This window comes from Amblyomma americanum, chromosome 3 (genome assembly GCF_052857255.1).
Source record: "Amblyomma americanum isolate KBUSLIRL-KWMA chromosome 3, ASM5285725v1, whole genome shotgun sequence".
NCBI classification, from domain to species: Eukaryota; Metazoa; Arthropoda; class Arachnida; order Ixodida; family Ixodidae; genus Amblyomma; species Amblyomma americanum.
The window spans coordinates 18633714-18705617 of record NC_135499.1 but is presented as its reverse complement, the minus strand read 5'-3'; the positions used below and the strand labels follow the sequence as shown (position 1 = coordinate 18705617).

The 71904-nt window shown below is 46.9% G+C and overlaps 2 protein-coding genes and 1 long non-coding RNA gene across 3 annotated transcripts; 2 read left to right on the top strand and 1 right to left on the bottom strand.

Moving 5' to 3' along the window:
- Nucleotides 1–37991: 37991 nt before the first annotated feature.
- Nucleotides 37992–47216, top strand: LOC144122872 (uncharacterized). The gene is made up of 2 exons (XR_013312922.1): nt 37992–38255; nt 47075–47216. It is a non-coding gene; the product is annotated as an uncharacterized LOC144122872 (long non-coding RNA).
- Nucleotides 38026–43905, top strand: LOC144122870 (uncharacterized). Its single transcript, XM_077655848.1, has 3 exons — nt 38026–41518; nt 41637–41764; nt 42281–43905. Exons 1-2 carry the CDS (start codon nt 41068–41070, stop codon nt 41750–41752), a joined length of 567 nt encoding a protein of 188 aa, XP_077511974.1. The 5' UTR covers nt 38026–41067; the 3' UTR covers nt 41753–41764; nt 42281–43905.
- A 9060-nt stretch (nt 47217–56276) lies between the features above and the next one.
- Nucleotides 56277–59378, bottom strand: LOC144123492 (uncharacterized). Its single transcript, XM_077656309.1, has 6 exons — nt 59352–59378; nt 58436–58599; nt 56869–56955; nt 56707–56784; nt 56543–56620; nt 56277–56425 (listed from the first exon to the last, which is right to left on the bottom strand). Exons 3-6 carry the CDS (start codon nt 56927–56929, stop codon nt 56277–56279), a joined length of 366 nt encoding a protein of 121 aa, XP_077512435.1. The 5' UTR covers nt 56930–56955; nt 58436–58599; nt 59352–59378.
- Nucleotides 59379–71904: the final 12526 nt, after the last annotated feature.

Below are 71904 nucleotides of genomic sequence, written 5' to 3'. Positions count from 1 at the left end.
ACCAGTGCCAATTAAAGCGACTCTTTACCAAATGCTTACCTTTACTTTGATTAAAATAGTGGTATTGTGCATTTTTACATGATGAAGGCTGCTGGTAGCTTTATTAAAGGCTTTGAACCAGCACTGGTTGCCTCCTATGCATTTTTTCACGCAACCACAAACTATACAGGAACACAATATGACAATCTCAGCGACTTGCAAATGTTGGCTCTTTCTCATATGGGGTGACGAATGTGGCACCGTGCCTGGCTATTGCTGTCTTTATGTGCAACATTGGTGTGCCACCGTTTGTTACTGCCTGGACTTTGTTGTGCTATACGCATTAAAATGAAAAACCACCAGGAGTATGCTAGAAAGGTCAAGAATTCTGACCCGCGGCTTTAGGACGTCACTATCATGTTGAAAAAAATTTCCTTTCGGTTTATGTGCTGCACTGCTTTAAGATCATGGCAGTACTCTGCATGTATCTTTATGCAGACTTACCGAGCCCCCATGCCGTCATATGTAAATGCAGTTGATTCGGGTGGGGGGGGGGGGGGGGGGCGTCTGATTCAGCTCGTTGGCTGAAATAATTTCGACGAGTAGCACTTAATTACACTGAAGTACTTGAAAAGCGCTTTCCTAACATAAACAGACATGCGTAACGGATATTTTCAAGAAATAACCGCCACCTTTGCATGACTTCGCCTTTTTCGCCGTGATTGGGGAATTCCACTTATTATGGACTTCGGATACAACTAATGCGAGCCCCGTGACCATCAGTTGTAAGTCGACTCGACTGTACATATCAGCTAGAGGAAACCTAGCCGATAAGTGATCGCAGTGCTGGTGTTTTGACGCTTGTTATATTATTTTCGGGAATAGAAGTGGAATACTCCCAGAAGTGCGGTCTTCACTCTGCAGCGAAGGCTGTCGTCCATTGTGGCCGGAAGTATTGATAGAACCGCGGCTTGGGATAGTTTGCGGGGCTTCCATAGAATCCCGAAAGACACGCTCGAGGATGGATCTATCATGTAGTCTTCGGTACGAAAATACGGCGAACACACGTGCGCATGCAGCGATACTGCATTTCACCATTCGTCGCGGCATAGCACGAAACCAAAGGGGTACGCTGTGGCTCATCTCTCGGCAATTTACACCACCCCACGGGCTCTGCTACTGCCATACTGTGATTCCGCACGGCTGTTAGGATAACCTACGACGTCGCATTGCCGTTCTTTTAGTGTGCAGCAGACTCCATCTGCGTTGCTAGTACTGCGCCGAGGTGTTGCTAAAAAAGGGACCGCACTACGTCTACGGACGCTGGCTGCGAGCGCGGCGCACACGGAGGCACGAAGTAACGCGCACGGCTCCGGCTCTTGGTAAACTGCGGTACAGATCAACAAGTTGTTGCCGAGACATACCTTTGTCAGGGGAGCACAGTTAGGTTAGGCGCCGGCGGGTCGTTTCCCTCTTCCGCCGTGTGCAGCCGTTGCTAGTGCGGGGAGTCGCGAAGGCCGAGAAGGTCGGCGCATCGGAGGCTGTTCGTGGCTTTGCGGCCAATGAAGTGTGATTCCTTGAACGGCGCCGTTGCACGGTAGAGCGGGCGGCGTCAAGGAGGTGTCCCACGGTTGCAAGGGAAAGTCTTTTTTTTTTGCCACAAAAAAACGGAAGAGTGCTCAAGGGCTCTCGCGTTTAAAGTTGGTGGCTTGAAAGTAAAGACGACGCACGACACTTCAACGGGTGTCACGCTTTTCCAGAGGTACGGGGTCGAGTGGATCGGGCTCTCTCGCTCACTTGCATGTACCTTCAGGTATGTACTGTGAATGGATAAAATTAGCCGAGAGCTCGAATAGAACAGCTCCGCCCAACTACCGGAGAAAATTCAAACAGCGCTAGACAACTGGACCAGAAAGAGGAGGAGGCAAACACGGCGTTGAACTTAAAACTGATTTATTTGAAGAAAGAAGTCAATTTATACCTCCAAAAATGGGCACACATACGCACGGTCATACATCGATGATCAGATAAAAACTACAAAATGCCAATAATATTCGCACGTGTTGTGCCTGTCTTCCAGTCTACCCTTTGCGCAGGAATGTCATTTCTTTCGTTGACAAAAAAAAAGTTTTGCTAACGCAATCATTAGACTTTGTGACAATATGGAATTCTTCAGCGATTTCTTTGGTATTCTTGTCACTATGAAAAAATAACAATTCTGTCTCTTCAAAAAATGGTACGCGTTTACACATACTGCAATGTTTTGCTAGGTTCGTGTCCTTTTTATTTGATGAATTGGCATGCTCCGTGAGGCTAATATTGATGCAACGCCCTGTCTGGCCTATGTAAGTAAGACCACATGATAAAAGAATTTGGCACTCAACGTCCATCTTGCAATTAATGAACTTATTCACACAATTTACCTTGCAGGAAGTCTTCCGTTTAAAGCCTTCTTGCTTTCTCCGAAACGCTGTCCCTAACAACTCGCCCAATATGCCGTCCTTTTATGCGGTAGGGAGTCGCCACATGCAGTGGCTAGGCCGTCTGCTTGGCTTGGCTTGGCTGCGCTGCGCTGCTGCGCGTTAGCGCGAGGCTCACGGCGGCTGGCACGCGTCTGGGGCTCTGGCCGCCATTCGCCTGGCTGGAATAAAGCTGTCTGGTTGGCGTCTCAACGGTCCTGCTTTCCTCAACTCAACTTGGTGTCAGAAGTAACGCAATTCCTACAGTAAGCCCAACCGGGGCTCAGTCCTCTCACTTGGATACCCATCGACGGTGTCACACGTCGCAGTAGCGTCTACGGCCTGGACTACGTGGCCAGTGCATGGCGTCCTTCGTCGTTCTACCGCCTGAGGCCTTCTGCTTCACGACTCCTGCCGACTGGACGAAATGGAGGAAGCGGTTCGAGCGTTTCCACACGGCTTCCGGTCTCTGCGACAAAACAAGGTCACACCAAGTCGACACGCTCCTTTACTTGATGGACGACCAGGCCGATGACGTCTTCGGAACCTTCACACTCTCCGGTAACAACGCTCAGAACTTAGAAGTTCTCCTAAAGCAGTTCGACAGGTACTTAGTACTGAGGCGAAATGTCATTTTTGAACGGGAACGCTTCAACACGAGGATCCAAAACGAAGACGAATCCGCGGAAGACTTCGTAACTGCGCTTCACACGCATTCCAATCATTGTGAGTGCGGCACCCTCCGCGAGGAAATGGCTTGAGGCAGACTGGTCGTCGGCATTCAAGACCAGAAATTGTCAGCGAGACTGCAACCTAATGCTGATCTTATTCTTCCGAAGGCGCTTGTATCAAGCTGATCGAAAGCACTCGTCAGCAGCAAGCGGAGGTTCACCCCGAAACGCTGAGAGTCAACAAATTGCATCAGGCAAACAGCCAGTCAGGCACCTTACGAACGCTACTCACGTCAGCGATGGTCGAGAACACTTTGAATCATGGTGGCCACATCCGCGTCCAGCTGACAGCGTTCCGACATTGTGTCGTTGGTGTGTGAAAGAATGACATCCGCGTTCACTGTGCCAAGCGCGGACACAGGTATGCAGGGGGTGCCACGAGAAGGGCCACTACGTGTCTGTCTGCATGTCACGCCAGGTTAACATCATTGAAGCATCTGGACCCCAGAGCCAAGGTGGATTTCTCGGAACCGTCTCGTCTTTTGAGTTTCCTTCAAGACAGTGAGAGAGAGTTGCAATGGGCCTGTTTTTCTTCAATAGGCACTGGTGGTTAGTTGTGACTGATTACTACTCCCGATACCCTGTACTTGTTCGTCTGGAATCACACAATGCAAATCAATTTTCGCCCACCACGGTATCACAGAGGCGGTGGTCTCCGACAATGGTCCGCAGTTTCCGTCGTCCGACTTTTCCAGGTTTGCTCGTGAATACGGCTTCACGCATATTACCTCTAGCCCACACTACCACCAGAGCAACGGACTTGCCGAAGCTGCGCTGAAAATCAAGTATTCATTGAAGAAAACTCAGGGCTCGTACCTGACCCTCCTATCTTAGACGTCAACACCACTCAGGAACGGCTGCAGCCTCTCTGAACCACTGATGGGGAGGCGGTTAAGGACAAAGCTTCCCACCGCTTCTGGAATGCTAATTCCCCGCTTGCCAGACGCCACCAAACTCCGGAATTGTGAGGAATACCGGGCGCAGCATCGTCGAGACTACGACAAGCGACATGGCGTACGTCAGTTTCCATTTCTGCTCGAGGGGGACGAAGTCTGGGTCACGGACCTTAAGAGGACAGGGAACGTGCAGAGGCCCTCAGACCAGCCTCGGTCCTATATCGTGGACACTGGAGACGGCACCATGCGGCGAAATCGGACACACCTTGTTACGTCTCCCAGGTCTAGAAGAGGAGGTTGATACAACGAGGCATGAGTAGGTGAAGACAGTGAGACATCTGTGTATTCAGATGCAGAGACAGACGTAAACGAGGCGTCTCTGGACGCAAGTTCTCTCGGAGAATCACACGCGACCTGTGTAGACGCCTCTTCGCACCATCACACCAGGAGTGGACGCTCTGTAATTCCGCCGAAGAGACTCTCCTATGTTTCAGGCGTCATATTGTGGGCAGTAGCCACATGCAGTGGGTAGGCCGTCTGCTTGGCTTGGCTGCGCTGCGCTGCTGCGTGCTCACGCGAGGCTCGCGGCAGCAGGCACCCGTCTTGGTTTCGGGCCGCCATTCGCCTGGCTGGAATAAAGCTGTCCGGTTGGCGTCTCAACGGTGCTGCTTTCCTCATCTCAACATTCTGCAGTTAATTTTCGTTAACTAGTTCGATGTTGACTGGCACAACCGGGAACGTTTAGACGGGCGTCCTCTCCATACTGCTAACTGCCTTGTACATTCACCGACCAACGTGCCATCATACTCTTTCATCGATCATGGCGATCATCTGACCAGCCTTAAAAGGCTCTTTCAAAGGTTAACTATGCCTTAGGGCGCCAATTAGAGTTCCTCTGCTTTTTGGTGCTTGTAAATCAAGACGCGCCAGAAAAAACCACGGGGCACGTAAAGCTGAAAGGTGCAAAGCACCATAACAAACCGAAACTCTCCAGACCGCCTCTGGCTGCCAGGAAACAACATTCAAGTTTTTCTGTCTTTATTGTTTGATAAAAGCGCACTATCTGATTCAAAACAAGAATTGGTGGTTTCTCTTGTCCTATAATTTATTACCAGTCGAACAAAGACGAGGGACAAGAGGAGAACCTACAGAGGACAAGGCTGGACTAACAACTGACATCTTTACTGCGTACATTCCTTCGAGTAACCGTGACACATGCTCCAAGGCAAAACAGACAGCCTACGTTTAATCGCTCAAGAAGTCAACCTATTTCGTTGTAAGAACAATAGAAGGGGAACTTACGCAAGCATCACGATTTTTATCAATCACATAGGCCTCAAGAATTTCATGTGCCTTTCTTGTTTTTCAGTGGCCTAAAATGGTCACACGGTTCAAACGAGGGGAACACTTCCCGGGGCATCAACTACATTCCAAGGCAAGATTGCCATCTTCCCCACTATTAATTTTTTGTTCGGTGCTTTCGCAGCCTTTCACTAAGACAATAACCAGTGTGTCCTATATAACACTTTCCACACGTCAGCAGGATCATATATACGATTTCTGTTTTGCACCTCGCAAACATTGTTCTATGATTGGTGTTGCAGCGTTTCTTCTTATCGTTGGGCATTATTCGTGCCTGCTTAGAGCTGTGACGGATAAAAGACATATGTGAAGAAATCGCGGACAGGGCTTAAAATTAATGCAGTAGTGGTGATTCGAACTTCTTGGTTCAAGGCTATAAGGAACGAAGGCATCGCAAAAAAAAATGAACAACCACCAGCGCAACTGCTCGGCACTGGCGAAGGGGAGAGCTGTGACGGATACAACACATATGTAAAAAATGTGCAGTGGACTCTTATAACTAATTCAATAGTGGTGATTCGAACTTCTTGGTTCATGGTTATAAGGAACGACGGAATGGCAAAAAAAAATGGAATAACACCAGCGCAGCTGCTCGGCATTGGGAGAGAGGAAGGGGAGAACGAAGGAAGAGAGCTGTGACGGATAGCAGACATATGTAAAAAATAGCAGAGCGCATATAGAACTAATGCAATAGTGGTGATTCGAACTTTTTGATTCATGGCTACAAGGAACGACGGAATCGTAAAAAAATGGAATAACATCAGCGCAGCTGCCCGGCACTGGGAAAGAGGAAGAGGAGAACGAAGGAAGAGAGCTGTGACGGATAGAAGACATATGTAAAAATAATGGCAGAGGGCACTTAGAACTAATGAAATAGCTGTGACTCGAAATTCTTGGTTCATGGCTATGAGGAACGAAGGCACTGCAAAAAATGAACATAAACTTGCGCAAGTGCTCGGCACCGGGAAAGAGGAAGGGAAGAATGAAGGAAAAGAGCGGCGAATGGTAGAAGACATATGCAATAAAATGCCGAGGGCACTTAGAACTAATGCTATAGTGGTAATTCGAGCTTCTTGTTTCTTGGTTATAAGGAAGGACGGCATCGCAAAAAATGGACAAACGCCAGCGCAGCTGCTCGGAACTGGCGAAAAGGAAGACAGATGCGACGAATACAGGACATATGTAAAAACATTGCAGAGGGCACTTAGATCTAATGGAAAAGTGATGATTCGAACTTCTTCCTTCATGGCTACAAAGAACAATGGCATCACAAAAAATGGACAAACCAGCACAGCCATTCGACACTGGGGAAGAGGAGAGGAGGATGAAGGAAGAGAGCTGTGATGGATAGAAGACATATGTAAAAAATAGCAGAGCGCATTTAGAAATAATGCAGTCGTGGTGATTCGAACTTTTTGGTTCATGGCTACAAGGAACGAAGGAATCGCAAAACATGGAACACCAGCGCAGACGCTCGGCACTGGGAGAAAGGAAGAGAGAACGAAGGTTAGTTAGTTAGTTATATTGATTTTGATGGCGCAAAAGCAACTGAGGCTATGATCCGCCAAACACACGGTTAGAGCTTTTGTTAAAGGTTACGCTTTTTATATCTAAAGTTTGTTTAAAACATTGCCATCTCTGAGAAACTTAAAAATGCTTGTACAATCAACCGGTGCTTGATCTCCCAAAAGTAACATAGGGCGTAGTAGGATGTATTCATTGTAGAATGTAGTGAAATATTTTTTCCTCAGTTGTTCCAGTTTTGAGCGTACAATTAAAATGTGGTTTACCGTGAGTTCATCGCCACACATTTCGCAGAGGTTTGTCTTTTTTTTTGTCAGTAAGACGTTGTGTGTAAGGTGTTCAGAAGAGTGAATTGTTGGGCGAATTGGTAAATGTTGACGTGAAAAAAACCAGCGAGAAAAGACGCAAGACCAGAGGAAGACGCACACAGACTGTCGCCTGACTTTGAACTGAATTTATTAAGGTTCCACCACATATTTATAGCCACTACTTGCGCAGGCGCACATACATGCCACATTCAACAAAATCCGGACGTCATTACTAGCCAGATAAAAAATTCCATTCTTTGTCAGTGAGAATAACAGATGGGTTGCTGATACAAACACGCTCGTTCTTTTTTATTAAAAACGCTTCTCACAGCTCGCGCTCGTGACTGGACTTCCCGCGGTCGATAATGGTAGCATTGTTCAGCAAAGGTGAGCAATTTTGGCACTCCTTGACATGTATGGCCAGGTTGCTCCCTGTACCTAAGCGCAGCGTTCTGCCATGTTCCCTGACTCGCTCGTTCAAACATTGCCTCGTCTGCGCAATGTAAATTTTCCCACAAGAAGTAGGGATAGAATATACTATCCCCACAGCACATTTCGTGAACTTTGTTCTTGTGCTTAGTTTTGCAGGCAGGTTCTCGCTTGGAGCCGGAGATGCGGACGCAAAGGCTGGAAAGCTTTCGGGGGCCGAAAACACCAAATTCACTCCAAATTTTTGGGAAACCTTTTTCAGTCCATGCGAAATTCTATGGTAGTAGGGAATCATCTCAAAGTTCCTTGTCCTCTCTGTTGGGTGCTCGGTATTGGCAGCAGACTTCTTCATTTTCTTGCCCAAGGTTTCAGCGACCGCCAACAGCAAAGAGGAAGGAAACCCAGAAGCGTCTAGTCGAACCACCTGCTCGAAAGACTCCGCTGCATGGCATGCGGGCAACGTTTTCTCAGTGCATTTGAGAAACACAGGTTGGCAATGCAACGTTTTACCAGCTTCGAGTGAGCGGAAGCATAAGACAAAAGCGCCTTTTAGACCGAGGGGCATAATTTGCCCGCATGCCATGCAGCAGAGTCTTGCCGAGCAGGTGGTTCGACTAGAGGCCTCTGGGTTTCCTTCCTCTTTGCTGTTGGCGGTCGCTGAAACCTTGGGCAAAAAATGAAGAAGTCTGCTGCCAATACCGAGCACCCAACAGAGAGGACAAGGAACTTTGAGGTGATTCCCTACTACCATGGAATTTCGCTTGGACTGAAAAAGGTTTCCCAAAAATTTGGAGTGAATTTGGTGTTTTCGGACCCCCGAAGGCTTTCCAGCCTTTGCGTCCGCATCTCCGGCTCCAAGTGAGAACCTGCCTGCAAAACTAAGCACCAAACAAAGTTCACGAAGTGTGCTGTGGGGGTAGTATATTCTATCCCTACTTCTTGTGGGAAAATTTACATTGGGCAGACGGGGCAATGTTTGAACGAGCGACTCAGGGAACATGGCAGAACGCTGCGCTTAGGTACAGGGAGCAACCTGGCCATACATGTCAAGGAGTGCCAAAATTGCTCAGCTTTGCTGAACAATGCTACCATTATCGGCCGCGGGAAGTCCAGGCACGAGCGCGAGCAGTTAGAAGCGTTTTTAATAAAAAAGAACGAGCGTGTTTGTATCAGCAACCCATCTGTTATTCTCACTGACAAAGAATGGAATTTTTTATCTGGCTAGTAATGACATCCGGACTCTGTTGAATGTGGCATGTATGTGCGCCTGCGCAAGAAGTGGCTATAAATATGTGGTGGAACCTTTATAAATTCAGTTGAAAGTCCAGCGACAGTCTGTGTGCGTCTTCCTCTGGTCTTGCGTCTTTTCTCGCTTGTTTTTTTTTTCACGTCAATCTGTAAGGTGTGTGTGTCCAATGCGTAGTCGACACGAAGTAACTTCTGTAAAACGCTCCTGATGTTTACATGATCTCCATTCCCCCAAAAGGGGTTTTATAGAATGTAGTTTGTTGTTTTTCTGTTCGTCTCATGCAATCTGCCACTTATTTCTGAGTTTACTGCGCAGTAATTTAGAAAAATCTCTCTGTGGTATGCTAACTTGTTTTATATGACCAATTCGAGCTTGTGCTGCGCAAGCATCTGCTCTCTCATTACCAAAAATTCCAACATGACTAGGGACCCAGCAGAATATAATGTTATGTTTTTGCTTTGGTTTTTTAACAATGTTATGTATGATGTTTCCTATTATGGTTTCAGAAGAATTTGTAGACTGCAGCGCTTTGTGCATACTCAGTAAATCGGTGTAAATGATGCTATTTGCTATGTTTTGTTTTACTATTTGTTCTACGGCTACGAGGATGGCATAACACTCCGCAGTAAATACCGATGCACACTGTGGCAATCGTATCATTTTTTCGTTTTTTCCTTGAATTACTGCAGTTCCGACATGACTTTCTGTTTTTGAGCCATCAGTGTAAAATTCAGTGTAGGTGTCATATTTTTCTTGTAGTGCAAAGAACACTTGCAGTACATGCTCATGTGGCATTTCCTCTTTGTTTACATGTGTCAGCGTGAAGTCACACACCGAAGGGAGACTTTACCATGGTGGCAGATATTCATGTCATTGTGCATTATTCGGTAGGGCGTCCAGCACTGATAACTCTTCACATTTATCCTCAAAGCGCATTATTAGTGGCCTGATAAAATATGGTTTATTATTGAATAATCTTCTAGATGGGCATTGGTAACAATAGGATAGCAGAGATGTTTAGGAAGAGAACGGGTTTTTAGGATGTACGTGCATGTAAGTGTGTCTTTTCTATCCCCTAGTGTGGGCTCATTAGCTTCAACATAAAGACTAATTACCGGGAATGTTCTATATGCTCCAGTTGATAGGCGCAGGACAAGATTATGAACAGGGTCCAATCGTTTCAAGTAGGATGCTCTTGTGAGCCATATACTGTGCACCCGTAGTCCAGTTTCGAGCGCACCAAAGAGCGATATATTTGTAATAGGCATGCTCTATCGGACCCCCACCGTTTTCGCGAGAGTACCTTTGAAGGGACACTGAGGAGAACTCTATCATTTTTTTTGTTAGCAAAATCTGATACTTCGGCATTTCATGGCTTTGTTGCCGCTTGTCCGGGCACGAAAGCTGCATTTATTTCAAAGAAATTTGGATTCCAAGCTGAGAAAGTTTTTCCCGCTGCTCTGATACAAACTCGAGAATTCTTATGACGACACGGAGAACTCTTATGACGTCACAGAACGGAGTGAAGTGATACGTGACGTACACGCAGCCTCCGTGATTTCTGACGGCTAGCGGTGCGGTGCGCAACCTTCCTTTGCTAGCCTGAGAGATTTGTGGCTTCCATGAAGTAAGGAAAATTCCTCCAAGGTGGCGCCTCTTGTCCTAGGAAGTCATCACGCTTGTACTTGCGAGATTGGCCTGTGGCGGCGACACCTGTATTTTGGTTCTTGCTATTTTCTACATTACAAGAGCTTTGTTTTCAGTAAGAGTGGCGTTTTTGTGATCAGGAGCTGCTATTCTATCGATACAAGCCAACTTCAATTTCTCCTCAGTGTCCCTTTAATACAATGAGGGCTTGGGATGCTTTCTTTTTAAGGTTGTTAATGTGTGGTAGGAATGTAAGTTTCTTGTCAAAAGTGACGCCTAAAAATTTATGAATTTATGTTCCTGTTTGACTGGCAGTGTGGTTTGATTTAAGCACAGATTGGGATCGACCTATAGGCCTCGTCGTAATGACAAGAGAACAGCTACTGTTTTATGAGGAGAGAACTAGAATCCATTTTTCTCTGCCCAAGCCGCCAGTTTATTTAGTGTGATTTGTATTTGTCTCTCGCAGGACAGTATGCTGGAAGAAGTGTATGCTATCTGTAGGTCATCTACATAAACTGAATACATTACAGACTTCGGTATTACTTCGGCAAAAGAATTCATTTTTGCTATTAAGAGAGTCGTACTTAAAATGCATCCCTGGGGTACGCCATTCTCTTCGGTGAATGTCATTGACAGAGTTGCTCCTTGACAGACTCTGAATGTGCGGTTAGTCAAGAAGTCGTTCAAGCAGTTTAGCATCCCGCCGTGGATCTCTAGCTCTGCTAGGCCATGGAGGATGCCGAACTTCCACGTGGTATCATAGGCCTTCTCCAAATCGAAGAAGACCCCGTTACAGTGCTGTTTGTGGATGAATGCCTCCCGGAGGGTGTTTTCTAAGCGGACAAGGTGATCAGTGGTCGAGCATGTTTTCTTAAATCCACATTTACGTACATCTAAGAGTCGACGAGATTAAAGTGTGAAGGTCAGTCTAATGTTTATTATGCTTTCGAAAGATTTAGCAATTCAGCTGGTGAGGGCTATCGGTCTGTAATTGTTAGGACTTGTTGGTGGTTTTCCGGGTTTCAGAAAAGGTACTATTATTGCTTTCTTCCACTCCTTAGGTATATTCCCAGTTGTCCATATTTTATTAAAGAATTTCAACAATGCCTGCACGGCAGCCTCAGAGAAGTGGGCAAGCATAGTGTAATGCACACTTTCTGGGCCTGGTGCTTTCTTTTTACAAGAAGATAATACCCGAATCAATTCCTGGAGTGTGGTGGGTTGATTGTAGTTCTCGTGCATGCCTCCTGAAAGTGGAAGTTTTTGTTTTTCTGCTATTGCTTTGTACGTCTGGAATGTGCTTGTGTAATTGGACGAACTGGAAACTTCAGCAAAATGCTCGCCCAGTATGTTGGCCTGTTCTTCTAATGATGTTTGTGTCACGGGTGTAGTCAATAGGGGAAGTGTGAAAGGGGTATGGTCACTACTGAATCTACGAACCTTTTCCCACATTTGTTTTGAGGTTATTGAGCTGTTTATTGAGGATACATATTTCTGCCACGAGGATTTCTCGGCATTCCTTCGAACGAATCGCGCTCTGGCCTTGGCCCTCTTAAAGGCAATGAAGTTCTCCGCTGTGAGATACCGACGCAGATAGCCCCAAGTTTTATTTTGTTGTTTTTCTGCCAATGTGCATTCTTGTGTCCACCATACTTTATGTTTTTTGTGTACGAGTCCTGTTGTTGTTGGTGGTATGGCTAGTGTAGCGGCCGATATTATGCATGTAGTAAACTTTCCATTAATTTCGTCTGTGCTGAGGTCTTCCCAAAATTCTTTCTCTAGTGTGGCACTTGCTGTAAAAAGTGACCAGTCAGCGAGGTGAAGTTTCCAGCGCCAAGGCCTTGTGGGAATAACTGGAGTAGACGATGAGAGGCTAATGATAGTAGGTAGGTGATCACATCCCAGAGGGTCATTTAAAACATCCCATTTAAAATCGTTGAAAAGCGATTGTGATCTGAAAGCTAAATCGAGGAAGCGCATTTTTGCCGAGCTTGGGCAACAATAAGTAGCTTTTCCTGTATTTAAAAGTTAAAAGACGGATATTATTTGAGATGATAGAATGTTCGGTTTTCTGACCCCTTGAATCACATCGTTCGCTTCCCCAAAATGGGGAGTGAGCGTTAAAATCGCCAACTACCTGATATGGCTTCGGCAGTTGATCAATCAGGCTTTCTAAATCTTCGATTGTTAATGTGATGTGCAGGAAAAGATATACGGAACATAGTGTTATTGTTTTGTAGGTAACGACGCTAACTGCAACTGCCTCAAGTTTTGTGTTAAGATTGACTTCTTGAGCAGGGACGCCGCTTTGGACTACAATTGCGGCGCCTCCCGAGAGTCGATTTGCCTGCTCGCGACCGCATCTAAAAGTTTTATAATGTTTCAGGATATGCACATGTTGTGGACAAAGATTGGTCTCCTGAAGACATAAAACTATGGGTAACTTTGACCCTAAAATATGTGTTATGTCACTAATTCCGCATAAGTCGTCTGCAATTTCATTGAATTAAAAAAGCCATGTTTATGCTTTTGAAAGGAAATGATAGGAGATTTATTTATGTAGCGGGCCCGTTATGAGGGGCCTGTATTTTTTTCGCTCAACAGAGCTGTTCCGCCGCTGTAATGGAGGTGGAGTGGGTGTTGTATCCATAACCTCAACAGAGGTGCTGGAGGACCGCGCAGCCGTGGTTGTGTTAGTTTCAGGTTTCTCCCGAAGGGGGAGGTCGTACGGGATGCCGACCCATGGACCGGCCGTCCCTGCTCTGATGGTGGCAGAGCAGCATTCGCTGTCGCTGCCTGGGGCGCGGAGGGCCCTACCATTGGCTCGGTGGAAGTGCCTCGGCAGGTGCCGGAGTGCTTTGTGGTGCTACGCCCCTGTGCACCACATCAGCGAAGTTTGGTTTTGCTGTGAAAGAGAATGTGTTGGTAAGCGCGAAACGCCTTCTTGCCTCTTTAAATGAAATGTTTTCTTTGGTCTTTACGGTGATGATTTCTTTTTCCTTTTTCCAGGACGGACACGCCCTGAAGTACGCAGCGTGGTCTCCTTCGCAGTTTGCGCAGCGTAGCGCTGCGTCACATTCCTCAGAATGGTGGTCCTTCGATGCGCATTTCGCGCAGGTTTTGCGGCCGCGGCAGGTCTGTGAGCCGTGGCCAAACTTTTGACACTTGAAACATCGGCGGGGATTGGGCATATAATGTCTGACATTGACTTTCAGATATCGAACTTCAATCGTTTCGGGCAAAATGCTGGTGTTGAATGTGAGGACCATGTGTTTGGTGTCTATTTCTTTATTGTCCTTGCGGATTTTCATTCGGTGAACGTCAATCACATTCTGGTCGGTGAGCCCTTGAAGCATTTCGGCTTCTGTTAAATGGATGAAATCACTTTCAAAGATATGGCCTCGAACTGTGTTAAGGGATCGGTGGGGACTCACGGAGAAAGGGATGTCCCCTATGGAAGCAATGCTTGACAATTTAGAGCACTGGATGCTCTCAGGCAATTCAAGGAGTAGGTCACCACTAGCCATTTTTGATAACTTGTAACTTGAGCCCAAGGCATCTGGTAAACATTTGGACACAAGAAATTGTGATATTATTCGGGCTTGCTTTTGTTCGCATTCACTGTGAATAACATGAAACTTTGAAAATGCTTGTTTCTTTTTAGAGAAGAAATCTTCTGCTTCGTTCCGCCCGCTCTTGAGAGAGCGATCTGGCTTTGAAAGCGGGGGAGCCATAAAAAAAAGTAGTTATTCGGTCATGGTGCCAGCCACCCACCACGGAGTCCAACGAGGGGACGGGACAGGAACTTGAAAGCAAGTCCTTCCCACGCCAGCTGTACACCTCAACTATAACCAAATATGACGCAACTCAGGGTAGTTGGTCACACAAGGTCAACCCTCGCCCCCATGAAAAAAGAAAAACCAGGAAGTGAGTAGGAGATAGGAGAGTTCTTAGAAAGAGACAGGAAAGTGAAAGACGGAGGGGAGGACAGGAAAAGGCGACTGCCGATTTCCCCCGGTCGGGTAAGGCCGGAGGTGCCGTCTAGAGGAAGCTGGGGCCAAACTGGTGTGTTGCCTCCGCCGAGGGGCCTTAAGGGTCGAAACGCTCGGCATCGGCTCAACCACAAGGATCCCCTTTTCCCCGGACACGGCGATGCCACGCATGGCGAGGCGCGGGTGCTCGGGTCCGTGGTGATGCACGGTACACCATCATCCCCCTGCGGGGATGTCCCTGCGGATGTGCTCGGGAACCAGCGGTGTCGCCACTCACCGACACCTGCAAGCTGCAGACGCCCCCCTGCGGGGGGGGGGGGGGGAGGAGAACGAAGGACTAGAGCTGTGAGATATAGAAGACATTTGTAAAAAAACTGCACAGGGCACTAAGAACTAATGCAATAGTGGTGCATCGAACTTCTTGGTTCTTGACAACAAGGAACGACGGCGTTGCAAAAATGTAGACGAACACCAGCGCAACAGCTCGGAACAGGGGAAGAGGAAGAGGAGAATGAAGTTAGAGTGCTGTGACGGATAGAAGACATGTAAAAAAATTGCAGAGGGCACCTAGAACTAATGCAAAGCGGTGATTCGAACTGTTGGTTCATGGCAATAAAAGACGAAGCCTTCACAAAAAAAGAAAAAACACCAGCACAGCTGCTCGGCACTAGGGAAGAGGAAGAGAACGTATGTAAAAATGGCGGAGGGCACTTAGAGCTTATGCAAAAGTAAAAGTATATGTAAAAAATTTGCAGAGGGCACTTATAACTAATGCAATAATGGTGATTCGAACTTCTTGCTTCATGGCTACAAGAAACGACGGCATCGCAAAAATGGTCAAACACCAGCGCAGCTGTTCGGCATCGGCAAAGAGTAAGAGAGCTGTGACGGATGGAAGACATATGTAAAAAAAATTGCAGAGGGCACTTAGATCTAATGCAATAGTGGTCATTCGAACTACTTGGTTCATGGCTATAAGGGACGACGGCATCGCAAAAAAGGAACAAACACCAGCACAGCCACTCGGCACTGGGGAAGAGGAGAATGAAGGAAGAGAGCTGTGATGGATAGAAGACATAAGTAAAAAAAATAGCAAAGCGCATTTAGAACTAATGCAATCGCGGTGATTCGAACTTTTTGGTTCATCGCTACAAGGAACGATGGAATCGCAATAAATGTAATAACACCAGCGCAGCTGCTCGGAACTGGGAGAAAGGAAGAAGAGAACGAAGGAAGAGGCTGTGAGGGATAAAAGACAAGAAAAAACTGCAGAGGGCACTTAGAACTTTTGCAGTAGTGGTGCTTCGAACTTCTTGGTTGATGACCACAATTAACGACGGCATCGCAAAATATAGACAAACACCAGCGCAGATGCTCGGCACTAGAGAAGAGGAAGAAGAGAATGATGTTAGAGTGCTGTGACGGATAGAAGCAATGTAAAAAAATTGCAGAGGGCACCTAGAACTAAGGCAAAGCGGTGATTCGAACTGTTGGTTCATAGCTATAAAGGACGAAGCCTTCACAAAAAAGGACAAACACCAGCGCAGCTGCTCGGCACTGGGGAAGAGGAAGAAGAGAATGATGTTAGAGTGCTGTGACGGATAGAAGCAATGTAAAAAAATTGCAGAGGGCACCTAGAACTAAGGCAAAGCGGTGATTCGAACTGTTGGTTCATAGCTATAAAGGACGAAGCCTTCACAAAAAAGGACAAACACCAGCGCAGCTGCTCGGCACTGGGAAGAGGAAGAAGAGAACGTATGTAAAAAATGGCGGAGGTCACTTAGAGCTTATGCAATAGTGCTAATTTTATCTTCTTGGTTCTTGGCTATAAGGAACGACGACATCGCGAAAAAATTATCAAACACCAGCGCAGCAGCTCGGCCCTGGAGAAGAATAGCAGAAAGAAGGAAGACAGCTGTGACGGATAGAAGACATATGTAAAAATTTTGCAGACGGCACTTAGAAGTAATGCAATAGCAGTGATTCGAACTTCTTCGTTCATGGCTATAAGGAACGACGATATCGAAAAAAAAGGACATACACCATCGAAGCTGCTCGGCACTGGGGAAGTGGAAGAGAGGAATGAATAAGTGTGCTGTGACGGATAGAAGACATATGTAAAAAAATTGCAGAGGGCAATTAGAACTAATGCAATAGTGGTGGTTTGAACTTCTTGCTTCATGGCTACATGGTACGACGGCATCGCAAAAATGGTCAAACACCAGCGCAGCTGTTCGGCAGTGGCAAAGAGTAAGAGAGCTGTGACGGATGGAAGACATATGTAAAAAATTGCAGAAGGCATTTAGATCTAATGCAATAGTGGTCATTCGAACTACTTGGTTCATGGCAACGAGGAATGACGGCATCGCAAGGAAATTGCGAAACACCAGTCGAACGGGTCGCCACTGGGGAAGAGGAAAAAGAGAATGAAGAAAGAGAGCTGTGACAGATAGAAGACATATGTAAAAAAATTGCAGACGGCACTTAGAACTAATGAAATAGTGCTGCTTTGAACTTCTTGGATCATGGTTGTAAAGAACGACGGCATCGCAAAAAAATAGACAAACGCCAGCGCAGCTGCTTGGCACAGGCGAAGAGGTAGAGTGATGTGACGAATACAGGACATATGCAAAAACATCGCAGAGGGCACTTAAATCTAATAGAAAAGTGGTGCTTCGAACTTCTTTGTTCATGCTACAAAGAACAATTGCCTCACAAAAAAATGGACAAACACCAGCACAGCCATTCGACACTGGGGAAGAGGAGAGCAGAATGAAGGAAGAGAGCTGTGAGGGATAGAAGACATGTTAAAAAATAGCAGAGCGCATTTAGAACTAATGCAATCGTGATGATTCGAATTTTTGGGTTCATGGCTACAAGGAACGACGGAATTGCAAGAAATGGAATAACACCAGCGCAGCTTCTCGGAACTGGGAGAAAGGAAGAAGAGAACGAAGGAAGAGAGCTGTGAGGGATAAAAGACGTAAAAAAAACTGTAGAGGGCTCTTAGAACTAATACAATAATGGTGCTTCGAACTTCTAGGTTCACGACTACAAGGAACGACGGCATCGCAAAAAATATAGACAGAAACAGCTCAACTGCACGGAACAGGGGAATAGGAAGAGGAGAATGAAGTTAGAGTGCTGTTGGATAGAAAACATGTAAAAAAATTGCAGAGGGCACCTAGGACTAATGCAATAGCGGTGAGTTGAACTTCTTGGTTCATGGATATAAGGGACGAAGCCTTCGCAAAAAAAGGACAAACACCCGCGCAGCTGCTCGGCACTGGGGAAGAGGAAGAAGAGAACGTATGTAAAAATCGCAGAGGGCACTTAGAACTTATGCAATAGGGCTAATTTGATGTTCTTGGTTTGTGGCTATAAGGAACGACGGCATCGCAAAAAAATTAACAAGCACCAGCGCAGCTGCTCGGCCCTGGGGAAGAATAGGAGATTGAAGGGGGAGAGGTGTGACGGATAGAAGACATATGTAAAAAGTTTAGAGACGGCAATAGAAGTAATGCAATAGCGGTGATTCGAACTTCATAGTTCATGGATATAAGGAGTGACGATATCGAAAAAATGGACATACACCAGCGAAGCTGCTGGGCACTGGGGAAGTGGAAGAGAAGAAAGAAGTGTGCTGCGACGGATAGAAGACTTATGTAAAAAAAATTGCAGAGGGCACTTTGAACTAATGCAATAGTGGTGATTCGAACTTCTTGGTTCATGGTTATAAGGAACGACGGAATGGCAAAAAATGGAATAACACCAGCGCAGCTGCCCGGCACTGGAAAGAGGAAAAGGAGAACGAAGGAAGAGAGCTGTGACGGATAGAAGGCATAAGTAAAAATAATGGCAGAGGGCACTTAGAACTGATGCAATAGCTGTGATTAGAAATTCTTGGTTCATGGCTATGAGGAACGAAGGCATTGCAAAAATGAACATAAATCTGCGCAAGTGCTCGGCACTGGGAAAGAGGAAGAGAAGAATGAAGGAAAAGAGCTGCGAATGGTAGAAGACATATGCAATAAAATGTGGAAGGCGCTTAGAACTAATGCTATAGTGGTAATTCGAACTTCTTGTTTCTTGGCTAAATGAAGGACGGCATCGCAAAAAATGGACAAAAGCCAGCGCAGCTGCTCGGCACTGGCGAAGAGGAAGAGATAAGTGACGAATACAGGGTATATGTAAAAACATTGCAGAGGGCACTTAGATCTACTGGAAAAGTGGTGATTCGAACTTCTTTGTTCATGGCTACAAAGAACAATGGCCTCACAAAAAACGGACAAGCACCAGCACAGCCATTCGACACTGGGGAAGAGAAGAGGAGAATGAAGGAAGAGAGCTGTGACAGATAAAAGACATATGCAAAAAATAGCAGAGCGCATTAACAACTAATGAAATCGTGGTGATTCGAACTTTTTGGTTCATGGCTGCAAGGAACGGCGGAGTCGCAAAACAATGAAATACAACCAGCGCAGGTGTTCGGCACTGGGAAAGAAAAAGAAGAAAACGAATGAAGAGAGTTGTGAGGGAAAGAATACATACGTAAAAAAACTGCAGAGGGCACTTAGAACTAATGCAATAGTGGTGATTCGAACTTCTTGCTTCATGGCTGCAAGGAACGACGGCATCGCAAAAATGGTCAAACACCACCGCAGCTGTTCGACATTGGAAAAGAGTAAGAGAGCTCTGACGGATGGAAGAAATATGTAAAAAAATTGCAGACGACACTTGGATCTAACGCAATAGTGGTCATTCGAACTACATGGTTCATGGCTACTTGGAATGAAGGCGTCGCAAAAAAATTGAGAAACACCATAGGAGCGCTCGTCACTGGGGAAGAGGAAGAAGAGAATGAAGGAAGAGAGCTGTGACAGATAGAAGACACATGTAAAAAAATTGCAGACGGCACTTAGAAGTAATGAAATAGTGGTGATTCGAACTTCTTGATTCATGGCTATAAGGTACGACGGCATCGCAAAAAAGGGACAAACACCAGGGCAGCTGCTCGGCACTGGGGAAGACGATGAGGAGAACAAAGGAAGAGAGCTGTGGGGATAGAACAGATATGTAAAACAAAATTGCAGAGGGCACTTAAAACTAATACAATAGTGGTGCCTTCAACTTCTTGGTTCATGGTTATAAGGAACGGCGGCATCAGAAAAAAATTGGCCTAACGCCAGAGCACTTGCTCTACACTGGCGAAGATGAAGAGGGATGTGAAGAATACAGGACGTATGTAAAAACATTGCAGAGGGCACTTAGATCTAATGAAAAAGTGATGATTCGCATTTCTTTCTTCATGGCTACAAAGAACAATAACCTCACAAAAAATGGACAAACACCAGCACAGCCATTCGCACTGGGGAAGAGGACAGGAGAATGAAGGAAGAGAGCTGTGCTAGATAGAAGACATATATAAAAAAATAGCAGAGCGCATTTGGAAATAATGCTGTCGTGGTGATTGGAACTTTTTGGTTCATAGCTAGAAGGAACGAATGAATCGCAAAAAATGGGACACCAGCGCAGCTGCTGGGCACTGGGAGAAAGGAAGAGGAGAACGAAGGAAGAGAGCTGTGAGGGATAGAAGACGTATGTAAAAAAAACTGCTGAGGTCACTAAGAACTAATGCAATAGTGGTGCTTCGAACTTCTTGGTTCTTGACAACAAGGAACGACAGCGTCGCAAAAATGTAGACAAACACCAGCGCAACAGCTCAGAACTGGGAGAAAGGAAGAAGAGAACGAAGGAAGAGAGCTGTGAGGGATAAAAGACATTAGAAAAAAAACTGCAGAGGGCACTTAGAACTAATGTAATAGTGGTGCTTCGAGCTGCTTGGTTCATGACTACAAGGAACGACGGCATGGCAAAATATGGACAAACATCAGGGCAGATGCTCGGCACTAGGGAAGAGAATGAAGAGAACGTATGTAAAAAATGGCGGAGGGCAATTAGAAGTTATGAAATAGTGCTAATTTGATGTTATTGGTTCTTGACTATAAGGAGCGTCGGCATCGCAAAAAAATTAACAAACACCAGCGCTGCTGCTCGGCCCTGAAGAATGATAGGAGAATGAAGGAAGAGAGCTGTGACGGATAGATGACATATGTAAAAATCTTGCAGACGGCAATAGAAGTTATGCAATAGCGGTGATTCGAACTTCTTGGTTCATGGCTATAAGGAACGATGATATCGAAAAACATGGACATAGACCAGCGAAGCTGATGGGCACTAGGGAAGTGGAAGAGAAGAATCAAGGAAGTGTGCTGCGATGGATAGAAGACATGTAAAAAAATTGCAAAGGGCACTTAGATCTAATGCAATAGTAGTCATTCGAACTACTTGGTTCATGACTACAAGGAACGACGGCATCGCAAAAAAGGGACAAACACCAGGGCAGCTGCTCGGCACGGCGGAAGAGGAAGAGGAGAACTAAGGAAGAGAGCTGTGGGGGATAGAACACTATGTAAAAAAATTGCAGAGGGCACTTATACCTAATGCAATAGTGGTGCTTCGAACTTCTGGGGCTCATGATTATAAGGAACGATGGTATTGCAATAAATGGACAAACGCCAGCGCAGCTGCTCGGCACTGGCGGAGAGGAAGAGAGTTGTGACGAATACAGGACATATGTAAAAACATTGCAGAGGGCACTTAGATCTAATGGAAAAGTGGTGATTCGAACATCTTTGTTCATGGCTACGAAGAACAATGGCCTCACAAAAATGGACACACACCAGCACAGCCATTCGACCCTGGGGAAGAGAAGAGCAGAATGAAGGAAGAGAGCGGTGACGGATAAAAGACATATGTAAAAATAGCAGAGCGCATTTAGAACTAATGCAATTGTGGTGATTCGAACTTTTTGGTTCCTGGCTACAAGGAACGACGGAATCGATATAAATGGAATAACACCAGCGCAGCTGCTCGGAACTGGGAGAATGGAAGAAGAGAACGAAGGAAGAGAGCTGTGAGGGATAGAAGACATTAGTAAAAAAACTCCAGAGGGCACTTAGAACTAACGCAATAGTGGTGCTTCTAACTTCATGGTTAGGTGACTACAAGGAACGACGGCATAGCAAAAATATATGACAAACTCCAGCGCAACAGCACGGAACAGGGGAAGAGGAAGAGGAGAATAAAGTTAGAGTTCTGTAGGATAGAAGACATGTAAAAAAATTGCAGAGGGCACCTAGGACTAATACAATAACGATGATTCGAACTTTTTTGTTCATGGCTATAAGGGACGAAGCCTTCGCAAAGAAAGGACCAACACCAGCGCAGCTGCTCGGCACTGGTGAAGAGGAAGAGAAAATATGTAAAAAATGGCGTAGGGCACATAGAATTTATGCAATAGTGCTAATTTGATGCTCTTGGTTCTTGGCTATAAGGAACGACGGCATCGCAAAAAAATTAACAAACACCAGCGCAGCGGCTCGGCCCTGGAGAAGAAGATTAGGAGAATGCAGGAAGAGTGCTGGTGACGGATAGTAGACATGTGTAAAAATTTGGAGACGGCAATAGATGTAATGCAATAGCGGTGATTCGAAATTCTTGGTTCATGGCTATAAGGAGCGACGATGTCGAAAAAAATGGACATGCACCAGCTAAGCTGCTCGGGACTGGGGAAGTAGAAGAGAAGAATGAAGGAAGTGTGCTGCGACGGATAGAAAAGATATGTAAAAAAATTGCAGAGGGCACATGGAACTAATGCAATAGTGGTGATTCGAACTTCTTGCTTCATGGCTAAAGAAACAACGGCATCGCAAAAATGGTCAAACACCAGTGCAGCTGGTCGGCATTGGCAAAGAATAACAGAGCAGTGACGGATGGAAGAAATATGTAAAAAAATTGCAGAGGGCATTTAGATCTAATGCAATAGTGGTCATTCGAACTATTGGGTTCATGGCTTGGAGGAATGACGGCATCGCAAAAAAATTGAGAAACACCAGTCGAGCTACTCGCCACTGGTGAAGAGGAAGAAGAGAATGAAGGAAGAAAGCTGTGACAGATAGACGACATATGTAACAAAATTGCAGACGGCACTTAGTTATAATGAAATAGTGGTGATTCGAACTTCTTGATTCATGGCTATAAGGGACGACGGCATCGCAAAAAAGGGACAAACACCAGGGCAGCTCCTCGGCACGGGAGAAGAGGAAGAGGAGAACTAAGGAAGTGAGCTTGGGGGATAGAACACTATGCAAAACAATTGCAGAGGGCACTTAAAACTAATGCAATAGTGGTGCTTTGAACTTCTTGGTTCATGATTATAAGGAACGAGGGCATCGCAAAAAATGTACAAACGCCAGCGCAGCTGCTCGGCACTGGCGAAGAGGAAAAGAGATGGGACGAATACAGGACATATGTAAAAACATTGCAGAGGGCACTTAGATATAATGGAAAAGTGGTGATTCGAACTTCTTTGTTCATGGCTACAAAGAACAATGGCGTCACAAAAATGGACAAACAGCAGCACAGCTATTCGACCCTGGGGAAGAGGAGAGGAGAATGAACGAAGAGAGCTGTGACAGATAAAAGAGATATGTAAAAAATAGCAGAGCGCATTTAGAACTAATGCAATCTCGGTGATTCGAACTTTTTGTTGGTTGGCTACAAGAAAGGACGGAATCGCCATAAATGGAACAACACCAGCGCAGCTGCTCGGAACTGGCAGAAAGGAAGAGAACGAACGAAGAGAGCTGTTTGGGATAGAAGACATATGTAAAAAAACTGCAGATGGCACTTAGAACTAATGCAATAGTGGTGCTTCGAACTTCTTTTTTCATGACTACAAGGAACGACGGCATCGCAAAAATATAGACGAACACCTGCCCAACTGCACGGAACAGGAGAAGAGGAAGAGGAGAATGAAGCTAGAGTGCTGTGACGGATAGAAAAATGTAAAAACGTTGTAGAGGGCACCTAGAACTAATGCAAAGCGGTGATTCGAACTGTTGGTTCATGGCTATAAAGGAAGAAGACTTCACAAAAAAAGACAAACACCAGCGCAGCTGCTCGGCACTTGGGAAGAGGAAGAAGAGAACGTATGTAAAAATGGCAGAGGGCATTTTTTTTATTCGAGAAGTGTGCCATGAGGCATAAGTTGAAAAAGGAAGGGGGGAAGGAATGCACGGGATTGAAAGTTAAAAGGAGTGAAGAGCCGTTGCGCTGAGGTAGTCGCACAGGTTGCTAATGAAACGGTTGTCCATAGTCCACTTCACATAGTCACTTTCGCGGTTCCACCGCAGGCACACCTCCCTTAGGAGCCGTTTTCTGATAGCAGCCGTCGCTGGGCACGTCCATACCAAGTGCCGCACATCACAAATGTCCGGTGCAGCGCTACAGTGAGGGCACCTGTCAGGTGCTGGCAGATCTTTGGCACGCCACCGTTGACGGACAGATGGTGTCAGAACCGCCCCCTACCGAATCCGGCGCACGGATACCTCCTCCTGCTGAGTAAGACTACGGGGGAGAGGGTGTGAACACGGAGGAATTAGAGCGCATGTTCGCTGGCGCAGAACTTCGGAATCCGAAACATGGGACAGGAACGGATCTGGGGGAAAAGGGGAAGGTGGCGGATCGACTAATGTATGAAGATGAGTCATAGATATCCGCTTGAATGTTATGTGGATCCTGGGCATGGCCGCGAATCAAGTGTAAGCGCACAGGACATGGATACTTTGCGCAGAGCACATAAATTGATTGTAAAATCTGGAACGTTCGTCGAACAGCCTTAAGCTGTTTAAGGGCGGCGTGGGACTCGGTGTAAATATGAACTGTATTGAAAGTTGGAACGAGCGGAAGGGAAGCAATGGCATTATAAATGGCTTGAAGTTGCAATGCCAGTGGTGTGCACATATCCGCAGCATACATCGCGCGAGAGTTGAGATGCGGATGAGATGGACTATACACAGCAGTAACTCCCCTCTCTGCAGAATGTGATGCATCCGTGTATAATATGCACCCTTCAGGCAGATACGCTGCTGATACCGACGGGGAAACAGTGGGGCGATTGTCAGTGAGCTGGCAATAGGACCATGGTGGAAGTGTCTTTAAACGAGGAAGTTTGGGAGACTGTTTTCGAGCTCTATTTGCCCCCCGTTGGTCGATGATTTCACTGAGTGTATTAAGTTGTGCGAACTGCTGTAGCACAGGTATGGGTATTAAACGAGGCAGATATCTTATGACGCGCATAGTCTCACGATTTATAGCTTCAAGAGAGTCCCACTGTGTGCGGGTGAGACGTTGAAATTGTGCCTGATATACTATCCGTGGCTGAAGTATAGAGCGCACAAGCTGGCGGGCCGTATGAGCACGTGCGCCACCACAGCGCATAGATATGCGACGAATGAGACCTAGAGTAGCGTAAGCCGATTTACGGGTGGCTGTCAGCCACGGGGCGCCAGTCCCAGATGTATGGAGGAGAAGACCAAGAATACGAACAGTTTCTACCTGAGGAATCTGAGAATTATTTACCGTAAAATTTAAAGGGGGTGCTTTCCGTAAGCCGGCTTTATTTCCAATTCGAATGAAACATGATTTAGTAGGAGAGAGTGTTAGACCCAGAGGTGCGAGGCGAGATGTCAATACATCTAGCGCGTGTTGAAGGACCGACTGATGAATAGACGCATCTGGATGACAGCACCACAAGGTTATATCATCGGCATACGCAAGCGCGCGGATAGAAGCAATGAACTCTAGGGCTCGAAGAAGAGGAATTAAAGCCACATTAAATAATGTGGGGGCGAGAACGGAGCCCTGCGGCACTCCTCTATTGGAAGTGAAGTTACGAAAGGGCTTTCCATGGACACGCACGCTGAAGGTTCAATTTGCTAAAAAGGCGTGAATAGAGAGGAGGAACCGGTGAGGGAGACCAAGAGTTTGAAGGGAGGCGAGAATGGCAGAGTGAAGGATGTTATCATATGTCTTTGTTATGTCTGTAGCGATTACGGTCCGTACAAGGTGACTCTGCGGAGAGTGGCCAAGCACGTCAGCAGCCAAAGTATCAAGGCCGTCCTCCGTTCCAATTTGTGGACGGAAACCAATTTGGGAATCTGGAAAACAATCATGGGATTCCAGCCACCACGACAAGCGTGCGGCTAGTATGTTTTCATAAAACTTGCAGATGGTAGGCGTAAGGGAAATTGGACGAAGGGCCGAGAGAGAAACTGGAGGCTGACCTGACTTGGGTATTGGAACCACAATAGAAAGCTTCGTCTCCCGGCATGACGCCAGAAAGCCACACTTCGTTAAAAGTATCAAAGAGGGTTTGCAAAGCCCTCCCTTCCAAGTTACGGAATAAAGAGTTAGGTATGCCGTCGTGCCCGGGAGTCGTAGTAGTTTTTAAACGTTCAGTGGAGGCCAGCAGCTCTGCCATGGTGAGGTCAGAAGTAATCCCATCGAAGGGCTCTGTAACCGATAAGTCAAGTGGAAACGCAGCGGTGCAGTCATGGTTTGGAAAAAATTGACGGGCCGCTTTTTGTGCAAATGTGTCCTCATCCACATTTAGCGCGAGGCGAATGCTCTCTGTGTATAGTGCAACCTATGAAGGGCGCTTCATGGCGTGAAACACTCCAAAGATGTGGATTGCCCTGCGTAGAGGACAGGCGGGCACACCATGCTGCCCAGCGTTTCATGCCTAGCCGCTTTGCATATCGCCGCGCCCGTGCGGTAGTGCGGTGAAGAGTAGGAAGAGCCGATAGGTCATCGGGGTGATGAGTAGCGTAAAGGTCCGCCTTGCGACGATGAGCCCACATATTCAAGAGGCGTATATACGTGTTTGGGTTGTCCTCATTTACAGTAGTGGTAATAGCGTGAGAAGCGAGAACAGCAGAGAGAGTAGACAGTGCTGAAGAGGGGTTGAATGTAGATAAATGATTGTCTGCGCGTACAGAGGCCCATGACGTTTTTCGTACTGTGCGGCGTATTTTCCGTAGACGCCTAGGCGTGAGGGAGATAAAAAGAGGCCTGTGATCGCTACCCCAAGAATCAGATCAAAAGCCCAACGAGGGTTACCGGGGCCTAACCACCAAGTCAAATCAGCTGAATACGGACCACCTCGTGGGCGGGTAGAAGTATTCGGGTGGTTTAAAAGTTGAAAGGAATGATCAGAAAAGCTCCCTTGGATGTGTGCACCCCTTGAGGAATCCGACGGGTAACCCCACGCAGTGTGTGCGCTATTGAAGTCACCACCAACTAGAATAGGGATACCCGAGTTGGTAGAACGTAGAAAACGAACCCATCCCTGATTGGGAGATGCGGAGCCAGACGACTATAAGAAGAAACTAGGACAAGGGGTGTGCGTACAGGTTTTACGAGAAGGGCGACAACCTCTTGACGTGTGTTGCATCACCGTGAAAGGTCAAGCGGTGTGTGCGGAGCTGAACTGTGAATATAAATTGCAGATTTACCTGGGCTCAGGGAGGAGGCGGTGCAACGGCGATCAGGGATAGGGGGTGAATTGTAGGCGTAGAAACCTGAAAGGCGTGCGAGTGGATTATGCTGTTGCAGTAGGAACGCCCATGCCCTCAGCTTTCCGTCGCGAAAGCGGATGTTCACTTTAGAGGCCTTATTAGCGAATCCTCGACAGCTCCACTGTACCAGCACCGATGATGATGAGCTATCCTTGACGAGGCCGAAGAGCTTCCACGATGAGGGATGTCACCTGCTTCATCAGCGCTAATATATTATCCACTGTCGGGGTAGTCACGGCTTACAGGTGGTTGGCACCTGATTGTGGCCCAGTGCTTACCCTAGGTGATTTCTCTGATGATTGCTCCCGAGTAATTAGAATTCTTCGAGAGAATTGAGAACGACGCTGTTACCGGCGCTGGGTGAGTTCGTCTAGTCGGCGGAAAGCCTCCGCGATTGCATTGTCTAAAGCTGTGTCTTCATCTGTGGTATCCACATGTGATGGATGCACTTGACGTTTTGGCGTACCATTTGATCCGGGAAGGTTAGCCGCTTGTGCATATGTACGCTGGTTACGAGACGTATGGTGAGCAGCGGGCTCAGATAAAGGAAGTTCAGGGAAGTCGTTGTCGTCACACGCGAGAGCTGCAAAGCGATTCCTTGTAGGAACATCCATTTTTGCAGGCGACTTGTGAAACTTCTTCCCTTGCTTCTTCTTTGGACAAGCGTGGGAGCAAATTTCATGGTCCGGCGATTTGCACAGGGCACATGGAACTGTTGGTTCATTCATGTCGGCCACAGTTGCCGGATTAGGGCAGGTATTTTGCATATGTCACGGCGAGGTCGGAAGGGCTGTGGTTTGACGATCGCACCGTAGCAGGTAAGTTACTTCAGGAGAGTGAACGGGCCTTGCAGGATGAGCAGGTATTAGCCCCGGCGACCAATAGGCCGTGCTTGCAGTACAACGTGAGCTGAGCAGCGAACATTTGCGCGCACCTCCCCGGGAGGGCTCGTGCTGTCGACATGATAAACCATGCAGCGGAGTGTGTCAGGACCAGATGCAAAATGTATTTGCACCGCGACAGGCTTGCTGTCATCCAGGGGGATCCGCGTAACTGCTCAAAATTTCTGGGCGTCCATCAGGGATGACAAGTTTACCGTCATGGTGTTCGATGGGCGATGGACGACAAACCCGCAGTAGTTCGAAGAGCCAAGAGCGTGGTCAATTGTGGCTTGAACATTCCGGGCAGGGATGGCAGTCATATCAAAGCGCAATGTAGGCTTGATGGTAACGCGAAGCGAGTTCGCAGCAGGCGGAAGAGAGCCTTGACTCACGGGAGGCATCTGTGGAGGAGGCTCTGAAGCTGGTGACGGCCCTTGGTGGGAATACCGAACTGGCGCGACGGGGAGAATTTCTTGAGGGAGTGCCAAGGACACGTAGGCGGTGGAGCACTCCATGTCACAGGCCAAAGGCGTAGCATCGGAAGACGGCGCAGGCTGGAGGCCCAGAGGCGCGGACGATTGCGTGGACGTGGATGCTGCATCAGGTGGCAACACAGCGGGCATCCGAGTAGCTGTCGTCGACAACGCAGAATACATGCAGACGCGTAGCGCGGACCTATGCAATAGTGCTAATTTGATGTTTTTGGTTCTTGGCTATAAGGAACGACGGCATCGAAAAAAAAAAATTAACACCAGCGCAGCTGCTCGGCCCTGGAGAAGAAGAATAAGAGAATGAAGGAAGAGAGCTGTGACGGATAGAAGACATATGTAAAAATTTTGGAGACGGCAATAGAAGTAATGCAACAGCGGTGATTCGAACTTCTTGGTTCATGGCTATAAGGAGCGACGATATCTAAAAAACGGACATACACCAGCGAAGATGCTGGGCACTGGGGAAGTGGAAGAAAAGAAAGAAAGAAGTGTCCTGCGACGAATAGAAGACATATTATAAAGAAATTGCAGAGGGCACTTAGAACTAATGCAATAGTGGTGATTCCAACTTCTTTCTTCATGGCTACAAGGAACGACGGCATCGCAAAAATGGTCGAACACAAGCGCTGCTGTTCGGCTATGGCTAAGACTAAGAGAGCTGTGACGGATGGAAGACACATGTAAAAAAAATTGCAGAGACCACTTAGATCTAATGCAATATTGGTCATTCGAACTACTTGGTTCATTGCTTCGAGGAATGACGGCATCGCAAAAAAATTGAGAAACACCAGTCGAGCTTCTCGCCACTGGGGAAGAGGAAGAAGAGAATGAAGGAAGAGAGCTGTGACAGATAGAAGACGTGTAAAAAAATTGCAGACGGCACTTAAAACTAATGAAATAGTGGTGATTCGAACTTCTTGATTCATGGCTATAAGGGACGACGGCATCGGAAAAAAAGGACAAACTCCAGGGCAGCTGCTCGGCACTGGGGGAGAGGAAGAGGAGAACGAAGGAAGAGAGCTGTGGGGGATAGAACACATATGTGAAAAAATTGCAGAGGGCACTTGGAACTAATGAAATAGTGGTGCTTTGAACTTCTTGGTTCATGGTTATAAGGTACGGCGGCATCGCAAAAAATGGACAAAGGCTAGCGCAGCTGCTCGGCACTGGCGAAGAGGAAGAGAGATGTGACGAATACAGGACATATGTAAAAACATTGCAGAAGGCACTTAGATCTAATGGAAAAGTGGTGATTCGAACTTCTTTGTTCTATGGCTACAAAGAACAATGGGCTCACAAATAATGGACAAACACCAGCACAGCTATTCGACACTGGGGAAGAGAAGAGGAGAATGAAGGAAGAGAGCTGCGACGGATAAAAGGCACATGTAAAAAATAGCAAAGCGCATTTAGAACTCATGCAATCGCGGTGATTCGAACTTTTTGGTTCACGGCTACAAGGAACGAAGGAATCGCAAAAATGGAATAACACCAGCGCAGGTGCTAGGCACTAGGAAAGAGGAAGAGAACGAAGGAAAAGAGCTGTGAGGGTTAGAAGACATATGTAAAAAAAAAACTGCAGAGGGCACTTAGAACTAATTCAATAGTGGTGCTTCGAACTTCTTGGTTCATGACTACAAGGAACGATGGCATCGCAAAAATATAGACAAACACCAGCGCAACTGCACGGAACAGGGGAAGAGGAAGACGAGAATGAAGTTAGAGTGCTGTAGGATAGAATACATGTAAAACAACTGCAGAGGGCACCTAGAACTAATGTAATAGCGGTGATTCGAACTTCTTGGTTCATGGCTATAAGGGACGAACGAAGCCTTCGCAAAAAAAGGACAGACACCAGTGCAGCTGATCGGCACTGTGGAAGAGGAAGAAGAGATCGTATGTAAAAAAATGGCGGAGGGCACTTAAAACTTATGCAATAGTGCTAATTTGATGTTCTTGGTTGTTGGAAATAAGGAACGACGGCATCGCAAAAAAATTAACAAACACCAGCGCAGCTGATCGGCCCTGGAGAAGAAGAATAGGAGAATGAAGGAAGAGAGCTGTGACGGACAGAAGACATGTAAAAATTTTGCAGAAGGGAATAGAAGTAATGCAACAGCGGTGATGCGAACTTCTTGGTTCACGGCTATAAGGAACGACGATATAGAAAAAAATGGACATACACCAGCGAAGCTGCTGGGCACTGGTGAAGTGGAAGAGAAGAATGGGTTGGGTTGTGGGTTGGGTTGGTTTTTATGGCACATAGGCGGCTAAGGCCATCATGCGCCAAAGGCAAGGTATAGAAAATTGTCCTGTGCCGGATTTTATATGACAGAACTGAAGCGGTGGTGTAAAGGACCTAAAATGTTATTTCTCACCATCTAGTCAAGGGAAAAGGCTGAATTTCTCGAAATGGCCAATGATAAAAGCTTTAAAAAGGTCCGGTAACCTTAGCGGCCATCATTTGGACAGGAAGGATGTCGAGGCCCCCAACCAATAAAATACACACCTCAGCATCTTCTCAGGTATGAGAATGTGGCTGAGGTGTATCACATAAAGGTGAGGCATTTACATTCCTTAAGACAACCAACCTCTCGTAAAAAGTTAAAACATAAGAAATGTCAACAATTGCATTATCGCTCAAGAGTAGTGCTGGGTGAAATGGAATGCATTGATTATAAAATTGACTAAAGTTGCAGATGGCACTTAGAACTACTGCAATAGTGGTTATTCGAACTACTTGGTTTATGGCTATAAGGAACGACTTCAGCGCAAAAATGGACAAACACCAGCGCAGCTGCTCGGCACTGGCGGTGAGAAAGAGAGATGTGATGGATAGAAGTCATAAGTAAAAAATTTGCAGAGGGCAATTATGTCTAATGCACTAGTGGTGATTCGAACTTCTTGGTTCATGGCTACAAGGAACAATGGCCTCAAAAAATGGACAAATACCTGCACAGCTATTCGACACCACGGATGAGGAAGAGGAGAATGAAGCAAGAAAGGTGTAACGGATAGAAGACCTACAAAATTGCAGAGGTCACTTAGAACTACTGCAGTAGTGGTGATTCGAACTTCTTGGTTCATTGCTATAAGGAACGACTTCATCGCAAAAATGGACAAACACCAGCGCAGCGTCTCGACAAAGGCGATGAGGGAGAACTGTGACGGATGCAAGGCATATGTAAAAAATTGCAGAGGGCACTTAGAAATTATGCAATAGTGGTGATTCGGACTTCTTGGTTCATGGCTTTTATTTTATTTATTTATTTTGCTTATAGACACTGCGATTTAGTACCGATCCTAGCAGGGTGGGAAAAACAAACCAAATACAAGCATATAAACACTGACCATCATAAGATTTGCAGGCACTTTTCAAGCATCAATAAAGATTTATGATTAAGCATCTCGCTATTAAATTTATTCCATTCAGTAATTCTCCTCGGAAAAAAAGATTATTTTAAGCAGTTATTTCGTGCGTTAAAAGGGGTTATTGCTAGTGCATGCCTTTGTCTCGTGTTATAACCTGAGGAGTAATCCAAATAATTAGAATTATTAACTTTATAACGACCTTTTATGAGCTGGAAGAAAAACTTTAATCGAAAAGCACGATTGCACTCAAGAACTGGGGGTAACCCTTTTCACCTCACGAGCTCACTTACAGATGCACGGCCATAAGAGTTAAAAATAGATCTGACTACTTATGCTGTATTCGCTCTAAATTATGAATGCCTGTTACCGTGAAAGGGTCCCAGATGATTACAGCATATTCTAGTAACGGACGGATGAGGGAATTGTATGCCAATAGACGAACACTAGGTGGGGATGACATTAATAAGCGGCTCAAGAAAGATTTTCCGTATTGAATTTCCTACGACAGCGTATACGTGTTTTGATCATGAAAGGTTCTTAGTAATCCATAGGCCCAAATACTTATACTCTGTCACCTTTAATATTGATATGTTATTAGTACCGTACACGAAATGAAGAGGAAGTATGTTTGTGTCATTTTCATAAAAACGGTTTTTTTCGAAATTAATGCACATCTGCCATTTGTTGCTCCATGCAACCGCCCTCGCTAGGTCATTATTTAGACGTACCTGATCATCAACTGAAGACACCACTTGGTTATAAAATGCAGTCATCCGCGTACAGCTTCACGCGGACTGAAAGATCTGTCACGATGTCATTAATAAACAATAAAAATAAAAGTTGTCTCAAAACGGATTCCTTGGGGACACCAGACATAACCCGTACACTGCTAGAAGATATATTGTTTAGAGTGACGAATTGACACCTGTTTGAGAGGTAAGCTGTATTCCTGTAAGTAACTGGTCGTTTTTAAAATACTATTTTAATTTGTGAATTAATTTGTTTTGCGACACCTTATCAAATGCTTTGCGGACATCCATGAATATTGCGCCTGTTTGCTTTCCCTGATTAATCGAGTGAGCAAAGTCATGCACAGTTTCAACTAACTGTGTACTTGTAGAAACCCCACACCTGAAACCATGCTGAAAATCGGTAAGTACTTTGTGCTATTCCTAGAAAAATTAATATAAGTTTTTGAATTGTATGTTCTAAAATTTTACATGATGAGGACGTTAGAGATATAGGTTGTTAATTCTCGATGTGTGCTTTTATCCAGTTTTGTGCAGATGTTTAATTGCGGCTGTCCTCCAGTCATTCGGTAAAGAACCGTCATGTAAAGATCTGGTGAATATTACTGTCGGATATCTTGGGCACCCCTCCGCATAGCGCTTCAAAAATGCGTTTGGTATGTTATTGGGACCTGCTGATTTTTTATCATCCAGGTTCAAAAGCAAGTTAAAATCACCAGTCTCTGAAATTACATTAGATAGGGCAGGGAGTGCTGTAGAAAAGTTGGGCAGACAACCGTTGACCTCGGCGAATACTGACTGAAAGAATTTGTTAAACACGGAACAAAGAACAACCTCATTACGCACACATTTGCCGTCTATTAGGAATTCGTTTGTGGAAGATTTGGGCGTGATTTGGCACCAGAACATCTCAGGAGGTGTTCTAATGAACGAAGGCAGGAGCGTTCCGTAATACTTTTCTTTGTCGCAATTTACTTTCTGCTTAAGTTGCTCTGAAATTGCTTCCACAATTGGTTCAAAGCTGAATTTCTGCTTGATGTCTTTTTTAACCTTTTAAGCCTTCGCTGCAGGCTTACGCCTCCCGAGAAATCCATTGATTACGGTACACAGATTTTTTGCACTTTCGGGGAACGACACGGGCAATACAATCAGAAACAATCATTTTCATGGTAAGCCTTAGGTCATTCACTATGTCAGGGCTATTCGTAAAATTATCAAAACATGAATCAAGCATATCCAGAATAGATTCGTTTTCCACACTGGAAAAAAATGGGAAAAATCGCACGCTATTTTGTGGAACTGGGTACACATTTGACAAGCACAGCAGTACATCTTTGTGACCAGATATTCCGTTTGTGACGAGAACTAATGCAATAGTGCACTATTGCACTAGTTTTAAGTACTCTCTGCAATTTTCAAGCATACGTCTTCTATCCTTCACAGCTGTTTTCCTTCATTCTCCACTTCCCCTTCCCCAGTGCCGAGCAGCTGCACTGGTGTTTATTTTTTGCGATTCCTTCTTTCCTTATCGTCAAGAACCAAGAAGTTCCAATCACTCATATTTCAGTAATTCTAAGTGACCTCTGCAATTTTTTCACATCTGTCACACCTCTCTTCTTTCATTCTCTTTTTTCTCTTTCAAGTGCCGAGTAGCTGCGCTGGAATTTCTCCATTTTTGCGATGCCGTCGTTCCTTTTAGGCAAGAACCAAGAAGTTCGAACTACCACTATTACATTAGTTCTAAGTGCCCCCTGCAATTTTTTGCAGATGTCTTCTATCCTTCACAGCTCTCTTCCTTCATGCTCCTCTTCCTCTTCTACAGTGCCGAGTGGCTGAGCTGGAGTTTGTCCTTTTTTTTTTGCGATGCCATCGTTCCTTATAGCCCTGAACCAAGAAGTTCGAGTCACCACTATTGCATTAGTTCTATGTGCCCCCTGCAATATTTTTACATATGTCTTGTATTCATCATAGCTCTCTTCCTCTTCACCAGTGCCGAGCAGCTGCTCTGGTGTTTGTTCCTTTTTGCGATGCCGTCGTTCCTTATAGCGATGAACCAAGAAGTTCGAATCAAAACTACCGCATTAGTTCTAAGTGTCCTCTTCAAAATTTTTACTCCTCTTCTGTCCGTCTCACTACACTTCCTTAATTTTGCGTTTCCACTTCCCCAGTGCCGAGCAGCGGCGCTGTTTTTTTTTTTCCATTTTTTGCGATGCCGTCGTTCCTTGTAGTCATGAACGAAGAAGTTCGAATGAACCCTATTGCCAGAACTAATCATCCAAAATTGCAGAGGGCACTTGGAAATAATGTTATTCGTGCCCTTTGCAATTTCGTTTTGGTCCATTTTTTTGCGATGCCGTCGTTCCTTAATTGTAGTAATGAAGCAAGAAGTTCGAACCACCACTATTGCAAAAGTTCCAAGTGGCCTCTGGAATTTTTTTACATATGTCTTCTACCCGTCGCAACACAATTCCTCCATTCTCCACTTCCACTTCCCTAGTGCCGAGCAGCTGCTTTTTTACATAATTTTTCTATCCGTCACAGGACTCTAACTTCATTTTCCTCCTCCTCTTCCCCGGTTCCGAGCAGTTGCTCTGGTGTTTCGCCATTTTTTGCGATGGCATCGTTCCTTGTATTCATGAACCAAGAAGTTCGAAAACCACTATCGCATTAGTTCTAAGTCCTCTCTGCAGTTTTTTTACGCATGACTTCTATCTGTCACACCTCTCTTCCTTCATTCTCCTTTTGCTATTCCCCAGTGCCGAGCAGCTGCGCTGGTATTTGTCCATTTTTTACGATGCCGTTGTTCCTTATAGTCAAGAAACAAGAAGTTCGAATTACCACACTCTAAACCACACTCCGCCATTCAGAACAGAATGCCATCTATTCACCCTTACAGCACCCACAATTTTCGTGAAAAGGGTGTTTTCATAAGGCTACACCTATTTTGCACCCCGCTTTAAGCTACAGGTTTTTAAATGGGAAGTTTTTCTTTGTTGCACTAATGGAGATCTTTGGGGTGCAAGGATGTAAAACGAGAATTGCATTAGTCGATTACCCTCGGGGCACGACCAGTGATTGCTTCCCTTAGCGTTTGATGCTGTGATGGCGACAAGCGCCACTGCCACTGTCAGTTGCCTCTCCCGTTTCCCTTAACTGCCTCTGAACAAACACAAGTATAGGAGATCTGTATACTCTGCGCCGTGCTCGGTCTGGTTTAAGGCCTTCGGTTTTAATTCGGTTGCCCAAGTTGGCTTTTGCCCGAGAGTGGAGACCAGGGCATAGAGGTCATGCTCCCGGTTCGACACTTTGTAGATTACATTATAGTTGCCTTCAACAATGCGTTCCTCAATGGTGCCGCACTGTGTAGGACGACGTTTGTCCTTCGGTTGGTCACTGAGTGCCTCTAATAGGCACTACAAACTATGGACGACCAGTGGTGGGCCGAATGTCAACGCAACAATCCGTGTGCCACCCCCGATAAAGCCACCACCGCACTGGGTGGAATGACCGTAGACTGTGTTCAGATGACCATGGCGCAGGACCGTGGCCTAAGCACCAGTGACCAAAACACATTTAGGTATGCGTTTCACCACGTGAAATGAGTCAATGACAAGGTCAGCATGATGTCCGCCTACATGCTCGACTGCGTCAACAAACGTTTGCAGGCAATAACCAACCTGGCGCCGTTTGGCGGCATGCACGCGATCATACATACAGGGACCTGCTTTGGCTACCTCGATCCTGTCAGGACTCAGCGGTGCGAGCGGCCGAAGAATAAGCGACGCAGACAAGATTCGAAGATACAGCTGTGCGAGCAGCTGAACTGAAAGCAAGGCATAGAAAATGCGAAGCACGAGCGGAGGCGAGGCGGTCGATAATTGGTCCTGTCGTACGTTTGTTTCTTAACATTGTCGTGATCGCCTGTCAACCTTTGCACCATGTCCCCGTCTCACGAACTAGCCAAACAATACAATGTTATGCGACACAGACATTCGCACTGCTGTAACAGCCCCTACCTAAGATGTCCCCAAGTAGCGATTATTTATTTTCTAATGTTCCTGCTATATATCGCGCTGGTGGTACGCCACCATATGCAACGCGAGGGTGAAAGCGGGTCCCCTGGAAAGAAAATGAGAAATGAAAGCAAAAATGAGTGCGCCGTGCAGCACGGATCATAGAGATAGGCATTCAGCATGACTGTTGCCTACGCGAAGGAATGTATACTCTTCCTTTCTTGCCTTTGGGATTTTGTTTCGCTTCCCATTCACAGTGGCATTGTGCCTGGTTCGTCAGTGGGCCCTTTTCAAGCAGCGCGTTCCTCTGGTAGCCGCTAGCCGTTACTACTGATGTTTTCGTGTGTAAAAGAAATGCCAAGGGAAATGGCGTTTAAAAATGCATTACAATTACCCCTTGGGATATTGCTTTAGTAAAGAGCAGTGTTGGCTCCGTGTGGCAAAGCAGGTGAGCATGACGGCCACATAAACACGCCTGTCGCACGGTGCATTGTCAGCACTGCACTTTAACCCCTGACTAAAGGACACACATGGGCAGGAAATTAGTGTACAACGGCCCACTACTTCCCGACGCGTTGCCTGCAATGCTAGAGGGAAACGACTCCACAGCTTTCACTCTCTCTCCGCTGTCTGTCTGCTTCGTCCCGCGCTAAACTAACACCCTTAGCCCTACCATCCAACAGCTGTGAAAAACTGCTCCCCCCCCCCCCCCCCCCCCCACCCCCGGCCCCCGCGAAACAACGCGACGCGCCCTGTGGCTGCGCCTTGCATTCATTGAGGAGACCCACCTTCGAGCCCGTCTCTAGGCTCTAGATCGCTTTTTTCCTCACGCTTACCCATCGCCGGGACGGGCTCCTTCTAGCACGTCTCTAGCTCTTTTCTTTTTTATCTCTCTTTCTCTCCATGGCTCCTCCCTCGCCCGTCAGGCCTGGCTCTTCGCTTACACCAACGCCCTCCTACGCGGCGCGCAGCGAGCCCTTCCCCTCCTTTCTCTGTCCACCCTCCCTCCCACAGCGCTGCAATCATCCCCTCAAGAGAGAAAGGTAAATGCACGCACTGTGCCCTCTTTCCACTCCCATCAAGAATAACTAAGTATCCAAACTAACACCCTCACTCTAAGGATAGGGTCGACAAGCCTCCAAGATATTCCGCCTTAGAGACATGGTAATCTCGGAGGCCATGGTTTGACCAAACCGCGTCTGCGCATGCTCATAACAGATGAGACAGAAGCTCCGCAGTTTCGACTTCTTTGTTTGCCGGCCTTGCCGGCTCCTGCTCACAGTGAAATTATACATCTAAACGGTGTTTAAAAACCGAGATTCAAAATATAAATTACTAGTCAAGAAATATTGTAGAAAAATTTTTGCAAACAGTGCGCCGTCTAGGTATGACTTTTCTCGTCTTCAGCAAAATAGACTCATCCGTATCCATATTCGGTTGTGCGAACTTCGTGCGCACAGAAAGCTGTACGTGTAGCCGGCTCGACAGGCTGTGTGTGTTCTCTGGCAAATGACAAATGTCGGCAAATGTCGGCAAATCACATCGACGACGCGCCTGTGCGCAACGCTGGGCCCGAAGCAAGTTGAATGCGAACGCCGAACGAGCACGAACTGCTGAGCTTGAGAGGCGCCGCCAGTGCTTACACTATGCCATGTGTTAAAATGCACTTTGGGAGCGACACGTTTCAGGTGAGTTGCGATGTACAAATGCATTATGGCCTCTATTACAAAGTGCGAGGAAAAAAAGAGCGCAGCTTTTGCTTTCATTACTCGTTCGTCGCTGCAGGGCTTAAAATGCATGTGCAAGAATCTTATTCCGTAATCGCGGCGTCGCGCCGCCGCTACCGGCGCCACTGATCTCCTTTCTCATAAACAACGTCCCCGCCATTGCTCCGTGCTGCTGACTCGTTCACCGGCACCGCTTGCCGTCGGCGAACCGCTCCACCCTTAGCGTGCGACGACACGTTCTTGCCATGCCGGTAGCTGTCGGCCGTTTGCGCCACTCGGTCTGTTTGGCGTTGCATGATGTGCTACGCGGAGTCTGCCATTCATATGGTACGAGGCAATGGAAGTAGTCTGTGCCAGAGAGCTTTGCAGTGTTATGTGTGCGAGCTGTGTGGCATTTTCAGTCATATGCGACTGCTTTGTGGCTGTTACATGAAAATTTCCACGTTTATTTTTATTTAAGGCTTTGCCAACGTACATGTATGTCTCTCGAAACCTTATGTTACAGAGTAATTTTCATGATATTCAAATTTTCTGTGGAGGTGCCCGGACAATAATTTTGAAGAATATGTCAAATTTCAAGATCGCCCAATTCCTAACTTGGAGTATCCACCTTGTGTTTTGAGGCCATATCCGCCGATTATTCCAAGTGATGATGTTTGTCCGCTGCTCAGTAATTTTAGTTTGTTTTCCTTAGCAGCTTCCCATTCCTTTTACAGGCTTGAAACTCGCTTACTGAGAGTCACCATTGAGAACTGTATGCAGCAGGCTACGTTAGAATTGATTACTGCTGAATGCAAGCAGCATAACACAAATTTTGAGTAAGGGATCAGAATTTTGTGTATTTACAGAAGGCGCATAAGGCAGTCTATAAAAACAAAATAAAATATTGCATCATTTCAGGTTACGACCGATCACACATCACGTGCTTTCCAGAAATGCAATTTTATTTTACTGTGACTGAGGTGTTCCTGGCTGCTAAAGATATTTTTTTATTTTAAATGGAGACATTGAGGGCTGATTTTTTATGTTTTGATTTCTTTTAATATTTGTTAATTTTATTTATGTGCCTTGTGCTCATTTGAAAATTCTGATTTCTTACCCACATTAAAAATAGTTTGGCCCATCTGTTAGGGTGTAGTATCAGTGTTGCTAGAAAAACAAATCTACAGCTGACAATTTTCCTCTGCCCTATTTTTTTTTTTGACGCAGAAGTAGTATTGTTCAACATCCGAGAATCCATTTTGAAGGCAAAAAGCACCCTTCATAAACCTTGTGGACCGCGCAAATCTGCATCAATGGCATTTGCTAATGTTGCAGTATTACAAGATAATTGTTGCATTTCACTGCTTTTCCTTAACTTATTTTTTCTTTTCAGTGCAGATGATGGCAAAGATTTCCCCTTACCCGAACGTGGGTGGCTTGCATGAGGGTATAGTGAGGAACAACCCCAATTCAACACAGGGGTGGTCGTGAACTTTCTCTTCCACAATTCAAAAACATTGCAGTTACTAAATTTCAGGGTAGTAACTGCTTGTCACATATGTAACTGCAACGTAGTAATGGTTACTAGGTAGCAATGGGAACTACCCTTACTAGCATTTACTGCCTCTGAAAGTAGTAACAGCGACTATACATTAATTTCATTTAATACCTTCGAAGGCAGAGACTGCAACTGCCATTGCCAACGTTTACCTCTAGATAGCAGTAAAAGCAACCCCTAATTCGAATGCTGGGTAAGCCGCAGGCACTGCCTCATCGCTGTAATACTTTGCGAAAATATGATTCCAGAGCTAGAAGCAGAACTCTTATATGGCTTCGACAAAACCAAAAGTAATGCAAAAAAATTACACTCGAAATAGCCCATTACTAACGCGTAGGTGGGCGCCGCACATGTGACCAGGAGCGCGAGGAGTGGGAGCACACTGGCGCATGTGCATGTGGCAGCAATGTTTCTAGACTTTCGTATCGAAAGTTTGCGTAACCGCTTATTGTACACTGCAGCTGGTTGTGTCATACGACTTCCCACTGCATATACCATACGCCTCTTAGGTTGGAGGCTATCTCTTGGCAAACTCGAACCATCAACATATATGCCTTCAACAGTATATTCGCCGACTTTCGTTCCGGATGGTGGCATACGAGTAGCAGCCGCATTTACTACCTCTGCTTTCGATGAGGTGCTAATGAGATAGTACAAAGGTAGTTACAGCCGTACTTACTGCATTTTACTGCCTTGTTTTTCATCGAGGTCGTAAGAAGGTAGTACAATGGTAGCAGCTGTTGAAAAAGGTAAACAGCAGCCGTTACCACCTTTTTACTACCTTTTTTTCTAGGAGTGTGTGGCTATGCAAGTTGCTCTAGTACCAATCAATTTCATCGAATTAGAGCTGTGCCTTTCAGTGCAGTTAAAACGAAATTCTGAAAGTACCTACATTTCGGAGCATGTGTTTGAAAGGCCAATATTGAATGCAGTACATTGGCATTGTTACAACCCTTCTGGGGCGCGATTACGGATCAGTCTCAATCGAAATTGTCTCAAAAAGTATATCATTTGCCTCTCTCCTATTGGTCGGCGGCCATTTTGATTTTTTCGTCACTGACTGACGTCGTAAATGGCGCAGAAGTGGTGACGTTGGCCATCTAATTATGCGTGCAGATTGAGACGATTTTTTGAGACAGGAAAAAGTAGTATCAACACGTTTGAGACAGAAAATGGCGGCTGTTTATTTTGCCATACGCGGGTGACCGCGCGAGCAACGGTGTCGGAGGGTGCATGAAGACGACTTTGACGCGCGGGAGTTATTTCGAGGAGACTGCGCAGTGTCTGTGCGACGAACTCGCCGTTGAACTGGGAAGTGCGCGGGTGAGTGCGCTGTCGGTGGAGCGGCAGGTGCTGTGCGCGCTGCGCTTCTTCGCCTCCGGTGGGTTTCAAGGCGCCGTTGGAAATGAAGAAAACGTCGGCGCAGCCCAACCGACTGTGAACAAGCCTTTGCGGCGGGCAGCGGAGACCAATGTCAACGTTGGGTCACAGAAGGGGAGTGTTCGCTTTCCGGGGAGACCCGAGGAGAAGGCGGCGGCGAAGGAGGGTGTCCTTTGCCTAAACGTTCGCCGCGGCAGCATCTCCGGCGTCGTCGGGTGTGTCTATTGGGCACTCATCACTATCAAGGAGTCTGGGGGCAGTGCTGCGAACGAGCCGCAAGCGGTTCTACGCTGCGGACGTAATAGTGAGTGTACCTCGGCCACTGTTTTTGACCGCATGAGTTCAAGTGCTACAATTGCATGAGCTACAAGTGCGGGCCTCGGCAGTGAGAGTGAGTACGGGCTGTGCTTGTTTTTTCTCAGACCTGTGGCGCGAACATGTGCATCCTGGCCGTGGACTCGCGCTGACCCGGATCCTTCCGCGACGCGTTTGTCTGGCGGCATTCCGAGGCGGAGGAACGCCTGCTGGACGACGGTGATTTTTTTTCTGGGTAAGCAGTAAAATAGCCGTGTCACCCGTCGGGCGAACTCAGTCACATCTATTGAGCTCCAGCACTATGCATTTGGCCGGATCTGCTAAAGCTGCAAGAATCAGTCTGGACAGTTACACAAATGCAGACACTTTACAGTATGATACAGTGTATTGCCACCCTTTCCTTTTGTTAAATATAATTGCAGCAGAAACACAAAACACATATTACATTGTTGAAATGCATAGCCTTTCCTGTTGAAGAAACCAAAGCAAAATGCACCTGACAGCACTTGTGTTTTGTAAGCAATCATAGCGCATCATTTATATGAATATGCTGGTAAAAGACTGACCTTACAGTAGTGCTCACTTATTCATCTAAATCCTGCATGTATGTATGCTCTTGAATGTCATATTCAGCAAAGCCTGGATGTGGGCTACTTGGCGTGAGTCTTCTACTGTATAGCAGAGTGTCCTGTAATGCTGTTGAGATCACTGAGAAAGGACATGCTTAGCTGCATCATTTTTTGTTATGCAGGAGACTGTCTACCCACTGGAGCCATGGCTGCCTGCACCAGTTGCATGACATTACAGACCTGACTCAGCAGAAGGCCTGTACAACACGCCACATGCTTTCACCCAATTTGTGGCTGAGCGCTGTATTGGTGTGCCGAAGAGCTGCTTCCGTTGCTTTCAAGGGCACTGGATGCACCAGTGCCAGTGGAAGTGGACAGTGCGCATCATCACCGCACGTGCTGCACTTCACAGCCTCTGTTTGGATGTGCCCATATCAGCAGAGGGTGCAGGCGACACTGCCTCTGACCCAGATAACAACGGGCCACCTCTAAATGGTGGCTGCCTCGTACAGACAGGATCCCTCCTCACCTGCCTCCTGAGAAGAGCATGCGGTGCTGTACATTTGGCCTCTCTAGGACGACCCGTCTCCAGAGGAAGGCGTACCGAGGGATGGTGCAGCGGTAGTTGCGATGGAAAATCTAGCGTCCAGAGACGACTCACCATGCTGGCATAGAGAGTCATATCAGGCACTCTTCCCCTGTTGCCACTGTCATTTCCTTGTGTCATTGCACAACACACATCTGCAAGTGTGTGAGCAATTGTGTGATGTGGTTGTGCCCTTGGCCAACCTGTGTGCAGCGAGAAGCCAGCAGTGACAAACAAGTGCCCCCCACCGGCTGCCACTTCATTTTCAGTGTTTGCTAGTATATCTTCCAGTCCCTCAGCAGCGTGTTGCACAGTCTCTTCCTGAAGATGGAAAAGGTGTTGAAGCAGCTCGCCCAATTTCTGAAAAGCATCATTTTGAACTCTCTTTTGTCAATGCTTATGTCAGCCCACCTGCCCCTTCTCTGCTGTCTCCTTCCAGCTTGGTGGAGTGCCTGTGGTCATTACCTGTGTGACGAACATGCATGAACCAAACGTGTAGTGCTGGAATAAGGCATGAAATATTTGTGATGCTTGTTGGAATCAAAAAGCTGTTTTTTATTGCATCATACATTCAGTAAGCGCGTTTATTTTTTTAGGCACAGCATTTGACACGAGTGTTTCTATTGCAGAAAAGGCAGTGTACATACAAGCATACTTTACCTTAATGTACAATTACCGCATGGCATTTCTGAGTGCAGTTAAGAAAAAAATCTGAAAAATTGAGTTAAAAGTGCATGTTTTCTTTCATACAGAGGCACCTGTACAATAAATATGGCATAGTACAGTGTACATGATGCATTTTCCGGACTACAAAACATTTTGGCACATATAAGTAGTGTAAATACCAAAGCGAAGCTTTTAGCGTAATGGTGTGTGGCTAGGGGTTTCGCTCTGTGCTAAAAGCTGTACCTACTGCAAGGAAACCGCTGTACAACAATGCATAATAAAGATTGTAAGGTGCAGTGGCTACAATGACTGCTGAATGACTAGAACATCTTCACTGATAGACAAAGATGTGTAACAGACACATCATCAAGGAGATGGTGTGTGATTAGAGGTTAGTTTACAATCACAAATCATGCAACACCGTTACTGGAAATGCTCTACAGCTCTAAGAATATACAGGCAGCTCCATTGTGGGAAATTTTGAGCACTCGGTTATTGCCCCATAACTGACACCTAGCTTGGTTTGTGTAACACAGGGCTATGAAGTCTTGTCCATGATGACACGAGACGGTAACAATGCCGAATGACCGGACAAGCTCCTTATGCTATCACATAATATGTGTGATAAGTGCAACTGTTTTCAAGCTACTTTTGGCCAAGGTATTTAATATCCTAGTCATTTTCAACTGGCTGTTCCCTTTCAAACTCGAGTGGCGTGTATACAGGGTGCCTCAGATATGATGTACCATAACTTAAAAAAAAAAAACAAGTGGTCTTCCGACCTGAAAGGAAGTGCATGTTAGCAGCTACGCAAATTATTTAAAGCCCTTCAAACACTGCCCTCACCAAACCCAGTTATACCAACATCACTCCGCCTGCTGAGCAAAATACAATAACATATTACACATTACTGCCCTGTCCTACCTACCTCACTGCCCTGGATCATATGCAATTCAAGCGCTGTGTACCAGCAAACATGAACAAACTTGCTCAACTTTCTGCCCAGTTGCAATTAGCCTCTATACAAGCAAACTACTTCTTTCCTGGTTGACCCTTGACCTACTACATGATCAGTAAATAACGTTAATGGAACAAGCTCGTTCTCTCCTCGGTGACAATAGCAAAGTTATCAAGTCAAGTGCTTCCTTTCTCTCTAAACAAAGTGGAGCATAAACATCACAATTTCTGCATCTTGCACAGGAAAAAAAAAGAAACTACGGCAACAACTGAACATAAACCGAACGGAGCTACAAAAATACAAACGGAACATCAAGTGCTTAGCCCGATGTGGGCGGCAACACTTGGTTACGAGGCAGAAGAGTGCTGCCACAGAGGCAGGCCGTGTCGGCTCTCATTTCCCGCACCGAGATTGCAATCTATCAGCAGCTGCACCTGTCTGTCGGCAGTTGCTTCTATGTGATGATTCATGGTTTTCTGGTATTTTCTAAAGAAAATAAACAGAACCACACTTCACTCGGTGATCGATAGGCGCCGACCGAGAACACAGACTAAAGTTGTCTTCGTCGATTTTCGAGCCGAGCGCTGCTTGTAAGTTGATCTCGGCAGGCCCGTAGCATTCACTGCCTTCAATCAGATTTTTCTGCGCACTTAAGACATCCGCAAAGTACCTTGATTTTAGACGACACGCGAAAAAACAGGAACTAGCCATGGAATCAGCTGTTTTCTTGCAGGCCGCCATGTTCACGTTATGCCACTGCCAGCGCGCCCTCATGGCAAGAGAAGTTAACCTGCAGCAAATTTAATTGCAAAACTGAAAATACTTCTAATTTTCCTTCGTGTTGTTGAGATTGCAACACAGTTTACTACCAAAATAAAACATTACTTGTTTTCTTCATTGCGTTTTTGTTCATTTTCAGACTAACATGTTCACGCTATACCGCTGACAGCACACCTTCGCGGCAAAAAAAGTGACTGAACAGCAAACTTAATTGCAAAAATGAAAACACTGCTTCTTTTGCTTGGTGCTGTTGGGTTTGAAATACAGTTACTTAGCAAAATAAAACATTACTCGTTTTTATTCACTGCGTCTTTACTGCAAAACATTAGTCTACGGTCCCTTGTCGTGCGAATAGTGGTTTCGGGGCGGAGCCCACCGCCTCCTTGCTCCGCATTGGCCGATTCGGCGGTCGGCATTTCTCGGTGTCGTCATTTTGACGTCACTGTCTCAATATTGAGACAGTTTTTTGAGACTGATCCGTAATCGCGCCCCTGGGGACACGTCTTTTGACCCCTCGTTGAGCGCAAAAAAAGGATGTCTCTGGGAACCTACCTGCGGAATCTTTCGCAAGCTGTTGTGTACGGCGGAGATGGCCTTCCCTCTGTCTGGTTCGCCACGAGACTCCACCGGAGATGAACATGACGATGGAGGGAAGAGGGGACAGTGCCTTGCAGTTATTAGCTGTGACTGAGAGGAGCCGACCCATGGGAAGAGGACCCACCGCAGGAGTGACTGCGGCACCTACACGGATCGCATGTTTTCGGTAGAGACATGCCGCTCTACTGTGCGAGGTAGCAGTGGACCACCGAATCCTCCTCGCCGATTCCCATGAGTGCCTCCACGGGCTATGTGCTGTTTCATTCTTCCAATCTGTACCACGTATTGATTTGGCCGCCGACTGATGGAGGGGCGGAACCTTGGATACTTAACAGGCAATCTGAGTGAGAACGATTGCTCCGGACCCTGATAACATGGCTCATTCAGTCGATCATCGCTATTTATTTCAATATTTGAGTGCTTACTCTTTCCTAAATTAAGCGAATGTTTCTTCAAATTGCCAGTAATCCCGCTGGTTTCTCGTTTTCCCAAACTTCAAGTTCCATATTTCGTCAACCCAAAGACTCAGACACGCTACCTGAAGGAGCTCGGGTTTCATTGAGCCCCTGCCCTACGACAGCATGTATATATGCAAAAGTATTCCTTCCCACTTTTTTACATAAGTGCACATTACTGATGCACATATATTTCGTGTAGAAAAACTGTCAATTTAATTCAACGTATTGTAGGCTATAGCCCTATACAACTCAAGGAAAAAGCCAAAAATCCTCTCAAAGGGTTCCATCCCCCCCTCCGCCTGTGGCATCAACTGATCCTCATCAACTTGATGATTCCCTTGGAAATTCTAGCATGACATTGTAGGGTACGGCAGATGGAACAGGATTAACCACTGCTGGCTTTGACTTCATGGACACCGTGGCTCTATAGAATGTCCACCCAAGCAGGTGTGGCTGCCTTTCCCTCTCAGCCTCTTCTCTTTATCTAGGTAAAAAAATCCATGGAGTACAGTCAGATGAAAACAGGCAAGGAAATTCACAGAAAAGTTGAACAATAGACATATGTAAAGCAGAAAAAACTGCTTACAAAAGCAAACTTGAGGCACCAGCTTGACATCTGTTTGCCATGTTCTTTTTCTTCTTTTTTGTCTGTCACATCGTGAGGTCAAGAATTATTTTTTATTTTGAAGGTAGTGTCTTCTAGTAATATGGCATTCTGCTTTACAAATATGGCATGAGAGAATGACCTAGATTTGGCAAGGATATCTCGAGTAATCTTTCAGTGCTTTTGAAGTGTCTAAACAATTTTTTAAGCCCCTGGTGACAGCTTTCGCTGCACTAAATTTGACAACTAATACATGGCACCAATGCCATCGTTTGTACAAGGTGCAAGTTTTACTTTTTGTTTTTTTCACTGTTTTGGTTTTTACAGGAGAAAACATGTCGCTGATGCTTTCAAGAGTGCGAATACATTTACGGTTGCGTACTGCGAGTGCGAGAGGAGCTACGAACCAGGAGCCTGCAACATTTGTTCCATATTAAAACTCCAATTTCTGGATGTTGATGTGACTGAGTAAGAGTGCATTGTCTGATGGTTTGTAAGTATGCACCAAGTTGCATTTGCTGGTTCACATCAATAAATGTTTGCCGGAGCATGTAGTGTAATGTGCCTGACCTTTTCTGAATGCTCTTCGCATGTTCTGGGCATTCATAATGCAAAGGAAAAGCCGAGCTATTCTCTCGCACATATTACATGTGTGGGTGGCTACAATGTCAACTGATACAATGCAATATATCAGGTTCGCATTGCTACACAAAATATAGTGGAAAGTCTAAAATGAATGGCACTGCATAAAAGTGAAAAATTCAAAATAGTGTTAAAGGTGAAGTGTGACTGCTACACTCATTATAAAATGATGTAAGTTACGTAAACCACCTTCCACTGCTTCGGGTAAAGAAGGGTGCAGTTGTGAAAAAGTGCCCTTTATAAGGAGGCTTTGCTACCTAAAGTTACCCTTCTCGAAGGGTGTTAGTTGTAGACACTGAATGCACCCCTAAAGGTGTAACTTGGTTTACAGTGCGTACTCGCTAGGCCTCGTCACGAAAGGGGCCGGCGGTCCACCGTTGATCGAAATTCAAGAATATGGTAAAAGTTCCTCACTGATTAGTAACAAAGTGTGAAGATGTGATATGTAGCCGATTGTTTCGCTTTCTTCGATACGGATAAGGTACACAAGCGCAGTTTTCCGGCAGTCGCCTCACCGGGCCTGAAGCTTTCGCTCGGCCGCACAAGCCCAGGCGACGGCGGCGAGCGGAACCGTCGTGCCCCGTTTTCTGCCCGTGTCGATTTCCTGGCCGATCGGTTCTATGCGCAGGCACCGAATGAAAGCACATCTTCGCTGGTGCATGCACATCGCACATGTCGCCGTGGCTAGCATGAGGTCAAATAACTGCTAAAATTCTTAAGTTTATAGAATGTATGTCATACCAACTAGTCCCCTACCACTCTCTTCTGGTTCCCACTAAGCTGACTCTTTAACGTTACTACGATACGCGATCATTGATTGTGCTGGCATCGTCGTCGGTCTAACGTGACAGACCAGTGCGTCAGAGACGGCATTTTCATACCTACCAGGCCAGCGACCGTCGATCGCCGTCGCATCGGCCTATAGTGTGACCGGACCCTACCTGTACCGAAGAAAAACTGCGTTGCTGTTATTATCGTTTTTGAGGTACCAGTAACTCACATATGGCGGACGACTGCTACTGCGATCGCCCGCGAAAGTACCGGGGGGAATGATATCTCGCTGCACATATTGCAGCAGCGAGAGCCGACGACGTTGCTCCGTGCATGTGCTAGTGACGTCACGAGAGATTTTAATATGGCGGTCGCTGCCGGTGGGAGGAGTCTCCCGGTCTCAATTTCGATCGTATTTTCTGGAAAATATAGCGCGTCCAGGGCAGCCGAATTTCGGAAATCATAAGCTCTTGCATTAGTTACTGAAGCAGTAAACTGCAATATGAAGAACGACCATGTCATGGCCCCTTTAAGCGTTCGCATAATCTTTTACTGTGTTTTTTTTTTTCTTGGCCTCAGAAGGATCAGGGCATTTTACAAAGGCAGACTGGACGGCTTTCGGAGCCTCAGTCAAATCCCGGTAGCATCGCGAACCATCTTTCTTTATCGGTAGTTAGCAAAGACAACTTTTTTCTTTCAAATACGAAATAGTTTTTCTCAACGGGAACTTCACTTTAGCACAGTTCCGCTTCACAATATCGAACCCGACCGCAATGCATCGTTCCGCGTCCCCCTGGCGGGGGCCACCTTGGACCATGGTCAACAGATCAGGTGCAGTCCTCCTAGGCTCCACAGCGAACTTTGGTCTACGGCTAAGAAATCGATGAACATCCTCGCAGATATCTTTGACGCCTTCGTTGGGGTGGACAGGATTTCTGGTCGCGCTCTTCTTAGCGGGCATGGGCGCACTTAGTCGTGGGAGGATCTGCTGCCCAAAGAATTCGGCGGTACGGGCAGCAACGGCAGAAAATCTGTGCCATTTCTTCGTCGAGGCTTAGATGACAGCATGAGCAGAAAGAGGTCTGTCGGCTGAAGACGAGCTAGATGCTAACATTTGGATCGTAGAATATTGCACACGCGGATAGCATGACCGGTCGTGGGTTAGACGCGGCCAAACAACATCAGCAACTCCGGAGGTAGTATATTATGACGAATGCAGAAACCAAGGAGCCATGCCCGGCAAGACGTTTTTGCTATCAGGGGTACCACATGGGAGGGGTCGGCGAACGACGACGAGAACGTGCCCTCTGGTCAAGAAATGTACTTCAACAGGGCAAGCTCACCGGCTAGTTGGTTTTTCGTGACTTTATTTGAAGTGGAGCCTGCTGGGATTCAGAGATCATGTTCACGACACTGCAAACCCAGGCTTGGATGGATAAAGAGCTGTTAGTGTTTGCTCCGGCTCAAGTATCCAATATATTTTTTTTGCAAAACCTGGCTATGTTCTGCAGGTTCTCCTCTGTGCGAGGAAGACAGTGCAGGTGATGCACAGAAGATTCGCTACCTTTTTTTGGCGCTCCCACTGGAAGTCATCTTTCGTGACTACTTGTTTCTTTCTTGCTAGTCTAGTGGAATAGGCTTCTTTCATAATTATGCAACAACTTGTTTCGCGTTTTTTTCTTTTTCAAATCAGAAAATCATTCTCCATAGCAGCTGTGCTTACTAGGCGTTTTAGGGCCCGTTTTCAAATCCTATTCGGATCGGCTGGACTGACTCGCGAGGGACCTTTATAGGGATTCCTTAAGGTGGTTGTTGACACCTTCAATTTGCTCATGGTGCGCTTTTCTTTACAATGCCTGAATAAGATCTCTAGGTACTTACTGAATTATTGTTTCCTGTAGCGTTCTATCGGCAACCTCTTTTGGAGTTTCTTTACGCCACTGTTTTAAAATGTGTAAACGAATGTACATTTTATCGGCTGCAAAAACATGTTTCTTTAAACTTCACACATCAACACTGTCGGGTTCTTCCTTATATTTTGTGCGCTGTCAGTGAATAAAGTTAGATTAAGTTAGCACTAGTCCTGTGTGGACCTTTCTTCTGTTCGTCTTGGTAGCGCTATAGTTCTTTTGTTACATAGATGTTTTGAGGTTGACAGAGCAAATGTTTGGCAATTTTTGCTTAATGATATTTTATAAAACATGCATGACCTTGCGAAAAGTTTTTGGGCAAGTAAATTCAAAGGTTTTGCCGCGACAGTCACTGATGTCCTGCTGACGATGGTCTGCTTTGTTCAGCAGTGTGCGCTGCGTTGCGGAGCGTTGGATAGTTTTCTCGGCGCACGAATGAGAGCTTTTTTCGAATTTGTCTTTTGTGAGGACAAGCTTTGATGGAAATCACGGGAATTTTTCATTTATTACAGCAGACATCAAAACAACACTTCTTCCTGACACTGCGAACGCTGCACACTTGACGTGAGAAGTCACACAACCGTTCACTTTCAGTTATTGCTAAGCCACGTGTCTTGGCCACTCTTTTTACATTGTGCGCCACTTTGTGTATTATGGTACCAGCACGATCTTCTGTTTTGGCAGCGGCTCATTCGCGCTATCTTGATTTCTTCTTTTTATCTTCCTAAGAAGATTCCCGGCCAAAGCTGTTATGACGTCGCAGGGGAAGCCCGCTGAAAGCAACCTTTCAATTTGATTATTAAAGCTTATATTCATTGCATGCGGGCATGACTTGGTAAGAGCAGATTCCAGGCACGAGCTTGCAATTGCCCTCTTGACTACCTTCAAACGCGCGAAATCATACGGCAGTAGGTCTTAGCTCGTGGAGCATACTGCCAGCAGCAATGTTGTAAGGCGAAGTTCAGGTTAATATCTAAAATCTGTAACGCCCCATTAGAAGGAAGTTCATGCGTAAAGGTCAAACCTCGCCCATTCTGTCAAAAGACAGTTAAAATTCTACTCACTGAATCAGCGTGGGTCAATATTATTTGTTTAGATAAAACAATGAAAAACGCCAACATTTGTAAAACACTTCAGTACCCCCAGATTAGCAAACTCGTCATTTAGGGAGCGGTCAATGGCGGCTAAAAATATGTTACTAAGGACGGGAGCGACGCAAGAACCGATACAAATTCCTTGTCGTTGAATGTAAAAGTTGTCTTTGAAAGATATGAAGGTGGCTTTCAAATCAAATTCGGGCAAAGACATGAAGCCGTCTGCTGATACCCCACCTGAGTTTTGAAAGCCTATTAACCCACTTCTTTCAATGCAATCTCGGACAGCTACAAACAACCCTTGATACGGCAATGAATAAAACAAATCCTCAACATCTCCAGAAAAGGCGTAGCCGACATGCTCATTGGAATTGAAGAAGGTTACAACATCAGTCGAGTTCTTAGTATAATAAGGGTCTTCAAGTTGTAAAGCATAGAGGTGCTTCAGTAAATACTGGCTTATTAGGAACTGCCATGATCTCATCTCACTAACGATTGTTATAAACGGCATCCTAAAAAATCGTTAGTGAAAAGAGATTATGCACCAACTAGCCCAACATGAAGTTCTAAACTACCAGAGAAAGCAATCCGCTTGAATAGAAGAAATATTTTAATACTGCGCATGACAATGGATGGAGTTAACTTTAATACGAATATTGGCAAGACCCGGTAAGGCGCATTATATTGTAACGTCGTTGCTGACGAAATGTGCTTACTTTCTCTTGCCTTCCGCCAGGACGTCATCAATATGTGTTTGATTCCTGTCGTACTCTTTCTTATACCTGTCGTTTAACACTACACCTATCATTTTTCTTGCCATGGCTTCCTGGACTCTCGTGAAGTTGAACCCTCCTCGTAAGCCTCCACGTTTCTACCCCATCGGTAAGTACCGGTAAGATACAAGTGTTGTATACCTAATTCTTGAAGGATATTGCTAAAATGCCATTCAGGATATGAGAGGAAATGCCAAACGCGCTCCACCCATTTCATTCTCGTGTTCCTGGTTCGGCGGTCACTACCTGACAAGTACCATCGGGGGACAAAATTTTACGAGACGCCGGAGCGCCGTACGGAAGCTGCCTCTAGGACACTAGACGGCGCGGTGCGTACGTCGAGGCTGCGCTGTGCCATGACTAGGCGCATGCGCGTCCTATATGCGTCCTCTTGCCTTCCTTGGCAATTCGCTTTGCGTGGAGCGCTGCTTATTCCGCGCTTGGGCAAGGTAGATGTATACTGGTAGCGAAGGCTCCATAGACGCCCATTGGTCCAAAAAATGGCGGCTCATGGGCACTCCAGTGCCCCCTGGATTTTGGGGGGCAAACTACGCAAACGTGACGTAGAATGACGTCACGAATACGTATGCTTTTGGCGCGAATTATAAAGCGGTCTTTCTGTAGAAACCGCGTTTTCGAGCCCGTATCTCTCGAAGGTTGCTGCCTTTCAGCGCGCCCCAACCTTTGCCAGTCAAATGTGCTCGAGTTCCTGCTAGTTATGGCCTTGTTAATGTGCAATTGGGAACGCAATGAAAGTGACTGGTAAAGGAGGGGCAGCATAGAAAGGCAGCAACACTTCCAGACACTGGCGAAGCATGCATGATTCGTAGTGCAAATACTGGTGCTAGTACTTTTGAGAGCTTTTGAGTACAGCAAGGTATGATGCACAAAACACTGGCTCAAGTGCACAGTTCGCAATAGAGTGTACGGCAAGTATGGTTTTCATAGTTTCATATTCATTGTTTATTGCAGCAACCAAACAAATACAGTCACAAAGCACACCCTTGGCACACAAACAAAAAATACATGTCACAGGCAGCACAAGCAGTATTGTTTAAGTTGGCTAATCATCTCAATAGTCACAGTGCAGATAGGAAAAAGCCCTGAAGTGCCACGAACGTTGTCAGGAAATTGAAAAGTATAGAAAACAATGCTACGACAGCTTCAATTGAAGCAAACATAACATGACATAAGTAGGCGCATCAACACAGACCATAGAGCACACTGGGATTATTCTTCACATTTAATTTCTTCAGCTGAAAGAATATAGCAGGTGCGTTTACATCTGCAAGGCAATGTTAAAGCCAGCTTTAGCACCCTCAAACGTGCTCAACGTAGGAGCAAATACCATACATTGAGCCGGCGTACCATCTCCAGAGTACTTCTAGTCGTTAGCCGGATAAATTTGAAGTAATTTTACGTCAACAAAAGTACACATGAAGTACAGCGTACAGTGAAGTGCAAGGACATTCACGGGGCAGTAAAGCATGTAATCAGTGTACTGTACGCTACAGTATAGCCAGATAAAAGTCCAGCGCTGTTCTGTTCGTTGCGCTGACAAAGATCCTACTAAAAACTCTGAGATGCAACTAGCCTGCTAAAAGGTGGCCTGGTAGCCAGTGGTGCCGAGTGGTAGTTATGATGACAATGGTTGATTTCATTATACCTGCCAGCACGGAACTGCAGGGGGGGCGAGCAGGTGGAAAAATTAATCCCAGCGCCACGGAAACTAGGTTAATCCATTGCCTAGAAAGTCTCCTTTCAGAGGCATTCGCTTTATCGGTATGGCGTTTTATCTGACAATATTGCACAAGTACATAGGTGACACTTGAACAGGCTGTACATGGCATAAAACTACCCTTAAAGAGCGACATAGTGGAATGAACGATGAAAGATGCTACATTGTTAAACCCGCCTTGCCATTGCCCCTGTGAGCAACCACGTCACATCCTAGCAAATCAAAATACACAAGTAAAAAATAGAATAAAACCAGGCTGTGAACCAGAAAAAAACCCTTTGCAACCGTTAAACCAGACTAAGCTGATTTGTTGCAAAGGCTGCATAATAGCCTGCAACTTCACAAAATATTCAGCCAACAGCTCGGGAATTGCATCCTTTTCATTTGCTTAGCCTCAGTGCTTGCTTCGTGGCTTTCCGTTTAGTAGTTTGACTGTGCAGTTCAAGATTTTTTCTGCGTGCAAGCCAATGCAGCCTCACCCTGACGAACAGGGCAAACAAACCATCATAAACGTCATCACCACACACAGTCAGCGATTTTTCTACCTTGGCATGAAGCAACATGCACAGATCATGCCCTACTTGTTCTTTTCCCACAATATTGGCACTAGATGCGACAAAAACCTGCTCGCAAGCATTGATGAAAGCTACAAACGAGGGTGTAGGAACTGACAGGCTCCCAAAGTCACCTTCTCCAGGATTTTTGACACTTAAGTACAAGAGAACTTGGCTCTGATTGGCAAAGGCGGCATTTTCTAGCCTCACCTCGCACGTATGTGGCCCTGTAACACACCTGTGATCATTCATAAACTTGTAGGCAAGCCAGGCAGCAAAATAGACAATGTTGTTCTCTAGTATTGGAGACTGATAATCATATGGCAAAACTTCTACTGCAACTGGCAAAGATGTGGCAGCTGTACAGAGAGAAGGAGCAGACTTGGATAAACAAATTGGGAGAGTGGCTAGAAGGCTAGACATGTCTTCAGCACAGTTGCTGCTTTCAGACAGTTTGAAAAGCTTGTTAACTAAAAGATGCCTAAATGCTGCTTGTAACTGCCGGCAAGACGAGTTGCTGTTTGATCCAGATTTCGACCTAACAATAGAAAAGGTGTTTTCAAGTGCATCCTGGTTCAGGTGCCTGGTAATGAGGTATGTCAAACCATAGCGAGAGGCCAGGTGGTTCCATAACAGCAGCACAGCCCTCATAGTTTGGCAGAAGCCACGGATGCAAAGTGGCTGCCGCGCACAGCCTAGAACTTCGATGTTTTCGAAAACTGCAATACACTCTTCCAAAAACTCTTCATGCACAGATCCTGCACAAATTGCAGATGCATACGGAGACTTTCCCCGCTTCTGTGAAGTATTTAGACTGTCAAAGAGTCTATCAATCCTCTCAACAAATCTGGCTGTGTGGATAGCCTCTGATGGCAACTGTTGGAATGTTACCAATGAGCACAATGCAGCAGCGCAATGATTGCTGAATACCTGTGCTGCGAAGCAAAAGTTAAATTAAAGTGCCGGGCACTCAACTTTGGGATGGACCGAATTTGCATTTCTCGATCCTTCTCATAAGCCTGTCGTATGTACGAGCTTTTAATTGTGTCACTGCCTACCCTGAAGTCATACTTGAAGAGCATATTGCGCAAGCACTTGAGCAAATGCGGTGGATCAAAAATAAAGAAAAGCGGTTCACCATTCACACTTAAGTACGGCTTTTCAGGGGTCACAAGTTTCGAAAACAGAGAAACATTTTGGTTCCCCTGATCACAAACCACAGCCACAAGCTGCAATCCAGCTCCAACCAACATTTTGTGGCATTTGAAGAGGAGGTCATAGAGAACAGTTGCAGGCGCTGCCTTATCTGCAAAGAAGTAGCCAAGAGGCTGCTTCCACGGCGTACATATTCCTTTGGCCATGAACACAAGCGCCTTGTTTGCAAGATTTGAACCTTGTGCTGCACTGTACTCTTCAAGGCCTTCAAATCTGTCCGACACTGGATTGTACGACAGCTCCTTTGAAACATGCATTTCATCAAAAATTATGGTGCAAGCCCTGTCTTGCCGTGGAAAAGACGCTGCCCGTTTCTCGATCAAATCAAAAACTTCAGGATAAAATCCAACCCTCAATGGTACGCGTGCAAGCCACAGCTGCAGTGACCTAACAGATGGAAGTTTCAGGAGTTTCCTGCAATATCTGTAACCTTTTGGGCTGTGGAAGTATAAACCTAAAGCAAAGGTTTTGTTTTGGCTGCACCATCGACGGCCAAACCTGCTGACATTGTGCATCTTTAACTGAGCTTCAACAAAAGCAGCAACAGCTGGTGTTAAATGCTCACGCAGACTATCTACCAATTCGGCAGTGGTCTTCATGCGACGGCGCTGAAGCAGCAGTCCTTGCAGCCTCTTGTTGCGGTTACGCAGCTGCCTGAGCTTGGCTCGAAGTTTCTGCAGTGGCCGCCTTTCATTGATGGGGCTGGTGAAAGATCCTGCAACGTACAGAGTCGACGGAAGAGCAATAAGTTGCTACGTCGGGTTTAGTCATAGCTGCATGTAGTCCTGTAGCACCAAAAAGTGCGCAATATTGCGAAAGCGTTGTAAAATTGCTAACCTTCATAAAAAAGAGGCGAACTGCTGAACGGAGCGCCTGGTGACAGACCAGTACTCGCTGACATTGTTGCGGCCACCCCTGCCGTGCCAGGTTCCAGAGATGAAGCGCTTGCTTCAGTGCTTGGTCCTGCATATGTGTGGTCAGCTGCGCCCACAGAATATAAAGAACAAAATATAGTGACAGCACAGTTCTGACAGGGAAGCCAGCAACCCAACAATGCACAAATAATAACTAAGCGCCACAGGCGGAATTAACACTTACACTGAACCATTATGAAGCCAATGGCGTGGGAACAATCTTGGTTCAGCGTAGAACCAGTAGGGCTGGCACCATCTGCATCTGCACAGCGCACAGACAAGGAATTGTAGCATATTTCTGAGCCATACCTCCTCAGGCTGTTCGAGCAGATACGAAATAACAATCACCTTCTTGGAAGAGTAGCAGCGACTGGGACGACCGACTCTGGACGTACCCCTTGGAAACAGGTTCACCGGAGACAGCAGCTATCATAGGAAGCAGTCCAATGAGCTTTCAGTCGTCACCATTTTCAAAAGATTTATGTCAGTTATGCATACAACCCTGCTCACCTGGTTCTCCAGCCCAGCGCACTGATGCCGAAGTTTCGCTCAGAGATTGTGAACAGTTCATGTCGCTGCTGCATTCGCTTGAGGTGTCTGAAATGCCAACATTATTGCGGAGAGAAAAGAGAATTAAGTACCTTTATAGTAAATAATTTCCAAAGAACTATAGCTTCCACAGCATGCGGTTCACATTGTCATCACTCTAGAAAGAAAAATGCTTATCCAATGAAATAAAATTCTGTTTACCACCCTTAATCGTTAGGCACATTAGTTTGATGTCATCAGCAGCTGTGGAGTACCAGCAAATCATTTGCAATTTTCATATGCTATGCTTTACTTTGAAGAGTGCGAAATTCGCCTGTCACACAAACAACGATAGCTCGCAAATCAAGTAATGTGCCCCATATTGTTTACAGATTTATGCAGGTCAGCCTATGGCCTACGCAATGAGATGCAACAAGATGAATTCTTAAGCAATTATCGCAAAAAATAAAAACCTGTTCAAACATTGGCTTTCGCTAGCATGAATATTGAGGAAAATGGCAACAACACAAACAATTATTAGTGCATTTCTATAATCGTTCAGTGCATGCTTTGATACATAACACATGAGCACACAATATCTCGAGAAGCTTTTCACCAAGCGTACCTTGCCCAAGTCGGCATAAGATTGCATCCTCATAAGACTGAAGATGAAAAAAGAAGCTCTGCATACAAGAAAGCAAAGTTCTGGAGTACTAAAATTCATCAAACATTTAGGAAGGCTCACCCTTTTTTCCCCCTCACTTCTTTTGAGCTATCAAAGGAAGGACTAGAATGCCCTCTGGACACGACAGGGACCGTTCATGAGACAAGGTTTCACGGTGAATATGAAAGATTAAACTCCCACTTGCTGCAAAACATGTAGAGTCGCCTGGTTTCCGTTGCTGAAGTGGCTAGCGGCATCAAACAGCCAGAACCGGAAGACTGACAGACTCACGTTAAGATCCTTTGGAGCCCTTTGCCATACCAGACTATCGAATATCCCACTTCCATTATCCTTTTTTTTACCGGAAATATCAGGCAAGAGTATTCACACCGTCAGTGTACTTTTTCCGCACCCGTGCCTAGAAATTCGCTTGAGCACCCTTCGCCTACTAAGCTTCTGCCATTAGCTTACCACAAGCACAAACCTAATTCTATGCTATGTTGGACATTTGTCACGAACCTCACATACAGTGTACAGTGCATACAAGAGACGTAAAACGAATATATATATATATATATATATATATATATATATATATATATATATATATATATATATATATATATATATATATATATATATATACGATATGTATATAATTATATGTGCTCACGTGAAAGCGATACTTCCATTTTCGTTTTCGCTTAGCAGGGTGCAGGTAAAAATTTACTGTAATTTTTAAAGCCACAACACAGATACATAATTCGTTTTGCAAAAGACGCTAGACTGTTTACGGTTACGACAAAAAGGAAAAATTTCATTTTTTCACAAAACCTGACATTTCAAGGGCGGCGAATGCCTTAAAAGTTTGATAACAAAAATTACCGGCAATGCTTGCTCGAGTAGGCAAAGCATCGTGTCGCAGCCTTCCTGACGTCAGATACACAGATGGTTCGAAGTGCCTCGAGCAAATCCTGAGTTCTCGTAGCTGCGACGGCGCCTTCTTCTCCAGGCTGACGTTGCGGCAGAACTGCACCCACGCTCGGCACCTGGACGTGATGCAACATGCACGTTAGATACAACTGCGCCAAAAGGAATACGCATACTCGAAACGCCAATGCGTCATTATTCCTGTCACTGCTAACTGCAGTAAATTATACTTGCATTACATCTGAACTATGCTCGCGCCAAGCTCTCTGCGCCCCAGAGTGCGGTAACGCTCATCCTCATGCCACGCGGCTAGCTGCTTTTCTAAGCTCAACGAGTGACGAGAGTGAAGTGCGTTTAAAATTACCCTGACAGTCATGTATATGTAGGACAGCAATACCAAGGCAGGCAATAACTCCTGCTGAGCGAATCCAGTTAAAGCCTCCTCAAAGCCGCGCACATACACGAGGCTGAGTTTCGATACTCCCAGCTGCGAGGGGATCCTCAAATTGGCTTCATGTTTTGCAAAACTAAACAATGTCGTACTCGGAGCTGTCAGGTAGCAAACTTTGTTCTAAATGGGCCTCCCGGTCAGTAGCGTGCACGTGGTTGCTCCTGAGAGCCCGGTGGCAAGTTCACGTTGGTGATAGTCAGCTGCATGAAACTCACTATAAATTAGAAAAATGTGGGCCTCTTTCGCACACCTCAGCACTGAAAGTGTGTGCCCTGCAGTGTAGTACATAAATATCCCCGAAAACATGAAGCCAAGTACGCACGAACGGGTTATAGCTATGAAACACGAGCGAACAGCCCGGCGAAACCATATCGAAGCTATCGTGCATACCTAGAGACGACGACACTGTCAAGAGCTCACCTGTGAAAGTCCAGCGGGAATCGGTGTAGCTTGGACACCAGTGGTACTATCCACGCTGTTGCAGTGTACCACGGAGCATCGTTTCTTCACATGCCGCAAGCTCATCTTGAAATGAAGCGCTAAGCGCTTCAAAAGAAGAGCGCGAAGCGTGCAAAGACGGAAAAAGACTGCGCACTGGCCGCACGCCGAAGGAACGACAAAACCGAGGAAAACTGCCGCAGCGGTGCAGCGGGGTGCAAATCTTACCGACGGTGACAAAGAAGCGACGTGCAAGGACGACGAAAACTTCGCAAAACGAGCATTTTGAGACCGGCGAGCTATATTTATACGCTTTACCAGGCGCGCCATCGCAGACAGCTGGCGATAAGAAATCGCTTCGTAAGCTCCCGCCACTGTGCCGGGTTAGCCGGGTATCGAAACAAGGCCTGCAAAGACGCGCTGTAATGCACCGCACACTCATGAATAGGGGGCAGGTCAAGAGTGTTGCAAAAATACAAAATTTGCCAGGTTTTAATAAAATGACTTACCTCTTTCATAAAACAAGGTGCTAATATATTTTTTCTTTTCTATTGGCAGATTACATTCCAGTTTTGTAGTTTTATCATTTATTTATATGAGTGTTTTGCCCCCCCATCCTCTATTTGTGCTGCAGTCGCGCTAAACCACTTTTCGGCCCAGCCTTCGCCACCACTATAAATCCGCCTTGGCTTGGGCGCCGGTAGTCGATTTTCACCGTTCTTTCCACTGCTCGCGCTGCTCGATCCATGCGGCTGTCGTGCTCCGCGGGCTGTCGTGCTCCGCGTGCAGCCAGTCGACAGCGATAACAGGGCGCGTTGATAGCGAGGCAGCCGTATTTACAACGCATTTCTTAGAAAAGTGGAGCACAGTTTCCTTTCGCTAATCTCATCTGTCTTCTGACATGCAACCTAGGCCTTTTTCCTCCAAACTACCCGTTGCGAAGAAAACTTCTCGACGAAGGCACGTATGCTTCAACCTCGAGAGTCTGCGTGCATCGCAACTCAAACATATTTATCGTGCCGACCGGCTCAAAGCGAAAAACAGGGAAAGAATCCTTAGGCAACATATTTATTGTCACGAAACTCAAAACTGACAACAACAACAATCCAGGCATCACTGTCAAAGGCGCAATTCCTAGTACTTGAAGAAATTGCCATCAGCAGCGATAACGCTTGCCAAACGGCGCGGCATGGATTCGTACAGTGAACGGATCACGTCTGTGTCGGCGCGGAGCATTTCCCATTCTGCTTTTATGGCTTCCCACAGCGTGTCTGCGTTGGCATTTCCAATGTGAGACCTCATTAAATTGACTTTCATTAGGCCCCAGACATTTTCAATGGGGTTCATGGCAGCTCCCTTTGGAGGCCATGGCAGCTGCCGCACGCCACGAGCGTCTAGAAGAGCGCTCACTCTCCTAGACGTGTGTACAGGACTCCTATCTTGTTGAAAGAAGTAGAATCCATCCGGGAAGGGTCCGTCAAGGACGTGTGGAAGGAAGACATTCTCGATGATGTCGACGTAAGAGTTCGAAGTGAACGAAGTGAAAGATCCGTCGACTCTCACCAAAGGACCTAATCCATTCCTTGGCATGGCGCCCCAGGCAGCCACGGAGCAGCGACCGCTCGAGAACACGCTCTGCACATATGGTGGGATATACCTGTATAAGAGGAGGAAATCGGTAAGAGATCATAATTTGGGTCTTATGGATCAGCTGTAGCGCGAATGAAAATTATCCTTTCAGTGTAGTAGTACCAAGGTTTAGTCGCAAGTGTGAAATATTTCATAATATTACTAATTACGCCACTAAGATACAACAGTCGTCTCTAAAGAGCAATAATCTTCAAAGACTTGCGACTTCGGCTCGATGAAGGATGAGGTTATGGGGCCCTTTGGGAGGGGCGGTTCTATCAGAATGATGAGTTTCTTTTGCAGTATTTGTCGTTTGGGACCACGGAGGTCGCCCGTTCCCACAAAACCCAGCCTTCTTCGTATTCTTCATTCAGAATGATAAGAATTTACATATACACCCCCCCCCCCCCCAAAAAAAAAGATATCCACACCTGCAATTCACTGGTCTCCAAACTCGGCACTTCTCGTCCCAGAGGGTAGAAAATGTGGACTCGTCCTAGAATGTAACCTCGGACCACTCGTCCACAATCCAGTCTTTCAGAGAGTTGGCGAACTGGAGCCGTTCTTGGCGCTGTTTGGCAGTTAGGTGGGGCTTAATTCTGTGCAGCCATGCAGGATCAGAAGCCAAATTCCTTCAGCCGTCGCATGACAGTCTTTGTAGATATCTTTAGCGTGAGTTCCTTGCAGATTTGTCGAGAAGTCATGAAGGGGTCGGGCCACCGATGCAGCTATGATGAGGAGGTCATCACCTTCAGGTGTGGCTCTCGGTCGACCTGAGCGCTTGGAATCAGCCAGGCTGCCTCATTGCGGAAAACGCGAATGGTGCGGGCCACAGCCGATTTGGAACGGCCAGTCCGACGAGCTATTTCCCTCTGCGGAACCCCTTCCACGACCAGGCGCGCAATTAGTCTCCTGTCGTCGATCGCCACCCTCGGAGGCATTTTGCATCAGGAAGAATTTGGGATGAAGTTATATAGCTTTTCCTCGATACCACTAGCCATTCATAAACCGAGTAACATCGACGACTAAGCAGAAAATAGAGGCGTTCTGCGGAACAGTGCTCCCCGCTATCTCCTTTATCTGTGATCAAGCTAGGCAAGCGCGTGCGCGTCAGTACGTCGGGGACCGAAGGCGTAAAGAGCACTGTCATACTTGGCAGTGTATTATTTCAGCTGTTTTGTTTTTGCAGTAGTGCTTGAGCAATGACGGAAATCAGTGGTGGGACCAGGAGCTGTTCGACAGCTGGCACTTGCTGTTTCGTCACTGTGTGGGGCGCCATATCTAGGAACAGGCCCGGGCCTCTGGTGAGAATCCACGGGCCTTTCGTCCAGAAGTTTTATGTCGGCAACATCGAGAACGTGTTCTTGTCATACGTCCTTAATGGACCATTCCCGGACGGATTCTACTTGATTCAACACAATATGAGTCCCGTACTCACATCTCGAAGAGTGAGCGCCTTTTCCGACACGAGCCGACGGGAACCTCATTGAAAATGTGTGGGGCCTAATAAAAGCTAATGTATTGAGCTCCCACTTTGGGAACGCCACGGCATACACACTGGGGGAAACCATTAAAGGGCTTCGAGCCGACGCAGATGTGCTCCGTTTCCTGTACGAATAGATGTCACGTCGTTTGGCAAGCGTTATCACTGCTAATGGCGATTTCTCCTAGTGCTAGGAATTGTACCTTGACAGTGATACCTGGATCGTGGTTGTTTCTTGCTCTGTTTCATATTTCGTGACAAGAAATGCGCTGCTTAAGGATTCTTTCTCTTATTTTCGATTTGAGTCTGTCGGCACGATTGTATGAATGGGTTGCGATGCACGCTAAAGCTCGCACATGGGCCGACTTTCTTCGTCGAAAAGACGCATAAATCGCAACGGGCAGTTTGCAGAAACATGGCCTCGTTCGCATGAAAGAAATTAGAAATGATTAGCCAAAGAAAAAAAACTGTCCGTGCTCCACTTGTTTTTCTAAAAAAATGCGATTTAGGTGCGGTGGGCCCCGCCAACGCGCTGTCGACTGGCTGCGCGCTGAGCACGACAGCCGCATGGCTCGAGCAGCGCGAGCAGTGGAAAGCACGGTGAAAAGCGACTACCGGTGCCCAAGCGCGGAATAAGCAGCACTCTACGCAAAGCGAATTGCCAAGGAAGGCAAGCGGACGCATATAGGACGCGCATGCGCCTAGTCATTGCACAGCGCAGCCTCGACGCACGCACCGCGCCGTCTAGTGTCCCAGAGGCAGCTTCGGAACGGCGCTCCGGCGTCTCGCAAAATTTTGTCCCCGATGGTACACGAATTCCCTTACTACTTCCGGCGCCTCGCTGCCAATTGTAAACTGCTGTTCACTTCTGAGACTTCTCAACATTCCTTTGGTTTTCTGCACATTAATTTTTAGACCCAGCTTTCTGCTCGGCCTAACTCAGTGGTCCTATCTTGCAGTTCATCTCCGGAGTGATGTAGCAACCCAGGCAACACAAACCATCGACCCAACGTTGGAAGTGCGCTGTCTATGCCCGGCCCTATATAGGACCAGTACTGTCTTGATTGCCCCTTATTCCCACTCCCTGCCATATCCAAAATTCGCCTACATGACTGTTGTGTTCCTCATATTAGCAGTGCCAGTTAAGAGCATCTCCAACAAGGGTCCCAGATGTCCGCTGCTGTCCTCATATTGGCAATGCCGCTTTGTTGCAGCTCCAGCAAGGGAGCGTTTCCTTCTTCCTTCTATACTTGCGCCCTGTAGCCCCCATATCGGCAATGCCGCTTCGTTACACCTCCATCAATGCCCCTACTTGTGTGCAGTAGCCCCTATATTGGCAATGACGACCACTACACCTGCAACGAGGGTGCTACTTGTGTGCTCTTGCACCCATCTTGGAAATGCCGCCTCATTACACCTCTGACGACGGCCCTACTTGAGCATTGTAACCCCTATATTGTCAATGCCACTTCTCTGCACCTGCAATGATGGCCCTACTTAACAGCACTGGGCTAGTAGGCAGAACATTGTCTAACAAATGTAAAAACAACACTAAATTTGACGCAACCCACACATCCTCTCCATCTTTTTGTGTGGTTTGTGTCAAATTTAGCGCTGTTTTTACCTTTATTAGACAATCAACCCTCTTGTGCGCTGCGACGCCCATGTCGGCAATGCCGCATGATGAGATTGCCAACGATGGGCATATTTCCCCGCTGTTTTCCACATATTGCAATGCCACTTCAGTACAAGTTTGGCGATGGTCCAAATTTTCTGCGGTTTTTCCTGCATTGGCAATGCCAATCAATGACATATCCAACGATGTCCCTGCTATTTAATTCTGGATGATGTCAGGACGGCGCGAAAAGAACAAGGCCAAAAGAGGCACAGGAACAGAATAGGACAGGTGCCTTGTACCTCTTTTGTGCCTCTCTTGCGAACTTAGCTTCGAACCTTGAGAACGAGGATCAAGGATTATATTTTTTTTTACCTAACGCATCTTTTTTCCCCGCTCTTATACGGTTTTCAGTGCCGTAGGCACAGTCACTTGCCCTTACACGCATCAAGTGCGCATCAAGTGGTGAATTTGCTTGTCTCTGCTTGTTTGTGGTAAAAGTATACACTCGTTTCAAACACACCGCATCATTTATAGTAATAGCGAGTGCATGATCTCTGCGTGCCATTTTGGCGACGGCTGTGTGGTCTTAGGCTTCAGGTAACGAAGTTGATCTGGTGTGTTCTGGTGTCGGATGATAGTGGTTTTTATAAGGCAGGGCAGCATGCGAAGGATTCCGCAGTGTTTGATAAGACGCCGGTGCAGGTGGCACGCTAGCTTTTCATGCACAATGTTGCAGAACAAAAAAACGTTCGACAAAACCGCGTATAGAAATAACTACTGCCTAAACTCTGCATGAAGTACTGCGGTCATGGCGCCATGTTCGTCTTGTATGATATGGTATCAATCATGAGAAAATTTCTCCCAGCTCTTCGAATCTGTTGTCGACTTTTGTCCATCTTACTTCGATGAAGCGGCATTTGGTCGAAATAGAAGGGCTTTGCACATGCATATTCAATATTACAATAGAAGTAGGGAAAAGGTAAAAAGTGCGCAATTTTGTTCACTGTAAGGCTCTTCATACAATGAAAGAAGTGTGATGACCCCCATAATGCGCAGGTCCACACGGGACGGAGAGGCAAAGAGACATCGTATGGCTCAGTTTAAACAAACAGGTATATTCAATAATTACACATGATTAAGATTATACATCAGAGGCTGGGGCGTCCGAGCTTACGTGCCGACGACTTCATGGGGGCGATGGAGTGGCTCCGGAGTTGGGCTCGAGCGGTTGCTGGCAGAAGCTGCACGCCGTCGGGCTTCGGCGCTGAAGGCCCTCTTGGCGAACGATGTCGTCCTGAGCGTGTATGCAGTAGAATTTCAATAGCCGTCCGTTTCTTCGAGGATGGTTCACAAACCCTTCCTCTAGTGTCGTTCGGCTTGGAAGATGAACAGGAGGCGAGCTTGTAGATGATGACAGCAGAGCATAATTTTACAACATACATAAACAGAGAGTTAAACTGGAAAAAGCAGAACTGAATTTACAAAAGAACAAACTTTGCACTACTTTACTCATCGACCGGGCAGGTTAGTGCCTAAGTAGCATCACATTACATGCTAAGCATGGAGCCGCAGCTCAGACTGGCCTCCTCTGCATCCGTTTACATGCGCTTTTAAGCACTTGATTAACAAAGGACTAAGGGCGGTCATTTTCAGTGGCCCGCCCAAAGCATCAATTCTCCAATGAAAAATAACATGCGAGATGGGGACAACCCCTTGGGTTGGGCTTAGCCTCGAACCCAGATTCTTGTTAACAATACAAACTAAATAAACAACAAAAACGTCACCACTCTCTCTCAAGTGAGAGTATCCACAGGCTCTCCCTTCGGAGCTAATCCTTGCCTCAGGCATGCATACCGCCACCCACCATCGGTCCGCGTCGTTCGTCAGCAACAGAGGAGGGGGCGAAAGCGCCCTCGATGCTGCCGCGCTACCGACGGCGGGACACAGCTAATAATCATGAAGGGGTTCGTCTGTCGCTCCGGGAAACCAGATTAAGGGTCGCGCCTGTCTTTCCACATTCTTGGCGAGTACTGCCTGTCTGTCTGACAGGTGTCCGTCACGGCCCTTCTGGGAATGCGCTTTTGTTCACGAGGCACCGCGGGAAGCTGTGGGTGCCTTCCCGGCGATAGCCCACGTCGTAAGGGGGTGGGGGGTCCGTGCGTCAAGCGACAATTTTCGTTCCCGGTATGTACTCGGGGCTCTCGCTTATACTGGGGAGCGGTTTCCGCGTGTGCCGGCGTCCTGCTTTCTGCAAAGGTATGCAGTTGAACAAAAGAGGGGCGGCCTTAAGCCCCAACTCGATGCATACACAAGGAATGTACCTCGTAGCACACAAGGAATGTCACACTCGCTCACCCTCCAGAAGAATGTTCTCCGAACATTTGAGTCCCTGCAGCTCCCCTTGTCTTTCTGAATCGCCTCGCACAGTGCGTCCGACAAAACACTTTTCGCTGCACTCAACACCACTGCACAACACCATATGCCTCCGCTGTCATAACTGGCGTCTCCAGGGGCAGCACTGATCTTCTTTTACAGATAAACATGAAACTCAGCACCCAAGCCTCTCCTTTCTAGTCCAAACTGGACGAAATAAATTTACCACAGTTACAAAGGAGCTCCCAGTTCTAGCACGATCACGGCACAGACAAAAATATAGATAACGAAAGGAAGTAGGGCAGGTTCTGCATGCGCTCCGCATGCTCTCCTGTGAAGGTGTTACTTAATGACAGAAAGGTTTAACTACCAACTCCGATAACTTAACACATAAGCACATAGCAATGTTATGAGCTGCGGCATTACACAATTCTAACCAGTTCACAACTCCGCTCTGTTTACGCCATTAGTCCGACTTCGCTTTCCGATTTCGCAGCGGATATCGGCCTTCATGAGTCATACTAAGTAAGTCTGTGCCCCTTTGTCTGCTTTGGGACTCGCGAGGGCTCGTGGCAGGAGCCTCTCCTGGCGTTATCTGCGCGGCAACCTCGCGCGCTTCTTCTTCTAGCAATGCATGAAGTAAATCCGGTGGCATTCCGGCCGTCACCTCGGGCGCCTGCCGAACAAATGCAGGAGAGGGCGTTTCTTGCGAACTATCTGCGCGCTCCGCTTCACTTCTGTCCCCATCAAAATCCGCGCTTTCCCTTTCCTCATTTCGTGAATACTGAACCGGTGCCGACTTGAGGCGATTTGCGTGTATCCTTATCAAACGCCGGTTCACGTCTCGGACTCTGAAGTTTACCGGAGAAAGCTTCTCGACAACCTCGCACGGTCCTCTCCACTTCGTCTGGAACTTACGAGCTAGCCCAATCTGCCTTTGGCAGTTTTCAATGTACACGCTGTCCCCCACATCAAACGGCGCGTCTCTAGCACTGCGATCGTGCACCTCCTTCCTGCGCTTTGCCGCTTTCTTTAAGGACTCCTTTGCGATGTCCCTCGCCACTTGCAAGCGCGATTCTAGCTCAACCTTATAGTCGTCCAGTGAAGCGTATGGGACACGACGGGGGCCCTCTGGCACTTCACTAGGCTGGTCCGGGTCTCGGCCGTAGAGAAGAAAGAATGGCGATTCGCCCGTGCTCTCGTGTGCTGCGGAATTGTAGGCAAACATTGCATACGGGAGCCACAAGTCCCAGTCCCGCTGGTCGCGCGAAACAAAATGCGACAGGAACCCGGCCACGGTTTGGTTCAGTCGCTCCACCGCGCCGTTGCAAGCCGGATGGTACGGTGTTGTCTGCTTCTTAGCGATCTTAAGCAGCTCGCAAACTCTCCTCATTAGCTGCGACACGAAGTTCGTTCCCCGATCTGTCAAGAGTTGCCTCGGGGGTCCATGTCGGAGCACGATCTGTTCGACAAATGCTCTTGCAACCGTGTCTGCCTTCTGATCTGGGAGTGCTACCGCTTCCGCGTATTTTGAAAGGTGATCGACAAATACTAAAATGTACTTGTTTCCGGAAGTGGTCGTGGGCAATGGGCCCATTATGTCCATACCTATCCGCTCGAAGGGAGCCGAAACCTCAGGGAACGGCTGAATTGGAGCTGGTCTTCGTCCCTTGGGTGTTTTTCTTTCGAGACAGGAATGACACTTCGCACAGTAGTCTCTAACATCCTGTCGCATGCCACTCCAAAAGTACAAACGCTCCACACGCCTGCGTGTCTTCGCTACGCCAAAATGACCGGCGCATGGCGCATCGTGAAACGCGCGAAGAACCCTTTCGGTCCACGACCGAGGTATGACGACTCTCTCCCAAGCGGTTTTCTCTGGTCTCCCTTTCCTGGTTGGCCTCGTGCGCCGACACAGGGTGCCGTCTTTGCCAATGAAATAACCTAGCTGTTCGGGGTGAGACGGTGCGCCCTCTAAGCTTTCGATTATTCGCTTCAGGTCAGGATCTTTGCACTGCTCTGTGCGTAATTCGGCGGGGTCGACTACGGGGACAAACTCATCTATAGCTGCCACGGCAGCTGTGCGGCTGAGTGCATCAGCATTCAGATGTGTCTTTCCTGACTTGTGCTCAACTTCAAAGCAGTATTCCTGAGGTGTAGATTCCATCTAGCGAGTCGCGAGCTAGGGTCCCTGACACTCATCACCCATTTCAGAGGATGGCAGTCTGTGACTAGCTTGAATTTGCGGCCGTAAAGGTAGCATCTGAAGTGCTTTACTGCCCAGACAACGGCGAGGCACTCCCTCTCCGTAGCTCCGTACTTTTGCTCTGTGGGGCTCAGCTGTCGGCTAGCAAAAGCAACGGGATGTTCTTTGCCCTCGATAACCTGAGATAGCACGGCACCAACTGCGAACTTTGACGCATCTGTGGCCATAACGAAGGGCAAACTAAAATCCGGGTGGCGCAACAGCGGTGCACTCATTAGCTTCCTTTTCAGGGCCCCAAAAGCATTCTCCGCGTTTTCGTCCCAGCGAAAGGCGACATTTTTGGCTGTTAAGGCGGTGAGCGGCTTAGCGAGCTTGGCGAACTCCTCTATGTGCCTTCGGTAGTAACCGATCAGGCCGAGAAACTGCCGGACCTGGCGGACGCTAGTCGGGGATGGAAAATCCGAGACGCACCTTATTTTCTCAGGGTCCGGTCGCACGCCGTCAGCTGAAACAACGTGCCCGAGGTATTTCACCTCGTTTTTGTGGAATTGGCACTTAGAGGGCTTCAGCTTGAGACCCGCTCCTCTTAGTCGCACCAAAATCTGCTCAATATCGCGCAAATGGTTTTCAAAACTGTCACTGTATATGATAATGTCATCCATATACACGAAGCACAGCCTTCCCAGAAGACCTGCCAGGATAACGTCAGCGGTTCTCTGCCAGACAGCAGGGCTGTTGGCCAGACCCATCGGCATTCTTTTCCATTCATAGTGCCCTGAGGGCGTGTTGAATGCCGTTTTCTCGGCATCTGCCGGATCCATTGCTATCTGCCAGAATCCCGCCGCCATGACCACTACCGTGAAGTACCTGGCAGAGCCCAGCTGAGAAAGCGTCTCCTGTATATTGGGGATGGGGTATGGATCGATGCGAGTTACGGCATTTAGTTTGCGGTAGTCCACTACCAATCGATACGAGCCATCTGGCTTTTCCACCAATAGTGCTGGTGCTCCCCAGGGTGACTTTGAGTGTTCGACAATGCCGCGATCAATCAGGTCCTGCACCTGCCGCTCCATCTCCTCACGTTGGGAGTAAGGAATCCTGTACGCACGCTGGTAAACGGGCGATGAAGTGCCGGTTTCTATCCTGTGCTTTATAACGCCACAGCAGCCCAAATCTAGGTTGGACGTGGCGAATACCTCCGAGTAGTCGTTCAGCAAACCAGCCAGAGCCTCCCTCTCCCTGGATTTTACGTGAGAAAGATCGAACGACACCTTTGGAGCAGCCGAAGGACTAGCATGCTCTACAGTTGCGAGTACCGTATCGGTGGGCTCACGTTTCTCTATCGCAGAGGTGAAGAAAGCCAATGTTTTGTTCTTGGGAAGGCTCAGTGGCTGCTGGCTACAGTTCACCACCCGTAGGGGCACTCTGTGGGCGTCATTAACTGTGTGACATTCCTTGTGTGCTACGAGGTACATTGTTCGACGGCGCGGCGTAGACGGAAACCCAGGTATTTCTTTGTGTGTGCTACGAGGATCCACGTTCGACGGCGCGGCGTAGACGAAGGGACCCGCCGCCGTGACAGCGGCATCATCAATTACCCAGCCATGCTCTTTGAGTGACGACCAGAACAACCGGACCCGCCGCCGCCGCCGCGGGAAAACAGGCTTTATCCTCCCCAATTTCCGGGCACATTCCAGGACAAGGGAGCTGTCAGCGGGCCAGAGCGCGCCGTACCACAGCCGACGCTATGCGCTACCGCGAAGACAACATTCTTTCCCTCCTTCCCCTTTCGACGTGGGCTATCGCCGGGAAGGCACCCACAGCTTCCCGCCGTGCCTCGTAAACAAAAGCGCATTCCCAGAAGGGCCGTGACGGACACCTGTCATGGCGGACAGGCAGTACTCGCCAAGAATGTGGAAAGACAGGCGCTAGTGAATTAGCTCCGAAGAGAGAGCCTGTGTATACTCTCACTTGAGAGAGAGTAGTGGCGTTTTTGTTGTTTATTTAGTTTGTATTGTTAACAGACTCTGGGTTCGAGGCTAAGCCCAACCCAAGGGGTGGTCCCCATCTCGCATGTTATTTTGGATTGGAGAATTGATGCTTTGGGCGGGCCACTGGAAATGACCGCCCTTAGTCCTTTGTTAATCAAGTGCTTAAAAGCACATGTAAACGGATGCAGTCGAGTCTGAGCTGAGGACGACATCGTTCGCCAAGAGGGCCTTCAGCGCCGAAGCCCGACGGCGTGCAGCTTCTGCCAGCAACCGCTCGAGCCCAACTCCGGAGCCACTCCATCGCCCCCATGAAGTCGTCCGCACGTAAGCTCGGACGCCCCAGCCTCTGATGTATAACCTTAATCATGTGTAATTATTGAATATACCTGTTTGTTTAAACTGAGCCATACGGTGTCTCTTTGCCTCTCCGTCCCGTGTGGACCTGCGCATTATGGGGGTCATCACACTGGTGTCAGAAGTGGGGTCTCAAAAGCAAATGTCCTCTGAATGCTGTGACATTCATGACTTCAAAATTGTAATCAAAAGGGAATCACGGGACTGATTGTGGGACTTTTACCCCCATTTGAGAGGCTTGAGGCACTGGAGGGCTTGAAAAAAAAAAAAGGCTGTATCTGAGGGAGCTCCCACTCCACAGCCGTCGCTCGGAGCAAGCATGCTGGCATTAGGAAGCGTCATTCCGAAGTTTACGGGAGATAAGACAGGGGTTCCAATCTGCGATTTCTTTTCCATGCTAGAAGAGATTGGGAAAATGGGGGGATGGTCCGATGCTCAAATGCTGGGAATGGCGAGGTGTAAGATGGCAGGAGCTGCTCATGATTTTGCATGGCGAGACGAAAAAGTAAAATCCACAAAATCATTTGCGGAATTTAAGAAGCTCGCGTTTGAGCATTTTGACACTGAACCACGTCACGTGCGAGTACAGAGGTTCCGTGACGCCGGACAGATGGTAGGGGAGGACGTGCGAACGTTTGCGTCGTGGCTTCAGCGCTTATCGCGCGATACGTTAAGCAGGGAGGAGGGAGACCAGCTTAAGAAGAAATACGCGGAGGATATACTTAAAGAGGAAATGACCGCTTTGTTCGTGGCTGGTCTGCAAGACCCCGTGCGCCGGTTCGTGCTCTCGCGCAAGCCGAGCAATTTCGACCAAGCCGTGGAGGCCGCATTGGATGAGGAACAAAATGAGGCGTTAACGACAGCCGCAGCGAGAGTACGCG

Bases quoted from the DNA above. Each gene is read 5' to 3' on its own strand.
- LOC144122870 (XM_077655848.1), top strand. From the start codon at position 41,068: ATGAAGACGACTTTGACGCGCGGGAGTTATTTCGAGGAGACTGCGCAG. The intron at 41,519-41,636 runs GTGAGTGTACCT...GTTTTTTCTCAG, and splicing joins TCTACGCTGCGGACGTAATA to ACCTGTGGCGCGAACATGTG.
- LOC144123492 (XM_077656309.1), bottom strand. From the start codon at position 56,929: ATGAACTGTTCACAATCTCTGAGCGAAACTTCGGCATCAGTGCGCTGG. The intron at 56,621-56,706 runs GTGATTGTTATT...TGCGCTGTGCAG, and splicing joins GCTGCTACTCTTCCAAGAAG to ATGCAGATGGTGCCAGCCCT. The intron at 56,426-56,542 runs GTAAGTGTTAAT...CTGTGGGCGCAG, and splicing joins TGGCTTCATAATGGTTCAGT to CTGACCACACATATGCAGGA.